This window comes from Cucumis sativus, chromosome 3 (assembly GCF_000004075.3).
Source record: "Cucumis sativus cultivar 9930 chromosome 3, Cucumber_9930_V3, whole genome shotgun sequence".
In the NCBI taxonomy this organism is placed as follows: Eukaryota; Viridiplantae; Streptophyta; class Magnoliopsida; order Cucurbitales; family Cucurbitaceae; genus Cucumis; species Cucumis sativus.
In genome coordinates this window covers 23,193,957-23,266,045 of record NC_026657.2, presented here as the reverse complement: position 1 = coordinate 23,266,045, position 72,089 = coordinate 23,193,957, and the positions used below count along the sequence as shown (strand labels likewise).

Below are 72,089 nucleotides of genomic sequence, written 5' to 3'. Positions count from 1 at the left end.
GTATCAATATTCTCAGTGGTGTCCTTAATGTTTTTAATCGGAGGAGTAGGTTTGACTGGTTTAGTGATATCTCCAGTAATGATACGCCATAACTTTCGACCTATAAAAAAACTCCGCATTTGGTGGGCCCAAGTAATATAATTAGTTCCATCGAGAATGGTGCTAATAGGACGAGCAACTTCATGTTTCTCCATCTAAAAATACTTAGCCACACACAACTGTCCAATCAAAGGATGCAAAAGTTCACAGAGTATTGGTTGGTGACGAAGATTTGCTGCAGGTTCGTCGGATGCGCGTCTAGAATTCACCAGATCCAAAGTTCGCGGTTAGAATTCGTCAGATCTGGGATTCGTCAGATATTTCGGCTGGGAGTCGTCTTCACGGCAAAAGTTTACAGATATTTCACTGGAGTTCGCGGCGCAGTTGTTTCTTCACGGCAGGGGGTCGCCAGCAGGTGAGCGTCTTCACGGCAGTGTAACGTCTTCACGACAAGATGTCTTCACGGCAGGAGGTTGCGGCAAGGAGTCGTGAAGCGTCTTCACGGCAGTGAGTCGCGGCAGGAGATTGACTGAGGGGTTTGCTGGAGTTCGCGGCACAGTTGTTTCTTCACGGTAGAGGGTTGCCAGCAGGTGAGCGTCTTCACGGCAGGAGGTTGCGGCAAGGAGTCGTGAAGCGTCTTCACAACAGTGAGTCGCGGCAGGAGATTGACCGAGGGGTTTGCTGGCGTTCGCGGCTGGGTTGCGTCTTCACGATAGAAGTTGCGGTGTGTTAGCTTCTTCACGGTAGAGTTTTTCGGCGGCGGCGGCAGCGGCGAGTACGGTAGGTTTAGGGTTTTAGCTCTGATACCATGATGAATACTATGAGGAATATTCTGGATGTTATTATTTTGTTATTGGATTTATGTAATACAATGGTAAATATACACTAAATTGAGCAACCTATAAGGAAAGGATCAATATATTCTAATTACAATAATATACTCCTAGATTATTGCTAAATGACCCTAATTACGGTGATAGTTCTAATACCCTAATTAACTAAACATGCTATGTTGAACCTGTACCTAACATGCTTCTCTAACCTCATTAAGATTGATGGATCACATTTGAATGAATGTTCGACTTCCAACGTCTAATTTAGCATTCAGTTTGGTTTCTCCTAGATAAAGCATTAAATACAACATTTTATAAATTGTTAGGATAATAGGACCTATGTCACTACATTTTCTTAATTGCAAAAGTAACAAATTTAAAAGTGAATAACTCTTTGATAGTCATTTGATTGCACTCTGATATACCTAATTACTTGTCATATTTTTTATATTTGCAATATCAAAATAAGAGGTGCTATGGACTGCTTTTTTATAATTTTCTTTTGTTATCTAATGCAATTTTCCTAAAACCAAATGTACTTAAAGTAGACACACTACAATTATTTATATAACATTTAACCATCCTACAACACACTTTAACAGTCATAAATTGTATACGTTGAGTGTGAACAAAAAAAAAAACAAAAAAGACTAGAATTGGCCATTGGAGTTGGTCGTATGGAGGTGTGATTGTTGAAATTCAAAATTGATTGTCGGAGTTGTCATCAAAGATGGATGTCGACATTAGTAATTGATCATCTAAGTTTGACTGTGCAAAGTTGGTTGCCGAATGTGTAACTAAGAATGATTGTTGGAGCCCATAGTTAGTTGTCGCAATTGGTCACCCAAAGTTTTTATTAGAGTGATTGTCCAAGCTGGTAATTGGTTGTCAAAGTTGTGATTGAAGTAATTTTGGGAGTTGGTGATTAGTCATCGAAATTGGTTTCCAGAGTTGTGATTGGAGTGATTCTCGAATCTGAAATTGGTTTTTGAAAATAGTGGTGGAAGTTATCATCGAATTGATAGCTAGTGGAAGCTGAAAATTGGCCATCAGAGTTGGTTGTCAGAATTACTGTCAAGGCTGAAAGTTGGACTGGTGAAAGTAGTGGTCGGAATTGGTTAATGATGATGGGCAATGAGTGGAGTATGAAAATATTGGAAGAAAGAAGGATCATAGTGAGTTGATAAAATATATATACCAACATTATTTGATATATATACTATTTAATTTTTATTAGTTTCCTATAATTAAATTCTTAATTTAGTAAACAATATAATTCAGATTTTACCATTTGAATTTTAGTTTTTAAATTGTTTTGAAACATATATATATATATAGTGTAAACATATAAACATATATATACAAATTTGGAACTAAAAAACAAAAAGAGCAAGAGAATGAGGAAAATAATATTGGATCCCACAAGTGTTTGAAGGATACATTCATGGGATCTCTCTGCTCCTTCTTAGAACATGTGGGTTTGAACTTTGAAAATTTTCATGTTGGAAAAATAAATCATGAATCTTTTTCTTTCTCCTTCTATTATTTTCTTTTTTACGATAAAAATTAAAAAATTAAAAAGAAGAAGAAGAAGAAGGTATTAGGGTTTCTTCTTTCTATTATTTTTACTCTTTAACCAAATTTTATGTTTTAAATATGCTTTAACTTTTCTCTCTATATTCAAAGATCCCACAATTCTATATTTTTACTTTTTAACTTCTAATTTTAATCCTTAACTTTCAACCCCTAATACTTTTGGGAATACCTTCAATTTTGTTTACTAGTTATTCTTTTTAATTCATTATCAACTATATTTTACTCCATTTTAATTCATTATAATTTTATCAATTACCAAACATAATTATAATTTATAAAAATTTGAAATTTAAGACTAAATTGAATGTCTAAAACTAAAGAATTAGATAGGTGTAAAATCTTAAAATATAGAGAGAAGCAAAATTTGACCAAAAATCTAATAAGTAAAAAAGAGTTATTTATTTTGATGGGATAAAGTTCAAATTCAAATTGAAATTCTAAGTTGGTTTGAAAAATTCCAACTTATTTGACTTGGCCTATTGAAACTTGGTCTCTACTTTATAATTAATAATTTCAATGTTTCAAATAAACCCAGTTTGAATTTGTGTTGGTACACCCCAAAAATATAATTATTTGACATTAAATCTGAAGAAGAAAAAACAAAGTATTGGCAACTCCAAGAGGACAAAATAAACCCCTTCTCTATAATATCATTTTGTGAATTGTTTTTTCTATTTTTGAAATAAAAGAAAAGAATAATAATTGTATTGTGTTCTGTATTCAACCATATGACCAAATATAGAGATATTTGATAGGCCCCACTACAATATTTCATATGTTTATGTTCTCTCTCTTTAAATCTATTTTACACAAACAAATCAATTCTATATATCTTAATCCATTCACTTCTTATTTATATATGTTCTTAAACAATTAACTATTTAATTCAAGCTAATTCAAAATCATAATTGTATAACTACTCAACTTATCCGAGCAATTCCAAAATAAGTTATAATAGCTAAGTTATTATTTACGAATATGCCAAAAACGAAGTCCAGTCCACACATCAAAAGGTAAAATGTCATAAATGCCCTCTTTATTAATATACGTTTGATACACCTTATACACGTCTGATATACCTAATACCCCTTGATACACCTGATACATTTGATTGATACACTCGATACATTTATTATTCTTTACTTATACAATTAATTGATTAAATGTACTTGATATGATTGAAGTCCTACTTATACACTTGATATACTATCAATATACACTTGTAAACTTGATTTATATACTTGACAATGATTCACTTTACTTATATGTTTTAACAATATATTTTTGATATACTTGATAATGATACACTGAGTTACATCATTCATATAATTAATAATACTCTAATGAACTGTATAAATTTTGAAAAAATGAAAAATCACGTAGTAAGTATATTAATAAACTAATACATATAATATAAATATATCACAGCACTAATATACAAAACTGAGGCAAGTAAAACCAAAACAAAATTAATGTAAAAAAATTAAAACAAAATAATTTAGAATTAGATTCAACTCAAAATACACACTAAAGAAAGTAAAAAAAAATCACAAATAAAGTTAAATTACTCCGATCAACAACCATTGTATTTCATATTACAATTATTGTACTATAGATATTCTAAAATTAAGATTAAGACAGAAAAAATAATTTTTTCTAGTATATGAATAAACAAATAATTAGAGTCTTAAACAGTGAAAGAATAAATAAACAATGAATATGACATTAAAAATATTAATTGAAATAAGTTATTGAAAAATAGTTTATATATAATAACAAGATGAATAAATGTCAAAATTCTAAAACAATCGGCCAATCAAAATGCTATACTATACAAATTTTCTCTCATTATATTTAAGAATGATTACTTGTAAAAGTTATTTTGGTTTGTTACAATCTTTAATATTATGATATTTATGTTTCAGGATTAAATACTCAAATTTCTAGTCTCCAAGTTTTGAAGTTTTCAAATTTTGGTATAGTTTTTTTTATTATTATTTTAAATACTACTAAACAGTAAATAACAAAATAGAGAAATCATTATGTAAGAATAGTGTTTAAGTTTTTCTTTTTCTTTGGTTTTTTTTAAAAAAATTAATTTAGCTTATAAACATTCGTCTCACATACGTGGAAAGTACTTTCAAGACGTTTTAAAAATAATGCCATATTTTTTCTTAGAAAAAACAAAGTAGTTTAAATTTAAAAAATTAACTGTTCATTTGGTTATTTTTTTTTTCAAATTAAACTTATAGATATTATTTGCACCTTTAAAATTCTTCCTTTCTTATCTAATAGTTTATAAAATTAAACCAAAATTTAAAAGTAAAAAAAGAAGTAGGTTTTTTAAAAGAAAATTATTATGAATAACGTAATATTAAAATTATTTAGAAAAAAAATGAAAGAAATAGAAAAAAATGCATAAAAAAAAATAATAATACTTTTTTTATGAACTATTGGTCAGAGTAGAAATTCAAATCACCGACTTTATTACATTTTTTTAAATATTTGTTAGATAACGCAAACGAGGGCCATAAAATAAGTTAGAGTTTTATATTAGTTAGGTTTTGTTCCACCTCCTTGAAAAAATATCTTTTATGACATTATTGAAATTTGTCCATAAAATTGATATTTGGAGTTTTGGAGAAATAAAATTATTAAAATTTTACAAAATTATCTTGTAGCTTTTAGTTATGAAATAAAATAAAATAAATAAATACACCAGTAAGTAACGTAAATAGATGAATTTAAAAATCGCATAAAAAAAAATTGTAACCTAGTGATTTTATAGTGGGGCACAACCATTACACCAGAATCAAAATATAGATAAAATAAAAATTATTTAATATATATATATTGTAATATGATAGTTCAAAACTAATATTACAATACAAAGACCGATCATGTAAAAAGGGTACATGCTCTCCTGACTCTTTAATAAATTCACCTTTAGTTATACAATGAAGTAGCGTAACAAGGTAGTGTAGAGATATGTTTAAAGGGGAGAAATCATGTTGTTAAAACCTTTTTGTTACATTGTGTATTGAAATAGAATTATAAATTGAACCTAATGGGCAGGTACGTATTATGATGTAATGTAATTAAACATTGGTAATTTATGACACTTAATATTATACTATTGTAGCTAGGTATCAATTTCCATATCATGTTCATTGAAAAAGAATAATATTATTACACCCACCATTATAAAAGATGGAAAAGCAAATATCACGTCCACACATTTATTTGTTTATTATTGTCATTCAATTTGCTCTAAGTCATTATTAAGAGGTTAATAAAAAAAGTTAAATTTGTTGTAAGAACATATCCATATTCAGAAAATATAATACTAAAATAAACAAAATAAAACAAAACACTAAATTATAAAAATTTCAAAATTTAAATTTGTCGTGGATTTCTTTTCCATAAATCTTATAAATCCATCTAATGCCAATATTTATAGATAATTTGACAAGTGTGAGGTAGATTACATGGTTATTAAGTGTGATTTGTGAGTATCTTTTAATACAAATGACACTTATAAATCCATTTTTTTGCTCTCATCTTCAGTAGCCCAAAAATGGATGATGAAAAATTAAGTTTTCATGGAACAAATGTTTTTAGGTTTTTTAGATTTTAAAACTTGAATTGGTTAAATTATATAACAAAACCAAGAAATTAAAACATGGAACAAATGTTTATAGGGTTAATCTTAAAGCAGTTTGGTTAATTTTGAAAAAAATATGATCAATTTGTTTGGATGGTTAATCTTTCTCTATTTTCACAATGCTTTACTTTTTATGTAAGTCCAACCTAATGATAATCAAATTAGAACATTTTTTAAAGTCTCATCCCCATAGTTGATGTAGATGTAGAAGAAAAGTACTCAAATTTGTGTTTCTTTATACAAAATCTGTCCAAAAATGGAAGATGAGAGAGTTGTGAATGTTTTTCTGGAACATATATATCTTTTGTTTTGTTGATCAAATAGAAATGAATGATACATTGTTACGTTTCAACTTTGGATTAAAAATTCAAACTCTTTTTTTTTAATTGCCTTTTGTTGAATATAAAGCCACCAGTTATCTCAATCACATCTATCTTCTTCAACATTTAATTTTTCAACAAAGACTTGATAAAGTTTATTGAAAGATTGAAATTTTAATTGGCCTTTATACATATTACAATGGCTTCTCCGTTAATGTTCACTTTCATTTCTTCCATGGAACCTAACACAGATTCTATATTGTTGACTTTATCTTTCACATTCTATTATCATAATCTTTGACACTTATGATTGTTGCGAACACATCATTTTTAAGAAAAGAACAACTTTCGATATGAATCAAAGGACCGCGTAGAGTTTTAAAAATTCAACCGAAGACTAAAGGAATAAAAAAAGGATCCGAACTCGAGTTGAAGAAGCATAGAACAAGATCCATGCGTATATGGATCCATTATCAAAGGGTTCAATATGTTAATGAAGAGAAGGTGTTGCTTTATAAGAAACATATGACATATAGAGAATCAAAGCAAGGAATGAGCAAAGAGAGAGTAGAATTTAAATATACGAAATTGAAATGAGAGAGTTGTTCCAGTTAGACTCAGTTCCATAAAGCTAAGCTTTTCAATCATTTCACAAGAGACCAACTAAGTCATCAAAACCATTTCCTCACTCAAAACCATTCCATTAGATACTATTTACTGTTTTGTTATTAATATAATTACAAATTAAAAAAAAAAAAAGGAAAGTTGAGGTGGAAAGTTGTGTAATTTAGTTCCCAATGTTGGAACCAATCTACCTAAGAATAATTAAACAAATAACCAAAAAGTTAAAAGAAAAACAGCCAAAATAAGAAACACAATAATTGATGAAAGACTTTGACATAAACACAAACCCAAAATTCACCTAAACAATTTTTTTACTCTTTGAACAAAAGTAAAAAAACGTTTTTAATAAAATTGTAAGTTTTTTTTTTTCTTTAGTGAGTAGAAAATGATAAAATATTTAAGTGTTTTAAAATTATTTTTAAGTATTGGGTGTTCCACCATTCCGGAGCACCTCCTCACTAGGCTTCAGATGTGGTGTGAAGTCGACCGATATTGTTCTTCTTCTAACAATGTCTATCAACCTTGCTTAACATGACTCTTATCTAAATCCTTTTATGACTTTAAACATAAAATACATAAGAAAATATATATATTTGAAAAAAAAATAGTTCAAATATTTACAAAACATTTTCAGGTTAATCTAACCTTTCGACAACTCGTTTTACATATTATATAGACAAACTAAGTCCAGAGTTTCAACTATGGCAACACCTTTATATTAGTCTATTATAGACAACGACAACTAAGTCTTCTATTAGTTTAATTACAATTAAATTTATCATGCATGCATGAAGTGAGCATATCAGTGTTGTGATATGCTACGCTTTGTACCGTTGAATCAACCCATTAGTGCTACGCTTCATACGGTATACCTACTTGTTTCCAACAACATTCTAAGAGAGTGATGGTGGTACAAGATGCCATGTTTTGTCCTTGAGTAAGGCAACATACTCTTCATCCATGGCTTATTTCCATTTAGGGGTGGCAAGAACTTGAGTAATTCGAGTCGGTTGGGTAAGAGCCCAATCAATAGTAGCTGAGGAAAGTAAGTTTTTTCGTTTAAAAATTTCTGACTTGGCGCGGGTGATCATCAGGTGAGTAGGAAAGACTTGGGTAGAAGGTGGAACAAAGGAATTAGGATGAGAGGGAGATGTTGGCTTTTTAGCTCTTAATCTCAAATTAATTTATTTTAATTATTTAATTAATTTATATTTTGATGATAACAAATCTGATTTTTTTATTGTCAATTTTATTAATTTGAATAGTTCATATCGTAGAGCTTGAAAAAATGATTATAACACCTCTTGAATCACCCAAATCGAAGTTCAAATGAAGAAAATATTGCTAAAAGAAGCTTAATGAAAAAATACCCGAGATGGTGACGTGGTGACCAAGCATTCAATTTGAACCAATTAGAGAAAGCCATTTGGAGCAATGGAGAAGTAGCAAATGTGACTTTTGGTTATGTTTTATTGGCTTTTATAAAGAAAATGACTTTAATATTATTATTTTTCCTTGTGTCTAACGGCTAGTTTTTTTTTAAAAGATACTGAAGTTGCTTTATTAGTTCTTTTTTTAAACAAAGTATTTTGAAAAGACATATTATTATATTATTATTTGTATTGTGTCTAACGTTTAATTGAGTTTAAATCTCAACCATTCATTTTTCTTTTAGTTACATCTAATGACCCAAAATGATTTTGAATTTATCTTTTCTCTCTTTTTAAATACTTCACTTTTCCCAAATTTTAAAGAGACAAGATTATTAAAACTTTATAATCCTCAAAAAGTGCAAAAAGCGAGCATTGTTGTTTTCTCTAAAGCTTTCAATTTTATTCTTTTTATCTTATTCTTGAGAGATTCTTATTGTATTGTGAGGATTAAATTTGTGAGCTTCAAATTGTATACTTACTCTTTTAGAGAGTTTTCTTTTGTGTGATTTAAAAACTTAAACATATTGTAACCGTTGGATCCTAACACGTGGAAAGAATCGGGTTTGCTCTTGAACCCGAAAAAGGAGCAAGAATCGGTTCGGTTCAAATCCGTGAAAAGAGTCAAAAGAAGATTTTCAATCAAAATCCTAAGAGGTGCTTGAAAAAGTGAATGTAGGTTGAATTTAACCGAACCACTATAAAACTACGGTGTCTTCTTCTCTAACTCTTTTCTAATTATTTTTTAATTTAATTTTAGTTACATATTCTTATTGGTTGAGTTTGATTGCATATTTGCATTCATATATTTTTATCAATCTTGTTATTTAACAAAGTTTACAAAGTTCTTTATTTAATTTAAAAAATATCTAATTAGTTGAATTTACTTTTTATTTATTAGAAGTTTATTTAAACCATATTCACCTCCCTCTACAGTTGTCATACTGATCCAACGGGAGATGAATTTGCAAAATTTGGAGAAGACAAAAGGTCTTCGGTATGAGAAGAAAAAGGAGTTCAAGGCATCTGGTGGCCACGTGTGGAGTTAGGGAAATTAAGGGAATTAATTTGAGGCGATGGGGTAAGATTTTGGGCCGTGAGAGGGGTAGAAATTAGGCCCATATTATTGTATGGGTTGATAAGAGATGGAGGGGAATTTTCATGAGATGGCAAAGAATTTGAAGTTTATGATGGTGAAATAAAAGGAGAAATAGTATGGGTCGTGGGACTTGAGGAATTTTGGATTGAAGAATGAGGAGATCTCTAGGCCAATGGATTATGCTTGATTTTAGTGGGAATAGTAAGAAAGAGAGATATGGAATTTATTTGGGCTACTGAAGATGAGAGCAAAAAAATGTTAGGGTTGATTTTGGGTCATATTCCCTCTTCTATAAATTTGGTAAGAACAAGACTCTTTTTGGACTGAATTTAGTTGTTTTCTTTTTTGATGGGTCACAATTATCCACCCTTCATCATCTTCTTCGATGGGCTGCTCCTTCTTATGAGAATCTTTAATCACGAGTTTTTGCTATAACGGACAACAACAGACTCACTTTCTTCTCGTATTTTTTTACTTCGGAGGCAAAAAAAATTCTTGATTCCCCTATTGACAATGCTCAATTCCATATCATAAGCATGAGTTGCTAGTTGTTCAAATGTGTGGCCTTATTCCTTGTAAAATATAAAGAAGCCCCTAGTGCATAGCTTAAGTGAAAATCTCTACAGCAGATAGTTCAATGAGTCGATCTTTGCAGTAAAAACTTAAAGCTCTCCATTGGTTGATGTATTTAGTGGTTGGTTCTTTCTTTCATTGTTTTGTATATGTAAACTCCATCATGCTTATGGTATGTTTGGTGTTATAGAAGTGGTTTAGGAACTCTCTTTCTAGTTATTCTCAGTTATCCATCACTTCGAGATCCAAGTCAGTTTACCACTCGAAAGCATTTTCTTTCAAACTTCGAATGAACTGCCTAATTGATCAGGTGATTTCCTTTATCACATATTTCAACAAAGTGGACAATGTGTTGCTTTATGTTGTTCTTTCCATAGAATTGTTGGAACGTCGAAGGTTGGAATCCGATAAGCATTCTCAAATTGTCGATTCTTTCAATGTATGACTTTGAGTAAAAAAAAGAAATCTGAGATAGACCTCCACACTAAGCGTTAGTGGAGTTTGCGATCATGTTCAGGAACTACTTAAAACTTTATTTTTGTTATGGTTAGCTTACTTACACTGTTGGATCAGTATGGCAACCCTAGAGGGGGTGAATATGGTTTAAATAAACTTTTTGACAAATAAAAAGTAAAATCAACTAATTAGATACTTTTTAAATTTAAATAAAGAACTTTGTAAACTTTGTTAAATAACAAGATTGATAAAAATATATGAATGGAAGTATGCAATCAAACTCAACCAATAAGAGTATGTAACTAAAATTAAATTAAAAAATAATTAGAAAAGAGTTAGAGAAGAAGACACCGTAATTTTACAGTGGTTCGGTTAAACTCAACCTACATCCACTCTCCCAAGCACCTCTTGGGATTTTGATTGAAAATCTTCTTTGGACTCTTTCCACGGATTTGAGCCAAACCGATTCTTGCTCCTTTTTCGGGTTCAAGAGCAAACCCGATCCTTTCCACGGGTTAGGATCCAACCGTTACAATATGTTGAAGTTTTTAAATCATACAAAAGAAAACTCTCTAAAAGAGTGAGTATACAATTTGAAGCTCACAAATTTAATCCTCACAATACAATAAGAAGCTCTCAAAAATAAGATGAAAATAATAAAAATTGGAAGCTTTAGAGAGAATAACAATGTTGGTTTTTTGCTTGAGGATTGTAAAGATTTTTTTTTTTATGATCTTGTGTAAATGTGAAGTATTTAAAAAGAGAGGAAAGATAAATTCAAAATCATTTGGGTCATTAGATATAAGTAAGAAAAATGGATGGTTGAGATTTAAACTTAATTAGCCGTTAGACACAATACAAATAATAATATAATAATATGTCTTTTCAAAATAGTTTGTTTAAAAAGAAATCAATAAAGCAACTTCATCATCTTTTAAACAACTAGCCGTTAGACACAAGAAAAATAATAATATTAAAATCATTTTCTTTTTAAATTCATTTTCTTTATAAAAGCCAATAAAACATAACAAAAAGCCACATTTGTTACTTCTTCATTGCTCCAAGTGGCTTTCTCTAATTGGTTCAAATTGAATGCTTGGTCGCCACGTCACCATCTCGGGTATTTTTCCGTTAACCTTCTTTTAGCAATATTTTCTTCATTTGAACTTCGATTTGGGTGATTCAAGAGGCGTTAGAATCATTTTTCCAAGCTCTACGATATGGTCTATTCAAATTAATAAAATTGTCAATAAAAAAAAATCAGATTTGTTATCATCAAAACATAAATTAATTGAATAATTAAAATAAATTAATTTGAGATTAAAGGCCAAAAAGCCAACAACTTACACCACATTCTTTCCTTTATCATTGACTTTTACAACATGAATTTGACTAAACTGATCAATGGCTTCACGAGCCTGCATTTGATCTCTCAAGGATGCGATTTTGTGGTCCTTGATAACGTGTAGATATACCCGTTATTATAGCCTCTTATTTAAAATAATGAGGTCAAAACGCATAAGAAGATGATCAGAAAACATAACTTACATTGTAAATTTATAAGTATTTAGAAATACATCTTACATAAGTATTATGCCTGTTTTATGTGATTTTCATGTTTAAACGCAGAATGAATAGAAAGGAAGAAACTAATGAAGCAAATGAGACATCTCGAGCAAGAACTATGTGATGGATACTCATCGAGAGATAAACATCTCCAAACGAGGAACCACATCATCACACGAGGAAGATTCACTAAAGGATAAAAGTGGTAGTTGGAGTGATGTGATCTCACATGGCCTAAGTCTGCGCTGACAACCTCAGAGGAATAGAAGTTTCTTGTCCAAAGCTGTCTATAAAAGCACTTCATCCCCACCAAGAGAAGATAAACATGCATCGGTCAGAAACCTAGAGAATTGGTGGCAAGGATTAGCCTCATCACCGTGTGTACAACACTCATTCTTCTTCTCTGACCAAATTGTAACACGGAAGCTTACAGTTTAAGAGGAGAAGAGTCAATCCCTTGTTCCCTCTAATTTGTATTCCACTTTCTTCTTCTTTCCACTTTACTATTTCCTTACATTGTATTTAGTTATATTGTACATTGGCCGAAGGCCTTCATTCTTTAATGCAGTGCATATTTATACACTTTTCAATCCATCCATGTTTTTATTGTTCATCTGTCTTTGTGTTATTTGCAGTTTAGGTTTATGATGTGTTCACAATAAGTGATATTTATTTATACTACTTAGTGTGTTAGCTGAGGTACATTCTACACTTGGCTATTGCATGTCGCCAACTGCCCAAAAGGGTCACTAGCAAGGACATAGCTAACACACATAAGGAAGAGTTTTTTCAACCTTGCGAAAGGACTTCCTTCATTTGTATCCCAAAAGGCGAACAAGTGTGGACTATAGACACCAAGAGGTTGTTGTCCTTAAACGTGAAGCACTCTAAGTAGAATAAATAAGTATTTCTAGATATAAATCACTTAGCCTATCTTAATAGTTAGGATCCTAAAAGGAGACCAAGTGTGGCATTATATGACTTTGAGAGGAGCACGATCATAAGATAGCTTGGTTGGTTATATCACATCGATCATATAGCTTATTCGCCTGATAGCATGAAACCTTCATTCACCGCCTTACTTATGCAAGTTAGTTGGTTCAATCTTCCATCTTGTCATAATTTATTCCTCTATGCATGAGTCTCTAGGTGTAAGTAATTAGTTTTAGTTATTTTATTATTCTTTTAACTCAATCGCCATAGCGCTTAAACGATCAGTAGACTCTAAAACTAATGTCTAGAAACAATTTATTGTGTTCGACCCTAGATCATTTAGGTAAACATGTTGTTCACTTGCACTTGGACGAAAGTAGAAAAATTTGTACTCGACGGGGAATTAGCTATAATGCGATGAAGAGGTACATAGTGAGTCTTTCGCATGCTATGATCATGATCCATGACTTATCGCATAGAATTAATCGTGCAATAGAAAGATATGGTGAGCATCTTACGTGCGCGATGAACATGCTTCGTGACATATTACGATTGCACTATACAAATGCAAAAATAATAAGTCCCAATGAATAACACCGACCAGTCCCATTGCTCGACAAATTTCATCAAGAAATTAATTTTTCTCTCTATCTCTACTAAGGTAGCCTCAACTGTTACTTCATCCATCATGATAGACATCACATCAGGGTGTGATTTCCTCCTTAATCTACTAAAGGTGGAATCAAAGTTATCATACAAGGAATTCTTTTTTATGACAATCCCAATTTTAGGAAATTCCATAATTTTTTCAAGATGCTCTGTATGATGATAGAATCTTGCCCTTGTTCCTAGATAATCTTCTTTGAACAACTGCAATGACAGGTCTTGTGTAAGCGTCGCTTGCAACAATAGATTTTGAAACAATTTTTTTTTTAGTGTCATTAGTTTATTTGTTGATTTGGATGATAAGAAGAAGATGAGAAATAGAGATGTCTCATCAGACGTTTCAATTTGTTCATATGAGGTTTTTAAAGAAACATGTTTTGTGGAGTTGTGATAACATGTGGAAATGATCGTTATTATAGACCTTTTTGTTAGAAGAATGTGGTTAAAATGCGTAAGGGATGCTAAGAATGCATAACTTATGTTGTAAAGGCATAAATACTTTAAAATGTGGCTTACCTAATTGTTGTTCCTATTTTACACGGTTATCATGTTTAAACGCAGAACAAGTGGAAAAAGAAGAAAGGAACAGCTTACATTTGACATCTCGCGCGAAGGTACTACAAAGGATCGCGCTTGGCGATTAACAACCCCAGGCGATAAATCTAATCATTACGCGAGAAAAGCTCACAAAAAGTCAAGAATGGTAGTTGGAATGATGTGACTGTTGGCTTTTTGGCCCTTAATCTCAAATTAATTTATTTTAATTATTCAATTAATTTATGTTTTGATGATAACAAATCTGATTTTTTTTTATTGACAATTTTATTAATTTGAATAGACCATATCGTAGAGCTTGGAAAAATGATTCTAACGCCTCTTGAATCACCCAAATCGAAGTTCAAATGAAGAAAATATTGCTAAAAGAAGCTTAACGAAAAAATACCCGAGATGGTGACGTGGCGACCAAACATTCAATTTGAACCAATTAGAGAAAGCCACTTGGAGCAATGAAGAAGTATCAAATGTTGCTTTTTGTTATGTTTTATTGGCTTTTATAAAGAAAATGAATTTAAAAGAAAAATGATTTTAATATTATTATTTTTTCTTGTGTCTAACGGCTAGTTTTTTTAAAAGAGGGTGAAGTTGCTTTATTGATTTCTTTTTAAACAAAATATTTTGAAAAGACATATTATTATATTATTATTTGTATTGTGTCTAACGGCTAATTAAGTTTAAATCTCAACCATTCATTTTTCTTTTACTTATATCTAATGACCCAAATGATTTTGAATTTATCTTTCCTCTCTTTTTAAATACTTCACATTTACACAAGATCACAACATCTTTACAATCCTCAAGCAAAAAGCCAACATTGTTATTCTCTCTAAAGCTTCCAATTTTTATTCTTTTCATCTTATTCTTGAGAGCTTCTTATTGTATTGTGAGGATTAAATTTGTGAGCTTTAAATTGTATACTCACTCTTTTAGAGAGTTTTCTTTTGTGTGATTTAAAAATTTCAACATATTGTAACGGTTGGATCCTAACCCGTGGAAAGGATCGGGTTTGCTCTTGAACCCGAAAAAGGAGCAAGAATCGGTTCGGCTCAAATCCGTGGAAAGAGTCCAAAGAAGATTTTCAATCAAAATCCCAAGGGGTGCTTGGGAAAGTGGATGTAGGTTGAGTTTAACCGAACCACTATAAAATTACGGTGTCTTCTTCTCTAACTCTTTTCTAATTATTTTTTAATTTAATTTTAGTTACATATTCTTATTGGTTGAGTTTGATTGCATACTTCCATTCATATCTTTTTATCAATCTTGTTATTTAACAAAGTTTACAAAGTTCTTTATTTAAATTTTAGAAAATATCTAATTAGTTGATTTTACTTTTTATTTGTCAAAAAAAGTTTATTTAAACCCTATTCACCCCCCTCTAGGGTTGCCATACCGATCCAACAGTGACTTCACAATGGCAGATGACAGTGCTGACACACTTAGTGAAACAAGTTTTTTTTGTTAAAAAACAGCTTATACAAGCACTTCATCCCCACCGAAAGAGAGACTATGACTAGAGAAAATTACAAAGAGAGAGAGAACTTGAACAAGATATTAAGAGATTAAACAATCATGATAAAAGAAAAGATTATTTATTGTTGATCTCCTAACTTGTAGCAATATTTTTCATTCTTCTATCTTTCCATTTTGTTATTTCATTGTAGTATATGTATTGTTCATATTGTACAATGTCAAAGGCCTACATTCTTTATATATAGACTGCATGTTTATACCTTTTCAATCCATCATTTCTTAACTTTTAATCTATCTCTGTGTTATTAAATGAGAAGGGTTGTGATAAGTTCTTGATAGGGAGTTCAACTTATAAACCTTATCGCATTAGTTGAGTTATGTTTATCACTTGACTAGTGTAAATCCCAACTACCCAAGAGGGCAAGTAGCAAGGAGAAGGCTAATGCGCGTAAGGAGGAATTTGGTGACAAATTTTACCTTAGCGAGGTAGCTTCTAACATTTGTATCTCGAAAAATGAACAAGTGCGGACAATAGGCACCGAGAGGTTATCGTCCTTAAACCAAAAGTCCTATTAGTATTATGTGTCAAGTTCTATAGTTATAATGTGTCTAAGTAAGCGTAGTCATTTGTATCCCAAAAGGTGAACAAGTTGGGTGTTTAAACGCTCTGAGAGGAGGTTGCCTTAATCATGTGCTAATTATGCAATTATAGCACGTTAAGGTTATCACAACACATAATCATCAAATAGTACGTAGAATTTCCTTCACCCATCATCTGCATACAAATTAGTTCAACTCCTTCTCCCTTATCTTAAGTCACTCGCGGTGCTTGAGTCTCAAATTGTAAATAAGTAATTGTAGTTGTGTACATTCTTTCAAGTTAATTATTATAAAGTCTAAACAACAAGTGGAATCTAGAACTAACATCTACAATTCCCTATGTTCGATCCTGGATCACCCAAGTAAATCTATTGTTCGCTTGCACTTGGACGAGTAGTAGAAAAACTTGTACTTAATGAGGACTTAGAAACTATACGATGGAGAAGTGCATGGGAGCAATTCAAATGCAATGATCATGACTCATAACTCATCGTACAAGAGTAAAAGCATGTAATACCAAAAATCATGATGAGGGCATTACTCGTAATGACCTGACTTAATGAAGTGTTGCACTTGCGTTACACATACACGAAATTAGTAAGTCCAACTTAACAACAACCAAGTTGCACTTCTATTGATGTAGGTTTGGTGCGAATGTTGTTCGATTTCTAGTACATGATTCTCTTATTCCTCTCGGTTGAATTTGTATGTGAATATAGTTCGATTTTAGGAGCTAACGAGTCTTCTAATCGTTGTGAGAGTTCTCTCTAGGGTTTGTGAAGCTTAAATTTCTGACCCCACAAATGAAGAGAACTTCTCTATAGACTTTGTGGGTTTGAGCTTAATTGGTCCATGGACCTAGCCCTTAGCCACAACTATATTGAATTTGAAGTTTACTTAACGTTTGGGTTAAAATAAGTCTAGTTCTGGGCTCAATTGGTCTTTTACCACTTCTTAATATTTAAATGGACTAAATAATTATTATAATTCAATAATCAATCATATGGCATCATCAAGATTCGCCAATTTACGTCATTAATTTCAATTTGAGACACACCTCAACTTTTAATTAGTCTCAAATTCAATTATTTGTAATTTTGTCATTAATTTGATAAATAACATGACAATTTGTAATTTTTCATTCAACAAATAATTATTTTTTGCATGACCTTACTTTTGGATTTAATTATGTTTGCTCCAATGTTTGAAAATAAAGAAATATGATATTTTACTATTGTCAGGATGCATTTATAGCACGTTAATTATCTATGCAACACATTGCACACCATTAATGAGGGTTCAACGTGACAAGAGAAAAACAAGAGCGAGAGAGCATAAAGGATACATGAGCATGAGAGGACGAAAAAGGAAGAGTCGTAGGTGTAAGAAGACTATCTGTGTCTACCTTGATCTACTGTGGTGTGTCATAGATAAATTATAATATTTTAATGGGGCATTTGGGAGAAAGGTTAATTTATGGTAGAATTAGTGTTATGATAATCCTAGTATTATAATAGTCCTAGTGTTAGGATAATATGCGTTTGAGAAAGGATTATAATAGGTAGTATTATGATAGTATGCATTTTGGGGAAAAATTATGATAGTAATATTATGATATTTTTTTTTCTAAAATATACAATGCAGATCCAATACACAAATTTCATAAGTTATTTTATTAAATAATCTTACTTATGGTATTCGTTCAATAAATTTAGCACCCATCGTGATTTTTTTTTTTTCATGTGTATATATTGCATATTGAATTAAAGGACTTCCTAAATTAAGCGTTCATATCAATAATTTAAGTTGTGATTTTGTATTTGCACTCATCAGTTTTTTTCATGCATATACATTTATCATTATATGCAATATTAATTTTAAAATCATTTTTCTTAATTTTCTTAATTACGACGTTCATTCCATAAATTTGTTATTGAATATTTACTTTTCACCACTTTTTTTTGCGTACACATGTAACACAAACTGCTATTATTAAAATTGCTTACATAAGATTCTTACTTCATTAAATTTCGACCTATCTCAACATAATTCTTACATTGACATACTAGTTTAAGCATACATTGCTTATTCGTAACTTTGGTAATAAAGCAATGCAAAAGACATTTCAATTATGCATTTCCAGTTGGTCATCTTCTTTAATTTATTGCTAATATATATTTTTCTAAAATTGAATAAAAGTGTCTAGGTCTAATTGCTTATGTTCTAGCGCTAAGTATTTTTAACCTTTAAAAAAGATTAATGAGTATTAATGTAACTTAAAAAATATTTTTTAAACAAAATACAATAAGTACTAACTTTTAATTTTTATAAAAAAAAAACCAATAAATCCAGCTAAAATTAAATATTTTGATATGATTGATAGGAACTCAAACATTGGTAGGTTGATTTTAGGTTTAAACTCAATTGAATAATTTAATAAACAAAAAAAAAAGACTACTTAAATTAAACATAATTCAATATCGAAATTTAGTGAATGATTTCTTTCCTATGCCACAATTGTTGAAGTTGAAATAAAAAGAAAAATATATTAAAAAGTTTGTAATTTTAATTTAGAGGTCCTTTCAAAAATAACAAAAAAATAATTATGATAATAAAGTTCATGTCACTACATTTTTTAAATTGCAAAAGTAGTAAATTTAAAAGTCGATAACTCTACGATTACAGTCTGATAGCCGCCTGATATTATTAATTTTGTCATATTCACAGTATGCAAAAAATAGATGTCTTGAGCTGTTTTTTCTAATTATTTTTGTCATTTGATGCAATTTTTCTTTAATTTATTCTTTTTTACAAAAAAAAAAAAAAAAAAAATAAAAAAAAAAAAAAAAATTAACTGAAAAAAAAAAGGCTCCAAATAGGCAATTGATTATCATAACTCACTCCAATCCCCCTTAATACCTACCCCAAACAGCCCCTTACTATATCTATAAATATTCTCCAAAATTTTGTCAATATACATGTGTATATACACCGACAGATTTAGTATAGGTCCAGGAAGACTCGAGTCTCCCCTCAATTTTATTGTCTTCTTTATATAATATGTATAAATAAAATCAATTACTGTTTAATATTTGTAGACAGTTTAGTGGTAATTATGTTTGTTAGCCTTCCTTTCAACCAGCTCCTGTCAATAAATTTTCTAGATCCGCCACTGTGTATATATAATATATTTTCAGATGTCTTTTTGTAGTATTAATTTTTCATAAATAACCTCAATTGTATCATTATAATGTCATTTTGCCCAAAATATTTTTAGAAAAATGATGTTAACGAGTATTACTTATAGCACTCATACCCTATTCTTTTCATAAGTTATTGACATTCCATTGTCTCTCGCATTGTCTTTTATCAACTTAGTCTATTGCAGTTCAGTTCATTATAGATATACTTTGATATTTTGTAAATATTTGGTTCATTTTGCTATATATATTTAATTTATGTTGATCAATAATTTCTTAACTCTAAAATTGTTCATTCCACTTCAAATTTTATTTTTAATAAGTTTTACTTATTCAATGAAAATTAAATTGCCAATATGAGTTCAACTTAACTACCATCTGTATATTCTTGAGAACTAGAGATTTTATCTTTGAAATCCTTCATCTCCGAGTTGTGTTAAATAAACATTTTCAAAATGAAAGTTGAATTTTTCACATTTAGTTTTGCATATTATAAATTTGTGAGTTTCTTAAAAAATCAAATAAGTCAATAAGGCACGAATTAAAATTTTGAAGATATATTTGGCACTAAATTAATTAGTTTATCTTTATTGTTTTAAATGTTGGGACCCATTATTTGAAAATTGATGAAATTTATTAGAAACAGGTTTGAATGCACGTTAAAGTTCATCAACCAAATTTGGAAATGCTCTTAAACGTACCCAAAATTAGTTAATTATTTTATAAATATTATATTTGTGATAGATCGTGATAAACTTCGATAGATATTTATATATGTCTATTACAGATTAAGCTCCATTTAAACTAAATTAAAAAAATTAATATTTTTCAGAAAACTCATTTCTTTTCAATTCATTTAAACTAAATTAGTAACATTTAGATCATTCAAACTCTTTAGAGATTAAGCCATGAAGTTTGAGTTTATTGGATAACCATATTGCTTTTTTTTTCTTTTTTTTTCTCTTCCACATTTTTCTCCTCCCTTTCTTCTTTTCACCTTCTTCCCCATTCCCCATTCTTAAAAACTAAAACGAAGGGTGAATTAATTTGATTTTAACATTTGAAACATACCACATATGTTAGTGAATAAGTTACTCCTCGGTTTAACATGTCAATTGCTCCCTAATTTCATATCATCTCACCCATTTATGAAACATCTTTTTATCTTCGAGACACCTTATATCTAGCTTCTTCAATGAAAACAGTCATAGTGTCTTATGCCTTGTTCCACTAGCTTCATGCATCTATTATCGTGTTTCTCACAAGTATGCTGTAAGACCTCCAATTATTCATACATATCAAAGGAGGGGCAGAAAAGTAATTGGACAAATTAATAATGAGGAAGGAAAAAGAGGGGGAGATCGTGCAGGTGAGGCCCAAGCACATAAATAAGAGAAAGATGAGAGAAGGAATATAAATAGGTTTTTTAGGTCTAGGGGAGGTAGGTTTTATTTTATCCTGAAGTTGGCGGCTGCTTAGCCTAGAGAAATATCCAGTCTTTCCCTAGAGGAAGTTGGGTTTGTCTTTATTATTCCTTGTTTCTTCTTGAATCTTTATGTTTTTCTGTACTCATTTTGGCTATATATAAATAAAGATAGCAGAGGGCTACCTCTGTTTTTGGCCATTGTAAGGGAGAATTAGTGAAGTAAGCAAGTTGAATCCTTACATATGCATCATGAAATCTTTAAAAAGTTTAAATAATTACATTATTGTTGTTTTGCTAATCTTTATCTAAAACATCTCAAGTTCAAATCTCTTACCGAAAACAAATTCATGTCAATGCCAATTGTTTTTGTTTGTTTACAATTGATTTAATTAATCAAGAAGCTTTTTGCTACAAGCTTAACCACATTTTGGCACATGAAATTATTGGACTAGTTCGCCTTTCAAACACCACTCAAATTCATCAAGTTGTCTCACACAGAGCATGTGATGTGTTAGATGCTACTAACACATAACTCAACTGGACATATCAACAACCAAAACGTCTATAATTTGAACCCTACACCTATTGTAGTGTATATATATACACAAACCAAATTTCATGTTGCATTGTTTCCTTTGCTTTGCCCCTGACCAAGGGCTTTGCATTCGCAGTCCCTTGTAAAATTGAAATTACAGTTTGAAATCACTATTTATAAACTGGAATTTTGGAAAAGAGATAACTTCAACTATGAATGAAGAAAAAAAGGCTTTTTAAAGAAATGATCAACTCAAACATACTTTCACTGAACTTCAAATTTATTCATGAGTACTAGGGGGAAACAGTCTCAATGGGTTGAGTGAATCAAGAAGAGAATAATTGATTTAAAGGAAGCACCCCCGGGCATACCTCGACTTTATTCACGAGAATGGTCGAGCAAATACAGAGCCTATGAGGACATTATTCATTAGTTGAACAACAGCTCCAGTTACAGTGGTTGAGTGAATCAACAATGGCCTACATCCACCCCCTACCCAGCAGAAACAAAAGATTCAGGACTTAAACAATAACTCACAGAAACAAGATGTTCATCCATATGAAAGATGGTTTTAAACAAATAGGTGTTCTCACCAAAGGCTGACCATCCACCAAATATAACCAGGACTACATATATGAGCGCATGCGTGGCCTCACTAGAGACTGTGCCCCATCAACAAAGATGGTTGTTCCAGTCATGTACCGTGACCCATCGCTGATTAGATAAATGACAGTTGAAGCTAAATCATCCTTGACATCGAGCCATCTTTCTAGCGGGGCTGCATCCTTGACTTGCTTCTCTGCACGTTCCTTGCCCACTGATACAGGATATCCATCATCCAGGTGCAATCCACGAGCGATTGCGTTGACCCTGATCTTATACTTTCCAACATCCAGAGCTGAAGTCTAGAAAAATCCATCATACATGTTATCATGTCAGGGAAATTCAAGGACAAACAGAGATCAGGTTATTCCCCCAGTGGAATTTTGAAAAATCTCTACTGGAAAGTCCAACCCTTGCAAAAAACTGAAATTTGGGTGATTTGTATAATTTTTAGGATTGCAACTTCAACTGTGATTTCAATCTTTTCTACAATCAGACTAATTTACAAAAGAGGGTTGGTCAAGTTTGTTTCCAACAAAAAAACAGCACTATAAACCTTGTACCATAACTAGTTCAAGATACACTAGATTAAAGATCTTTTGTTCTGATTTCTAATTAACAGCATTTAAGAAAAATAAAAGCAACAAAGCTCATTTGAAGGGCTGGACTTGACTACATAAATCTTTCCATTTCAATTCAAACTATACACAAGAATATATCGCCATCTTTCCGGAATCAAAGATTTCTCAGGTTCAATATAGTTCGGTTCTATAAGACTTTCAAAAAGTTTCTCAGATGATTTATGAAATGTATGTAGCAAGGTTTTTTATTGTGTTAGAAGGCATTGTGAGACAATCTGAGACGCCGAAAAATCTAAGGAAAAGAAGAACATCTATAGAGGTAGATAGCTCATGGAAGATGTTAAATCTTGGTGCATTTTAAATCTTCTTTTTGGGCTTTTGATTGAAATCTATCCCCTACTCATAGCTCAACCATTTCTTTAAACCCTCATCTCGTCTTGACATACCAAGTAGCTTTGTTATTCAAGGGAGTGAGGTGATGGTGAACAGAAAAATCGACAATTGACAACTATGGGTATGACGAGAGAATATCAGCCAGATTGTAGTTAAACACCATTGAAATGAATATATGTCGCATAGACTCAACAACTTCAAGGTATATAAAAGAATATATTAAGATGCCAAGTGGGGAAGATGAAGTCTGACGTATGAATAACTTATTCTAACAACTAATGATGCAGAAATACACTCGTGAAAAAGGAGCCCAGCAAGCAAAAAATAATAGCTGCAATGAAACAAAGAAGAATCACCAGAGGCAGCAACCAATGACAAGTTGACAACTACTTACTCGAGCTAACTGCTGTAAGCCTGCTGAGCATGATCCATATGCAGCTCCTCCTGGATACAATCCCCTCTCAGCACCAATTAAGGTGGTTAAAAAAATTACTGAACCTCCTGATTTCTGGTCTCGCATTCTTCGACAAACAGCCTTCATCAGAAACCATGAGGCCATCAAATTTATCTTAACAATCTTTTTGAATTCCTCTTCAGATAGTTGTAAAGCATCTTGTATGGGACCTGCTTCAAACACAGTGCAGTTAACGCGGTTTACAGTAGAATAGCTTTCAAAGAATTTCTACATCCTAATTTTCATCATCCAATAGCAGAGTTCAGTATTATATCTTAAAGAAAATGTAAACCAATTAATATGCATACAATTGTACGTGGCACTAGTTTTTAAAAGCTAATTGTTTTTCCTTAAATTCTGGCTTGGTTCTATTAAAAGGCATCATATTGTCTCAATGGCTCGACAGAGAGGATGACAAGTGTACTGATAAAATCCTATTTTTTTGTAAATGAAGTTTATTTCATTTCAAACCAAGATAGCAATAATTACATTTTAAGTGTTCTTAATTGTTGCATGGAGCATCCACAAAAGACATGTCGAAGAAATTTATGGAAGATAAAATGGACGGTAATTCCTTGGTTCTTCATTAAGAAAGGGAGGGCTCTTCAAAACTTTGTCCTGAAGAAAAAAGATTTTCACGATGTTCCGCTTGTTGATACACCATTTACTTGCAGCAGACTTTTCTTATGAGTAGAACAGAGTGGACTTCTAAAGATCATTTGTCAACTACTTTTGTCAAATATTGAGTGATACTAAACAATTAAAAATCAATATACCATAGGAAAAATGGAAGAAACTCTATACAGATAAAAAAAGTACATATACACACACAATTAAGGCTTAAGAGAACAACTCCTTTCTGTTCTTGCCAATGCTTTAAACGGCTAAAAGCTGCATTGCATTATTTTTAATTTTATTTTCTTTGAGGGAAGCATGAGGCATAAGACTTAATTTGAATTTTAAAGAAAGAAAAAAACCACATATACACACATACGCAATGGTAAATATGAAAACTTTTTTCAAGAGAACAATTTAACATCATTCTTCTAACTATTACATAGGCTTACATAGGCATACATATTGTAAGCCTCAAGCCCCCATTGCATTCTCACAAAGGCGCAACAAAAGACTTTGTGCCTGTTGTATTTACAACACAAGGGAGGGATAAGGTTTGAAGCTACCCCGAGGCCCGAAGGCAACCTGAAAACATATGCCTCAGAAGCCTTTTGAACGTAAATTCTCATTTGAAATTAGAATCCATACTAAAACCATTAACTCTCAGAAAGACCCTTCTAGCTTCAGTTCTAAGCTCAGTGAAATAAACCGATATCTGTAAACAGTCACTGAGTGCACCAAAAGCTATGAGCACATACTTCAGAAAAGTCAGGATGGTGTAGCCTAACCTCTTTCCAATATACACCGAAAATCTGTATTCAATCTTCCCCACAATATCAAAACATGCCCAAACAAAGAATCAACACCTAACTAATATAAAGAACCCTAAACAATCAAACCAAAAACAACATAGCAACCTTACTACATCATTGTAATGAAAAGAAAGTATGGAGGAAAGAGAGAGAAGGGTTGTACCTTCATAAGAATAAGCATGGACGAAAGCATCCAAAGTTCCCAAAATACCGCATGCCCTGTTCACAGCCTCATCAAAAGCCGCCTCTCTCTCTTCTTCCATGTCCACCCCAACAACCTCAATTGGCAGTACACCCTTTAACGATTCCGCTATCATCTTACTCATGCTCTGAAGAACACACTCATTTCCAATCAAAACTAATCTGGACATAGCCATGAAAAAGATGGATACAAGGTTAACAACTGCGAATAAAAAATGCATTAAAGAGGCATACAAAACAGAAGAGAGAAACCCCATAACAAAAGGTATGAATGCCTCCATATCTCTCAATTTCCTCAATAAATATGCAAACAGAACCATCAAGTTATAAGTTGGATGCTGAACCTGCAACCCCTTCTGGCAAGATGAAGAGCCAGATTCTTGGAGATCTCATCCCCACCGGAAGAAAGTAAGACGTTCTTGGTCGATCCCTCCATCTTGGAAAGCAAATGGGTCTTCAATTCCTGGGGAAAAAAGAAGAATCATTGAAGGATTATGAAGAGAAAACAAAGACAGAGATGGAATTTCCAGGAAATTGGTATAGAAAAAAATCACCTCAAATATGCATAGCAGTCAACAGTTGACGAGTACAAAATGAATTGAATGTTGATTATTCAACATGTTAATTCATAAGAAAGTTAGAGAAGAGGACCCGAAACAATGGAATACAAGTAAAATATTACCAACGCAAAGGCAAAAACTTTTACCCATTTCTATAAAACTTATACATCCTGTCCCCTTTTTGTCATACGAAAGGTCATTTTTACCTCTTATTATGGAATGGAAAGTAGTATTAAATGGAAACTCACTTGTCGTTATCTTCCTTCCTTACAGTTTGTCTTTCTATAAATGTTTTAATAAAATTTGGAAGATCACTCAATAAAAGTTGAGCCTCCTTTGATAAACATGAGAGATTGGGTAATGAAAGTTAAGAAACTAATTAATAAAAGATGAGAGATTGCTTAGTATAGGTTGGAAGATCCCTTAATAAAAGTTGTGAAATCGTTTAAGAAAATTAGGGACATTGTTTAATAAAATTTAGGAGATCACCTAATAAAATTAGTTGAGAGATCGCTTAATAAAAGTAAGAAACTGTTTAATAAAAAGTTAAAAGATAGTTTAACAAAAAAAAAATCATTTAATAAAAGTTAAAAGATGGTGTAGTTCAACAAAAATTTATTAAAACAAAATATTGACAAAGATTTATTAGACCATCTTCCAAATTTTATTAAACGATCCCTCCATTTTTATTAATTGATCTCTCAACTTTTGAATTTTTATCTCATTGCGGATAGTTAGACCACACTCTATGATTTTAGAAGTTAATTGAGCATAAGTAAGGCTTTCCCAAGGTATTTGCCCAGGGTGCATTTTGTTGAGGGAGTTTCGTTTTGCCATGAAGCTTGGAAGTCCATCGATGAACATTTCTTTCTAGTGTCTGGCATTTGCAATCTTTAAAAATGTAAATTCTTAATAAAAACATACTTTTGTACCATCTAAAGTTAGGCCAAAGTGTTTGTTGATTGTGCACAAAACTTCTAGAATGTCTTCTCACTCCTCTTCTATTTCTTGAGTTGTTAAAGTTCCATCTTCAGCTTTAATCGTCCTTTTAATTCTTGTCCAGTGTTTTCTTATTGCTTCTCTTTGTTCATTGGTTAGGGCATGATCCAACCACATTTTGAGACTTTCACTAAATTCATTGATTAAGAGCGTAGCAACTTCTGATCCATTTGTATAAACATTGGATTCATAGGCTCTGGAACAAGTTAACATATTATTCAATATGTCATAAATTTGATATTTTGAAGTTCCATCAATATTCCAAACATATATAGACTCTCCATTGAATTCTGTATTGATGGCATATCTTTGTCTCTGCTCTATATCTTTTCCAGGAAATGAAGGTCGAAGATGGAAATTAATTTGGTCTTTCCTATTAACAAACCTTCCAAAATTTATCTTGTTGATTTGTTTCTCTTCTTCGTTGACGGAAAGATTTTCAAAATCTTCCAAGAATTGAGCAACATCTTCTTTATTAAGAACGTTAATTGAACTTTTGCCCCTTAGGTTGTTTAGACGATTAATTATTGATTTCTTCAAGAAGTTTTTGTTTTTTAGTTTTCATTTTAACCTTTTCTAAAGGTTGGAAAAGATTAGGAGTTTCTTCAAGAGTAAAATGGTTGAAAATTTCTTCTAACTTGAAGACTTGACTAGCAATTTAAGAAGGCATTCTGTTGGAAAAATTATTTTGAACTTGGATGCTCTTTATTTCTTTATTAGTAGGAGTCTTGTGCTCTTCGAAATCCTTGATGATCTGAAAAGGTTTTGCTATGTCATTTTCGTTATAAAAACTTTGAACTCAACATCTTCCATGGGAGGATAATAAACTTTGATTTCTCCTCTTTGAGTTTTTCAAGCTTCTTTTTCTTTGATTGTGCAAAGATGGTCAAACTCTTTCCTTTGGTTAAACCATCTAAACAATACAATATGTTCTTGAAATATTTCAAGAGTCTTGAAATACTCTTCTCTGAACAATTTTCTTTCTAATTCAGAGTTGGTTTTTAAAAAGGTAATTTTTTCTTTATGATTTGCTTTAGACATAAATTCCTTTTGTAGGGATTCTTGTCAAGTTCAAACTTTGATTCCAAGATAATTACATTTAATTGAGAACTAGTATCCATTTCTGTTTGAGTTGGAGAATCAGGGAGGTTTTCTTCATAAATGATATTCGGTATTCTTTGATCTAATCTAACATATTTTATTTTTAGAAAATTTGATATGTATACATTAGGTATTGACTCACTCCTAATACTAGATGTACTAGGTCTTGAACTCACGTTTTTTTGACAATAGGGAAGCTAGGTTAATTCATTTTCAAATTTGATCTCCACTTTTCTATCGGGATGTTCTATAATATGAGAAACATTTTTTTCTTTCTTTTGAGAGGTGAAAGCATTATTAGAAAACCCAATAGGGATTTTTAGTAATTTTGTCCCAAAAAATGAGTTTTGGAATAGTAACAGAAGATTTATTTAAATTTGTTTCTATCAACATGGTTTTACCTTTAGTTGAAAACATTAAAGCTTTTGGATGTGTGGTTGTGATCAAAACTTTGTAGGTGGATTTATAAATAAGTGTTTAGGTTTTTTAACACCTTCCTCGAAATTCAAACTTTGTCCAATAATATCTAAACTTAGAGTTTTGAGAATACGTGGAGAAATGAAATTTTTTTTTTAATGCCTTTCAATATCATTTCTTGGAAATAACTATATGGAATCAATTTTTCCATAAACGGAATCTCTTCTTTCAACGATTGTTACGCAAAGATTTTCTTTCAAATTAAAAGTATTTTAAAAGTAAATTATTTTTTTAGTCAAGTATGGGAATTCTCCAATTGAGAAAATTATTTTCTATTTTTGCAATACGAATTGATTCATTTGTAACATCATTTCAATGGGAGGAAGCAGTATGTTGCTCCTCAATTTCTTTTTGAGAAAGTTCTTTCTAAAAAGAATTAGAAGACAAAATTTTCTTTAGAAAATTAGACATTTGAAAATTTTAAATTTGCTTCTTAAAACATTTTATCTTTCAAAATTTTTATTAATTCTAGAAATAAAATTTATGGGATCAAGAATGTAGACATGTATCTGCTAAGACGGATTACTGTTGACCAACAGTCTCACCGCGCTTCCTTGCACTTTACTGTTGGGACCATAAACTTAGGCACGGACGTACAAGCGGTCGTAGAGTCATGATCTTCGAAATTAATCTCTTGAATTAATAAAAGACTTGAAGAATGAAATTTATTTGAAGGTAACTAAAATTTATCAAACTCTTCTCCCCCGAAAATGAAATTTGAAAACAAATTAAAGTAATATTGAACTTTTATTGATTGGCTCTAATACTAATTGCTCGATGCTAACCGCAAAGAGAATTAGGATCGATGGTTTACAAATGAAGCCGTCGGAATATTAGGAGCTTATGATGTGAGAGCTCGATAATATTTCGCGACGTGCTTTGCATTAAAATTTGGAAGTCTATTTATAGTTCTCGTGTCGCTATGTACCCGAGACTACGCAGAGCGACTGACATCTTTAAAATGGTTAGTTGAAAAGAAAATAGGAGTCGTCACCAATCTCTTTTACGGTGTGATTAGTCAAATTTCAAATATTCTTTAATTATTTTTAAAAAAATGTTTTATTTTACCCCTTAATCCCCAAATATTTGAAGCAATGATCTCATAAAATAAGTCGAGAGCATTCTATCATTTCGAAGAAAATTTTATCATCTCATGAAAGTGAGAAATTAGTACAATTTCTCAAAATTTGTCATAGGATTGAGGATTGACCTTCTAATAAAGAATTTTTTTTCAAACGTTAATTAAAATTATTTTTTCTTGGGATTAAATCTTGAACTTCCAAATATGTGATTCCCACCTCGAGAATTCTAGAAAATCGAACCCTCTAATTTTCTAGATTTCGTCGTATGATTTTGCTTAAGGAAAACGGTATAAGTTATTAGAAAAGATCGATTAGAAAACCTGATGAAATTAAATTTTGAACCTTTGAAAAAACATAAACAATCATAACTTTAAAGAAATTTTTTCTAAAATGATTAACAAATAGTCTTTATTTTAAAACATATAGAATTTTAAATTGAAAAGATTCTAAAACATTGAAAATATTGATCGGTAAGAGTTGAAAATTTTAAATAGAAACCGAAATGAGGCTCAATAATAAAATTAGATAAGTAAAACTAAGAGTAAAAAAGCATCCTAATAAATTACACAAACACAAAATAACATATTGAGATTTTCATAAAAACATGTTGGAGATCGATCTTGGATGCTCAAAGAATTCATTCCTCGCCTCAAAAATTCTAAAAAATCAGACTCCCAAATTTCTTAGATTTCATCGTCGTGCTTTTCTTAAAAGATAAAAGGTAAAGAAAAAAAAATCAAATTAATTAACTAATCCAAAATAATGTTGTACTATTGTCAAAATAAAATTAATAAAGATGTGATCAAATCATGCAGACATATACACTATGATAATAATTATTATGATGGTGAGAAAAATAAGTTAAAAGATAAGGAAAAGAATAAAAAAATAAAAAAGCATCGCACAAAAATATGAAAGAAAAAAGAAAGGAAATTAAAAAAAAAAAGAGAAAAAATAATAAATAAATAATTATTATATAATAATAATGACGGACAAAATATTTACGGTCCCTCTAACAAAATGAAAAAGTTTATGAAACTGACCATATTTTAAAAAAAGTTTAAGGATTGTTATTTCTTATCATCATCTTTCTTCTCTGCAATTTTTTTATTTTCTTCATCTACGATTTTTCCTTTCCATCGTCTTTTTTTCTATTCTTCTTTATTTTTTAAAATATTTTTGTTTGTCACTCCTTTTCATATTCTTTCTTGTGCAACTTTTCTTTTTTCCCATCTTCTTTTTCTTTCCTTCTCCATTTTTTTCAAATTGTTATTTGTTTATTTAAGATCTGTACTAAATATAAATTCTTCTCCTCTCTTTTTGTAATTTTTTCAATATTTTTTTCAAACTAATATAGATCATGTGCTAAAACATCATGAAAAAAATTGTTAGGGATATTGGATTGCCAAATGTAAACTCAATTGTGTACAAAAAGATCTTGAAAAAAATAGTTGAGATTTGGCTACCCATAACTATCCATATTTAAATGATTAAATCTAAATGATCGTGTGTCAAATCTAAACAATCATTTGCTCAATCTAAACGATTTTTTTCAAGATTCTTTGTACATGATCATACAATTTTCTTTATTCCTCGTTTTTTCCCTCTATGTTTTAAAGAAAAGAAACTAAGGGTCAAGTGTTGGTATTTAAAAAAAAGTTATTAACTGTAAACAAAACATTTTCCTTGTGTTTCTTCTTTCTCTATTTTTTGGTGAGAAGAAAAGGACAATTTTTCTTTTAAAAAAAGAAATAACCATACAAAAAGCAGCAAGAGAAAATAAAATATTCCTCATATATATATATTTTTCTTTTTGTCTACCTTTAAAAAAGAGAATAAAAAGAAAAACAAGGATTCAAATTACGAAAGAATTACTTGTTGTATGAGGTGCGGATTCTTGAAAATAAATTCCTACCAAACACAACCTCTAACTAAGTTTTGTGTCGATTAGGTTGTTTAGGATGAAGGAAAAAAAAAGTAATAAAATGAGTAAGTAAAAACTCACATTTTGCAAAGATTTTCTTCGAAGATTCTCTCTTAACAAAATTTTCTTTGCGTACTCTCTCTAAACATTTTTCTCTCTTTTTCAAATGACTAAAGGTCTCTATACCTTGAGTGTATCACAAACTAAGAAAATATAAATTAAATGAGATTTCAACATATATTTTGTGAATATTTTTCTTAAATAGTAGAAATAAGTTAAATGTAATTTTAAAAGATTTTGTTTAAAATAAATTGATTTGTTTCTTTTCCTAAAATAATTTAAATAATATATTATAAGATCTTATGTTATTACTCAATTTTTATCTTTTCTTTAAAAAAATACTTAGTCATTATTATTAATATTATTTTTTTAAATATATATAAGACAGAACCCTTTATCTGATAAGATTTGTAAAAGGAGATAAGATTGAATCAAATAGTACAATACCCTTATTTGATAAGATTCTCGTTTTGCGTAAGTAACTAATTGCAAGTTACTTACATAACTAATTAGAGTTGGATGGAAATTATACATACTAATATAAGAAATTTTGTAAGTTAGTAGAAGTGTAATAAATAGAATAGTAAAGGCTTTAAATATTGGATGGAAATTTTCATTGAAAATGTCCATCCAACTTTAATTAATCACGTAAGTAACTTCTTATCTATTATTTCTCGTATATCATTTTATATAAATTAATTTGGCTTTTTCGATTTAGATATACATCATAATTTTTGGCTTATCTATAATTTGGCTTTTTAGATAAATTGTACCTTTTATCTATCATTTCTGATGTATTTCCTAGATCAACTACAATTTTTTCACATGAAGAGGTCTTGTCCTCCTTGATTCGATCTTATTTTTTTTATAAATCTTATCGAATAAGAGGTCGTGTCCTATTTGATTCTATCTTATCTTTTATTTTTATTTTTTTTTGTATTTTAACTGTGTTTGAAATTTTGGATTTATAAATAGACTTTTAAATTGTAATGCAAAGCACATCGCGAAATATTATTGAGCTCTCACACCATAAGCTCCCAATTAATATTTCGACTGCTTCCTTTGTAAACTATCGATCCATTCTCTTTGTGGTTAGTATCAACCATTCAGTATCAGAGTCAATCAATAAAAGTTCAATATTACTTCAATTCGTTTCCAAATTTCGTTTCTAAGAGAGAAATGTTTGATAAATTTTAATTCTCTTCAAATAAATTTCATTTGTCTTAAAGTTTTTTATTATTTCAAGAGATTGAATTTTAAATATCTGAACTCTACGGCCGCCTATACGTCTGTGCCTAAGTTTGTGCTCCCGACAGTATGACGCAAGGATGCGTGATGAGACCGTTCGTTAGCAGTAATTCGTCTTAGCACGTACATGTATAGATTCTTGATCCAAGAAATTTTATTTCTAGAATTAATAAAAAAATTAAAGATGAGAATTTTTAAGATGAGAATTAAAATTTTCAAATGTCTAATTTCCTAAAGAAAATTTTGTGTTCTAATTCTTCTTCTCAAAAAGAAATTAAGGAGCAACATAGTGCTTCCTCAAGTTCAAATGATGTTACAAATGAATCAATTCCCATTGCAAAAATAAAAAATAATTTTCTCAATTAGAGAATTCTCAAACTTGATTAATAAACAATTTACTTTCAAAATACTTTTAATTCCAAAGAAAATCTGTGTAAAAGTTGTTGAAAGAAGAGTTTCAGTTTATGGAAATATTGATTTTACATAGTTATTTAAAAGAAATGATATTGAAAGGCATCAAAAAGATTTTCATTTCTCCACGTAGGTGCTATCTAACTAGCCTTAATTTCAATGCTTAGATCTGAAGTGGATACACTAGTGTTAGCAATTTTACATGACAAATGTCACAAAGATTTTTCAAATTCTTTACGAGGAATAATCAAATTTGGCCAATGGTCCTATCTATTTTAATTGTTTTTCAAACTTCATGGTGTCTATTGATGACTCACATATTCTCAAAACTTTATGTTTAGATATTACTGGACAAGGTTTCAATTTCGAAGAAGGTGTTTAAAAACTAACACTTGTTTATAAAGTCACCTACAAAGTTTTGACTACAACCATGCATCCAAAAGCTTTAATGTCTTCAACTAAAGGGAAAACCATGTTGATAGAAACAAATTTAAATAAATCTTTGGTTAGTATTCCAAAACTCCTTTCTTGGGACAAAATGACTAAAAATCCCCACTGGATTTTAGATAATTCTTTCATCCCTCAAAAGAAAGAAAAAGAGGTTTCTTATATTATAGAACATCATGATAGAAAAGCAGAGATCAAAATTTGAAAACGTTTTACCTAGCTTCCTTATTGTCAAAGAAAACGTGAGTTCAAGACCTAGTACATCTAGTATTAGGAGTGAGTCAATACCTAATCTAAACATATCAAATTCTCTAAAAATAAAATATGTTAGATAATTAGATTAAGGAATACAAAATATCATTTATCAAGAAAACCTCAATGATTCTCAATTAAATGTAACTATCTCGGAATCAAAGTTTGAACTTGACAAAGAATCCCTACAAAAGGAATTTACGTCTAAAGAAAATCGTAAAGAAAGAATTGCCTTTTTCAAAACTTACTCTGAATCAGAAAGAAAATTGTTCAAAGAAGAGTATTTCAAGACTCTTGAAATACTTCAAGAACATATTGTATTTTTAAATGGCTAAACCAAAGGAAAGAGTTTGACCGACTTTGCAAAATCAAAGAGAAAGAATCTTGGAAAGCTCAACATTGATCATTGTCTAATGGAAGATGCTGAGTTCGAAAGTTTTTATAACGAAAATGTCATGACAAAATCTTTTCATATCATCAAGGATTCCGAATAGCACAAGGCTCCTACTAATAAAGAAATAAAGAGCATCCAAGTTCAAAATAATTATTCCAACAAAATGTTTTCTTCAATTGCTAGCCAAGTCTTCAAGTTGGAAGAAAATTTCAACCCTCCTACTCTTCAAGAAACTCCTAATCTTTTCCAACCCTTAGAAAAAGGTTAAAATGAAAACTAAAAAACAAAAGCTTCTTGAAGAAATCATTAATCGTCTAGATAACCTAAGAGGCAAAAGTTCAATTAACATTCTTAATGAAGAAGATGCAACTCAATTCTGGGAAGATTTTGAAAATCTTTCGATCAACGAAGAAGAGAAACAAAGCAACAAAATAAATTTTGGAAGGTTTGTTAATAGAAGAGACCAAATTAATTTCCATCATCGACCTTCATTTCTTGGAGAAGGTATAGAGCAGAGACAAAGATATGATTATCAATACAAAATTCAGTGGAGAGTCTATATATGTTTCAAATATTGATAAAACTCTAGGATATCAAATTTATGACATATTGAATAATATGTGAACTTCTTCCATAGCCTATAAATCCAACGGTCATACAAATGCAGAAGTTGTTGCGGTCTTAATTAATGAATTTAGTGGCCAAAGTCTCAAAATATGGTGGGATCATGCCCTTATCAATGAACAAAGAGAAGCAACAAAAAAACACAAGACAAGAATAAAAAGAATTTAAAGCTGAAGATGGAACTTCAACAACACAAAAAATAAAAGAAGAGCAAGAAGTCGCCGTAGAAGTTCTTCTTTACACAGTCAATAGACACTTTGACCTAGGAAGTGAGTTTTTACTCTATGGAAAACTTTAGATGGTACAAAGATATGTTTTTTTATTAAGAATTTACATTTTAATTAGGGATTGCAATGTTAGACATTGAAAATAAATGTTCATTGACGTACTTCCAAGCTTCATTGCAGAACAGGTCTACAACTCTCTCAATAAAATGCACCATGAGCAAATACCTTGGGAAAGCCATACTTATGCTCATTAAACCTCTAAAATCATAAGTAAGGCTTTTCCATGGCATTTGCTCAGGTGCATTTTGTTGAGGGAGTTGTAGACTCGTTATTCCATGAAGTTTGGAAGTCCATCGATAAACATTTCTTTCTAGTGTCTGGCATTACAATCCTTAAAATGTAAATTCTTAATAAAAACATATCTTTGTATCATCTAAAGTTTTCCATAGAGTGTCTTCTTGCTCCTTTACTATTTCTTGAGTAGTTCCATCTTCAGCTTTAATCACCCTTTTGATTCTTGTCATGTGTTTTTCTTTTGCTTCTCTTTGTTCATTTGTTAGGGCATGATCCCAACCTTTATTAACAATCCCCCATCTTTTATTAAACAATGACTCAACTTTTATTAAGCAATCTCTCATATTTTATTAAATTATAATATCTTAATTTTTATTAAGTGATCTTCCAATTTTTATCAAACAATCTCCCAACATTTATTAAATGATCACCAAATTATATTAAATGATCTCCAACTTTTATTAAATGATCTTGAGTCTCCTAATTTGTATTTAGCAATCTTCCATTTTCTATTAAATGATTTACCAACTTTTTAAAAACTATTTCCAAGTTTTATTAAATGATCTCTCATCTCCTACTATCATGAATGCAATCTAATTGGAAGAGAAATAGTTGGTAAAAACTTACCTCCTCTTGGTTTTCTAGATCTTGCTCTAAAGAAAAGTTTATAGGAAAGGAAAAAGTAACTTAATGATTTGTAATAACCCTACGAATTTGGAGAGAAGGATAAAAATGATATTTTACATGTCTCATGAACAAGTTTACAGAAATTGGTCAATCATAAAAAAGATTTTGGTTATTGGGTTAGTTTGTGAAATCTTCAAGGGGAAATCTTGAGTGAGCCAGTTAAAGAAAACAGCAAAATTATTAGTAGCGACTGTGGCTGTAATTTATTGAAGTGGAAAGTGTAAATAAACTAATTGAAAATAGAAATTACTAAAGTGGGTTTGAATACTTGTTTTTGTGTATTTGGAATAACATATTTGGTTACTTGATATATGATAGCTGTCATTTTGAGTTGGTTTGTGGATTCTTTAGAATAGTTTAATAGTTCTTTCAATCACATTTTGTAAACAAAACTTATAAAAGTTGTTGTGAACTGTCTTAACCTAATAAACCATGTTGAAAGAATGAGGTTGGTTGGTAGGATGTGATGCTGTGTTGGTTTCAAAAAATATTATGCTTCCAGAGTTTTATTAATTCAACAATGTATATATATGGATGTGGAGATGTTTAAATATTTTTCTTTGTTTTTGTTCTGAGGAGATCTGTGGAGGTACTCTACTGGTGCATAGAAGGTTGAGAAAATTGCAGACATTTGAAGATGTTTAGGGTTTCTTTTTTCTTTTTTTCTTATCATGTTTTTACATTGATTAATTCTTAATTTGATTGAGTTATTTCATAGCATGTGGACACTAGCTGTTTGTCGACAGTTCCTTTTAATTATTCTAAACTTATTTGAGTGCATTTACTTTTAGTTCTAAATTATTTTATGTTGTTTCCCACCACACTAAATTGTTGTGTAGTAGGTATATATGGGTACTCGTTGCCTTTTCCAATAAATCATTTCACTTATTTTACTCTTTACTTTTGTACTCTATGTAGTGGTTAAGGTACTCAGTAATGCATTGCCTTTTCCAAAAGATGCTGCCCATTCCCCTATAGGGTGACAACACCATTACGAGCAAGGATTAAAATGTCATCAAATTTTGGCAAAACCAAGGCACCCTTTTACAATTTGGAGGGAAAAACGTTTTTACAATAAATCTCTATATCCCAAATACCAACTTCTTATTGTCCATATCTTGAGTATTTTAAAAAATAATGTGTTTGTTCACACGAGATTTTCGGATAAATTTGATTCGTGGATTCAAACTTGAGTTGATGTTGTATTTTTGTTGATTTGATGCGATGTGGTTCAATCTCTAGAATTTGATCCTTTGATTCTCTTTCGACTGGATGCTTGCGCTTGATTTGAAAAAAGCGGAGCACGTGGTGTTCTCAAGTTGGTTGAATGCCTACAAAAAAGCGGAGCACGTGGTGTTCTCAAGTTGGTTGAATGCCTACGCTTGATTTCGGAGCACGTGGTGTTCTCAAGTTGGTTGAATGCCTACGCTTGATTTGAGAAAGTGAGACACGTGATGTTCTTGAAGTTGGAGTGAGTTTCAAGTTTCAATCTTCAAAGGAAGTTGGAGTTTTGAAAGAAACCTTGTTAGGGAGTGGGAGAATTCTCTTTGGACCTTCTGAAGTCAAAAATTTCCAAGTACCCCTTACAAATGATGAGAATTTCTCTATTTATAGAGTCCCTGGTGAACTTTATGGGCTTGAGCCTAGTTAGTTTATGGACCAGACTCATGGGCTCAACAACATGAATTTAAGTTATATATTTAGTCTTTGGGCTCAATTAAACTTATTTTTTTGACTTAATTGAACTAGTCCAAGTAAATAATATTTAATTGAACCAAAATAATTAACTTAATCCAACGGTTAAGATGAAAACATGTGACATTATTAGAATTGATCAATTTATGTTTTCAATTCTTTACTTTGGGGCACATGTCAATTTTAATTTGTCCCAAATTTAATTATTTTCACTTTTCATCATTAATTTAATAAATGATGTGACAATTTGTGATCGGTCTCAAAATTTCTTATGCAACAGTGTTTTTTGAAAATAATGACAAAAATATGATTGATTGAGAAAAAATAATAAGTATAGGGTAGTTTGAAAAACTAATGTCAAATTGATGGATACACGACTTCCATTAGTACACGTCATTATTGAAGTCGTGCACGAGGTACATGACTTCCTTAAAAAAAATATAGAAACTTAATATCAAATCGTATTATGATTAATATGGTTCAAAAAACTATTCTATTTTTTAGAAAACTTAGACATTTAATTAAGAGAAATTACGTTAAACGACAAAAACATTTAGAAAAACACAGCTCATGATATCTATTTTTTGCATATTGCGAAAATAATAAAATTAGTGATATCAGGTGGTAACCATTGGACTATCAAATGGTAATTATAGAGTTGTCGACTTTTAAATTTAGTACTTTTACAACTTAGAAAATGTAGTGACATGGGTCCTATTATCATATATATATATATATTTTGTTATTTTTGCAAGAGTCTCAATCTCTTATTTGGATTATTATAGTTTAATTTATTAAACCTTAATTGTTTAATTAATCCCTTAGCTTAGTTAATCAAATTATGGTTTAATTTGTAAAAAAACTTAATTAATCAAATATATAATTTAGAAAAACTTAATATTCAAACTTGTATTATGATTATTATGTTTTAATTTCTTAGTAAAATACTACTCCATTTTTTAAAAAACAATCAAACTCTTGTTATGATTATTATGGTTTAAATTATTAAAAATTTAATTAATCAATCCCTTATTTTTGTCCCAATCCAACTAAAATTATTGTGATTATTATAACTTTAATTTCTATGTTTAAATACATTAGAAATTTCTCCACACATTTTTACCGTTTAAACTTTGAAACATAGTGAATTAGATGAGCTTTTTTTTATAATAAAAAAAGGTTAGGTAAGTTTTTTGTTTAAGCTTTTAAGGATTATTTGTTCAAATAATTAGTTTGTAATACAAGCATGGTTTGTGCAAATAAAAAATGCATTTCCAATAAAATTATACATTATTTAAAATTAAAGTTTATTATAATTAAAAATTTGATTACAAACTAACGTTTTCTCCATCTCCTCTCTACAATATCATTGTCATTCTCGTCATAGACTTAAATGTATCAACAACTTGGTACAAAATTTGTCCAATACTATTAAGAAAATGAAAATAAACGTATAATCAAAATTACTTGAACATCAACAAGTACTTCTTCAAGTTTGAAACAGGTTCTCAAGTAACTCATTCAAACTTGACGTCATATATCTTGTTGATTGATGGATGATTGTTACTTCGTCCCTATTAACAAATGAATACAGGAAAATGTTGTTTTTATATTACAATATAATTAAATATAAAAACTAACAATATTACTTTAATTAAATTGGATAGGCAATTTAATTGAGGACGAAAGGTTATAAATGAGTGTGATAGTAGCAACCCTCAGTTTACCTCCAATACACTTGCAACTCAAACTAAAAGAGAAAAGGTAGATATTGCACTATTATGTATACTAACAATTTATTATAACATTATCAAGAAAAAAGGAAAAATGAAGATAAAATAATTGTAGCATACTACTATAACTCAATTACTTGCTCTTCACTCGTTTCTGACAATAGTTTGAACCATGTAATAAAAACTGAATATAAATATAAATATGAATTTTATATTTTCTTTGGTGGTCGTTGTCCATCAAGAAAAACAATTTGAAAAATAAATTGCTTATTTCTACGACGGTTTATGGCTATATATGAAGAAAGGTTTTTGTCAATGATCGTTGCCCATCAAGGAAAAGTTCTTGGAAGGTAGGTCCATCAACAAAATTCATTCATGGATGATTGTTTTTTCATGATTTCTTGATGGATAATGCTTTGTCAAATAACATGATATTTTGTATATGTATTGCCATCAATGAATGCTTTTCTTGACGGTTTTTGACCGTCAACGAAATCACAACCTAAAATCTCTTGTTTTGACCGTTAGAACCGTCAAGATAACCATTGCATTTTTCTTGATGATCTTTTGTCATGGCTATCAAGAAATCAAAATTTGCGTGCATTAAAAAAAGAAGAATGGCGAAGGTGAATGATGATACAACAGAAATGGATCAATTTGAAACTATTTAGGTAGATGAAGTGTTTTTTTTTTTTTTTTTAATTTCACATGAAAATAGGGCAAATCACTTCTTTTCTCTCTATGAAATGTTCTACCTTTATTTTTATTTTTCTATTATTATTGCTTAAAAATATTATTCCATTATTATTACTTTTTATATTTTATATTACGCGCTTAAGTGTTTAATTTTAAAGTAAGTTATTTTGAAAAAAATTAAAGCATTTGGAAGTCACTCAAAATAGATTTTTAAGCAATTTTGAGAAGAATTTAAACAAAAATGAGTTTTTTGAAAAACATTTTTTTCTTAAGTCAATCCAAATGGACCCTTAATGAGGTTACATAATCGTGATTAAACCCAATTTCATAATAATTGAAGGACTATTGTTTAGGCATAGTGAAGATAGATTTATTTTATAGTCTATCATTACAACAACTTTTGTAATTCAGTCAAACTTTGGTTTAAATAATGCAACAAATCTTATTGTTTGAATTTTCCCACATTTTTCAATTTCTAAATTAGCTCATTGAAATTTCAAAATTAGAATACTGTGGAGTTTTGTAGTTCAAGTAACTAACCTTTCTTTATTTTATTTTATGGGGGAAATTATTTAATTATTTAAAGTGCTTTCATTTTTACAATCGAAAGATTTATAATACTGTATAAATGAATTTAATGTTAAAATCAAGTTTATTTTTTAAAAAAATGTATTAAGTGCTCAATGTTTAGTCACGTAATGAATAAACCAAATGGCTTGTGACATTCAAGACAAAATTGAGGAATAAACAAATATAACTTTTTTTGGGTTTTTAAATGGTCACTTCTTTTTGGGTATATGGTTAAATGTCTATTCCCTAAATAATAACAAATTATGAAATTGTTATCTCCACCCATAAAGTTTGGAGTTAGGATTAGGGTTTAATTACAATGATTTTGTATCACTATTGAAATACTTTACAATAAAATATAAAAAAAGTGATTTTTTTTTTATTTTCTCAAAATAAAATTATCATCGAACAACTCCTACCCCTCTGAAAAAAGTTTGGAACAAGTTATACATATTTGAGTGTGAAACCAATCCCCTCTTCCTCTCTTATTCGACAATATCTCACTAACTTATTCAACCAAATTAAGGCATCATTTATCGAACTAAAACATAAGAAAATCAAATTTGAAAAATAATATGTTTAGGGAGAAAGAAGAAGAAACTAAAACATTGCATACATCTTCGGGTAATTCAAGATATCCAATTTCCTCGTAAACACACACCTTTCAAATGATACATGGAAAGTGTACGATCACCTTTCAAAATGTAGCTATCTAGTTCGAACTTCTTATTACCGAACGAGAACTTACTTAATCACTCAACTAGTATTTGTAAATTTTTGAAAAATAATTTAAAAATTAATAAGTATATAAACATATTACAATTACCCTATATTGTGTAAATGTAAATAATTGGTAGTACCATAAAAGCATAGCCAGCTTTCCTATTTTGCTAAAATACTTATTAATTCTAAGTTAAAACCTAAAATCCAACGTTACACTCCAAATCTAGTATATAACACGTCGTTAGTTTAGTGATGAAACTAAAGTGTTCAATTTTCTCAACTAGTGAATCAAATGTCATATATTTTTCAATAAAATCGTCCATTCTTTCCACTTCTAGGTAATTATAATTAGTTTCATGATTTACAAATATATCATCAAACACATTCTAAACAATGGCTCCAAATATGACACATAAAAACAAGAAATGTAAATAAATAAATAAAAAGATCTTATTATTTATTAATTCATTTACTTATGTTATGAACCCATTTTTGTTAGATCACCTAATATTCATCAGAATGATTAATGACTCACCCCTACAAAACACATGCAATGTCAACTTTCTACTTATATCAAAGCACACTACCATGCTTTGTAAAGTATGTGTCACGGAAGACCATGTCTTACCCCTAATAATGACCATGTCAATTTGATTACGATTTTTCTTACACTTTGTTGTGCTTTCACCATGAGTTATAGTGTAGAAAAATGAGGATTGTCACGTTAGGTCTACAATAGATATCACCATATCTCTAAAAATACGAGAATATGCATTGAAGTTCCTAGAGTTCAGAATATTCAAAAGGGTTTTGTTTAGAAAAGAACTCACTCAATCAATTCATGTCTATAATCTATGAAGACTGTACATGTAAAGGAAACAAAACACTGGACATTTCACTGATGAAAATAATAGTGACAGGAATTCAAAGGACTCTAGTAGACAGCCCAAACCATTCATAAAAGCTTATAACAAAGATCAAACCAAATTGGAGTTTCACTATCACACTTGAACACAAAACAACATGTACATTATTGATTTCGTCAAAGCTTAAAACTCACAAAAGATTATTCTACATGATATAATATATGATACCATTCTGATCCTTGTACTTAGTAGAGGGACTTCGGTATTTGTAGGCAACATCTTCTTCCCCTAAAGCTCCAACACCAAGTCTACAATGGAAACAACAAAACTATATCAGATGAGTTTTATAATAAGAGAAAATAAAATCACGACTATCATTCATTCAAAGTGCGTTTTCATTCCATAGTTGAGAAATGAGAACTAAAGAGAGACGAAAACCGAAGTCCTGATGGATTCCCCAAAATAATGCAACCTTTCCATAGCTTTGGATTTGCCTTTAGTTTGTAAATAAAAAATTTCATATATGTTTAACACATGACGTTTATCATATAAGTTTACCTTTTAATATTGAAATACAGAAGAATTTCTTCTTTATCCTAACAGTTGCAAATGGTAGAGATAAGAGAGAAGAATGTTGCCATCTTGAGTAGTAATAGTTAGTCTGATTAATTGATAATTAAGATCTCCTTTGGTAACCATTTTGTTTTAAATTAAGCTTATTTTTTTCATAATTCATTAGAATCATTTACATCTTTAGTTGATTTCTTAACTAAATTCCAAAATTTAAAAACAAGTTCTAAAAAACATTTTTTTTAGTTTTCAAAATTTAGGTTGGTTTTCGTAAAAACTGTAAAAAAAAACATATAACAAAGCAAGAAATTCAAATACGGAAGGAATAGTATAGACTTAATTTTCAAAAACTAAAATAAAAAAATGAAATGGTTACCAAATGGGATCTTAAAAGTATCAAAGGGTTAAAGTTTAATAGTTAAACATTGGAGATAATTCCTCAAACTAGTGAATATGAAATGTTGCTTACACTCTGCATCTGTCTTGATCCAGTGGCCTCTGTTTGCACTTGAAACATTGGTATCAATCCCATAAAGGGGCAAGCCCAAGTTGGTCTTCCAATAACACATTTCCTCTTTTGAGATAAATTCCTGACAATAAGTTATTCCATCTTCCACTCTGTTCATCACACTATCATTATTGAAGTTATCGAAAGACACATTCTCAAAGATGTATTTTTGGGACTTTTGGCATTCATCCATAGCAGTAGAGGTTTCAGGGTGTATTTTTCTATTGAGCTTACGTAGCACCTGAATATCAAAATAAAACGCTCAAAAAGCTTAACAAAGAAAGAAGCTGATTCTTAGTTGAGTTAGTGTGTGCCAGAGGTACCATGTGATATGAACGAGTTCTAGAGTGCTGCTTGAAGTGCCACCCATTTCCCAATCAAAGTTATCATGTTTGGAGATTACATGAAAATACTTCTGGAAAAAGTCAAAAGCAAGCACCTTATGGTGTTTTGTGAGAAATTCTCGAGTAAGTACTCTTTTGTTATTAACTTCAAAAGTACTAGAAAACACTTCAAAAGTACTTTTTTGAGTTTAAATGAAACGTCAAAGTGAATTGTTATTAACTTTGTTACTATGCATTCTTTTACTAAGGTGCTTGAAAGCATTTATTATAAAAGCAATCTTGGGATAAGTGTGACGCAGGAATTGCATATATGTGTTTGTATCACAATCTTTCCCCTCATTATGTCATGGAAGATACATGAGCATTGTTTGCCTGATGAAATCATAGAGGACATTCCAGAATATTGATTTTAATAAATAATAATATTAAGAATAATAAAAAGCTATTGGACTAACCTTTTGGAGTTTCTTCTTGGTTGAATGTGAATCACCTGAGTCATATGTGCTAGAACCATGTGAAGAGGTACAAAGTTTCTTAAGCATCTTTTTCACAAAGGTTAGGGCAGATTTATTTGAATGCTTCACTAACGCTTTCTTTTTCTCAATGTTCAGTTTGAAACTCTCATTTTCTGCTATAGTATCTTGGAACAGCTCTGGAGATGAGGGTGTTTCCTTCCTCATGTCTATCATCTTGTCTGGAAGTTCAATTGTAGATCCAAATAGATATCCCTGAAGTGGACATGTAGTCTTCCCATCGTTTTCATCTTTGGTTTCTTCCATATGCTTGCCTGCAAGTGTGATAATACTAGCATGACTTGTTCTCCCAGGTGATTGATCACAACGGTCTTCCTTAGTTTCAGCTTCAAGAAACTTTTCTAATTCATAATTTATCAGTTTTAAGTCATCCTCTGTCACCTCATCTGGCAACTCAATCATGTTTTCAAAAGCCAAGGAGAATGTTGGTGTTGCGGGTTCAGAACCCAGAGTTCCAATAGTGAGGAACCCATGGAAGATATCAGATGAATTAGACAGGTCTCCACATTTTTCCAGTACATTGTTGGCTTCAACTCCAAGAGATGATTGTTCATAATTCCGACTATCTGACTGCACAGTTGTGAAACCGAAACCTGGCTTCAAATAGATGTCTTCATCATCAACAGGTTTTTGTAATGTCAGGCACATGCATGGGTTCGCTGGAACCAGAAAAAAAATATAATCATTTCAGGAGTCAACCATGATTTCTTATAAAAAATAGTAACAAATTCCCCTTTTGTTTCATTAGTGAGAGAGTGCAACTTGAATGTCTTTTTCCTATTTCCTTTCTAATTCTGGCAAAACACAGTGGACCAATCTAATAGTGATGTTACTCAGAAGTTTCGACAGTTGAGAAAGAGGCTTGAGTGTGAGAGGTTCCTACAGGTTCCCTAGGTGGCCCCAACTACTGAAGAGAGAATAAAACTGTATTGTTTCCTTGGAATATCATGTTCAGCCAGACTAGACTTCAGGCTTCAACTAGACTGATTACAACGGTATGAAATGTTGAGAAATTGAGAGGTGTTATAGTTGTGAGTCTGTGACAGTGTGAGGGTGACCTTAGATATTGTACATTTCTAACTTTGTTCTTGTACCCACAATTGTTTCCAAATTTAAGAAGTTTTGAACCAGTATACAACTCTTGGTGTATGACGATATCAAACTACGCCAACCGAATAAATCCCGACAGCAGAACTTGAATGTATATCTTAATCGCCATGACTATGATCTGCTGTTTTTTTATTGTTGAGATAAGTACTATAATTATAAATAAAAGTGTGAGGGAAAGAGATTAAAGTACCAATTGTGAAATCCTTGACCGACTCAATTCCACTTTGCCAAAATTTGTTGTGCATCCATCCTAATAGCTGCAGCAAGAAAGGGCAACATTAATGGACGTGATAATAAAGGGTACATATTTTAAGTGTATGGACTCTTCACTTACCTTCATTTTTTGAGCTCTCTTCAAGGGCTTGATACTCAGCTGTTTAGCTTGTCATAGGAGGCATAAATAGAGGACATTTGTTAGGTTAAGATATTTGAGGAAACTATAACATAACAATTAAATATCCCAGAAGGAAGTAAAATGTAGATTAATTTTCCTTTTAACTGTTAATGATTTGGAATTCAGTGGATTCCTAGAATGATCTTAGAGAACTGATCAAATAAAACATATAGAAAGTTACAAAACTTTTGGTTGGCAATTCTTTTCAACATCAAATCATGTGGACAAATAGGAGAGTTGTTTGAAAGCTCCAAGTTGAAGGTTATAGAGTAGAGTGATGAATTTGCATACGTGCCAAGATTAGGTTGCACAGATACACTATTGAATTGAATGTATAATTATGCTTCATGGACATACTAAAAGAGAGAATAGGTACACATCTTTTCTCAAACAAATTTTAACTATAATGGTTGACAGAATCTAAAGATTGCAAAAGTACTTTATATGGAAAGCCTACTATGTTATTCTAGATAGATTGAGAGAGAAGTTATGCTTGTTTGATATTGTTGGCTGCAGAGATGATTAACACAAATGGTCATGATTATGAATATTTAAGGGTCCCAAATAGGTATTTTCTTAGACTTTTTAGTTCTTTGTTCCCCACTAAAAAGATGATTGTTAGGTTCACCAGTTCCACTATGTTATTAACAAAATGCTGATACTAATTCATTGTAATCTAACATCTGCTATAGTATCCTTCAAACATTGCATGATTGAGTAAGTGGCCATCTACCTGAGATTCCTTCATCTACAAATATAGAAATGTCGGGAACTTGAACCTCCAACATCAAAAGAAATAAATGGAAATTACTGCTAAATAAAACTCAATCTGGCAAAATGTCAGAATTTACGCTTGAGGTTTTACTATATCACAGCTAAGATGTATTAGCTGAGCTACACGTTCCCTTACAACTCTGTTGATATCATTATCTTAACAAGAAAATTTTACTGACTAGAGCTTTAAACTCAGCTTGCTATCTTTTTGCCTGTCAGGCTTATCAGATCCACAGCGTAACCTAATCATATATATCAGGATGTTCAATAAAAGCCACAACTTTAAATAATGACATGATAATGAATTATTCATTCCTTTCACATTACCAATGAGGCCAACATATTCATGTAAGAGTTCACTTAAAAGTTTGTTAAGATAATGACATAAATCGGCTTTGATTGTCTACTTCTATTATCATAAAGCAACACCAGATTAGAGTTCCAAGATTTAGCATTTGTACTTAAGCTCTCCTATCAATTACATAATAGCAGTTTAATAATTGAAGGTTATTTTTCTCCATCATGATCTTAAGCTCAAATCATGATGGGACAATCTTCTGTCTACCTTACTTATACTCAGGCCGACATAAGCTAAATTAGTCAAATTGAAGTACAATCCTTCCATTAGGTGAGAAGTTTACTCAAATCACCTCCAAATGGCTTCATAGCTGGAAGTGTTTAACTGGATTTCTCAGATTGTATTATATTTAATGCTAAATTCCTGCTATGTTTCTTATGTTCTTGTTCATGGGTGCGAAAAAAAGACGTGAGAAGTGCTTTCTGGTGAAATAAACACTCTATCAAAATGTTAGTTAGAGCTAATACCAGTAGGCTTCATTCTGATAAAAGGTAGTTAAGTTAGTATCAACTAGCTTTCTCAAAAGGCAGTCATTTTCTTTTTCCTGACTCTTAAATTCCATTTGCTTTATTCGATATATTTTTTTTCCAAAAGTCATTGAATGAAAAGTAGAAAGTGAATTCTCAGCAGGTTTCCAAATATGACAAGCTACAATAGCTTCTTCTTCATCCTAGAAGTTACTATTTAAGACATGTGAACATGTTCTTTCCAACTATCATTGGTAACTATGATTTATAGGGGGTTGACAAGCTCGCCAATCTGCCATCAAAATCTACCAATGAGCTTTAAGCGGGTAAGTTAGCATCCTTATTTTCAGATAAGCAACAAGATACTATGAAACAAAATAAGTTGCCTCATTTAGAGAGTAGCAGAAAGGGCATCCACTCTAAAACAAATGCAAAACTGTGTAAAATTTGAGTCATTTGGTGGGGTATGGCTGTAGCTGGATCCATGCATGATCAGGCGTGGACATGTGAATTCCACGTGGAATTCTAGAAATTGGAAAATTTCTCATTTCCCATTTCCCAATGGCAGATGAACACATAATTTATTAACATACTGTACCTTTGAATTCAGGATTTTGGCTGTGTTCCATAGGTCCAAAATTGTATGTTAACACGGTGTTTGATACATTTGGTTTTTGAAAATTGAATTTCTTTTCTTACAACATGTTTCATCCATCTTAACTAAACATTTGTATTCTAAGACAAATTTCAAAAACAAATAAATAAAAAATATGACACAAAATTCTGTATACTGGACACGTCCAGAAAAGGACACTGCCTGAAATGGAGTGTTCAAGAAGCCAAAACTTAAAAACAAACAGTTATCGAAAGGGGTTTAAGTTATCAAAGTCCCATTTTATACAGAATAAATAGAGAGAGTTACAGCTCCTATAAGAAATCCAATTTGGTGTAAGTTAAGAGATAGTTTTCAAGTAGCACAGCCAGGTTCATGATTTGAAGAGTACTAAGATAAATGTGAATGCATTGCAAGTTAGAGCTGATGTCGACCACACTGTCATAGTTAGCTCATCAAGTAGGGGTTGGCGACTATAAGTTTCTCAATGCCCAATAGTGTAGAGTCATGTGAAAATTATTTTTCTTAGATTTGATCATGTATTTATTTAACTCCTAATTCAAGTTCGACATTCAATTTCAAATGGTTAACCAAGAAGCCAAGTATAGCGAGAAAAATGAAATTTCCTGATTCTACACTAAACCTCCAGCCCAGCTTAACGATTACCACCATTTGAAACAACTATCATCGCTTATTGCCTATCCTTCCGTTTGAGTGTTTCTTTCTCCCTAAATGCTTGCTTGGGTTTGTACTTCAAGAAACCAAAGGTGTAGGTTTACTGACAATTAACTACCTTATCTTGTCCTTCTTGCCTCCTTGCAATTTTATTGTTTATCCCTTTACTATTCACAATGAACCATAATAGCATCTAGATTCTTTGTATAAACATCTACTTGTCTGAAGATTGTTATGATATACAACATGCTATATTTCATTACAGGTAACATTCAGCATCTTACATGCAGGACACATTTGTTCTGGGAAAACAAAAAGGAAAAGAAAATAATTACTTGACATACTGTGGGAAAGATGATTAGAAGCAACATGAAGGCGCTTGAAGGTTGAACTGGGCCAGAGATTTCAGATCCCAAATCCTATCTCTACTTGAATGTTGCAATGGAAGCTAATGGACCATATGCATCAACAGTGAATTCAATCTCAATCTCATCCATTATCCATACCTTTGGGGTTTGTAGTTATATGTTGGAGTAGATTACAAAAAGCTGAGCAAAAGAAAAACAATGGGTAGTGGGTTTACTTCCACTTGAGTTTATTACATTGAAGGAATTCAGCTAGAAAGACAGAGGACTAAACTGTTTATGAAGAAATACCAAATAAAGAAAGGCCAATATCATGAAAATTATGAACTCTATAAAGCCAGACAATTATATACTTTCCCATAACTTAAAGCAGGAAAAGGGGCAAAAGAGCATACTTCTCTTTGATCATTTTCATACTTCATTACTCAATACTTCCATTAAATGTTTGTCTAAATTGACTCCTCACCTCCTGTTTTTTCCTTCTATATCCTTTAACTTCAAGCAACTATGGAAGCAAACAATCCTTTTTCTTGACACCACAATCCATTCTACTTCTACATTCATTACTTCAACTTTACCCTAAAGTTTGTAAAATATCAAAACTCTTGTACCTTCAGATTATAGTTTGGGGATCCTATTCCTATGTAGAAACATACAGTACTGAGTACACTGGTAAATAGCAATAGTTCTTCTTACAAACAGTTCTTATTCAAATTCTGTATAAACTAACGTTTGAACTATTGACAATGGCCCTTCGTTATGAAATCTCCAGAAAATTTTGTATATCAAAGTTGTTCAATGTCGAAGAAGGGAGTGAACTCACATTGAAGGAAGACAAAATCGGAAACGAACCCTTCATCGCTCATGACGATCAGAGAGGATTCTTGGTAACTTTCCCGGAAAATCAGAGCGAAACAGGAAGAATACGATGGAAAATAGTAGAAAATCGTCGTTATTTCTCTTTAAAAACTAATAAAGATATAAGATTGGAGTAATTTAAAGGACAAACGGATCAATTATGATATAAACAATGAAAATTCAGATTAGTTGTTCTAATGAAAGAAGTTAATTTGACGAAAAGAAATTGATTAATATAGAAAGGAAAGGCAAACCCACTTACAATATTTCTATAAACAGGGTAAAGTTTTAATTTTTAGAGCTACCCATGTGAAAAAAAAAAAAAAAAAATTAACTTTTTGTTGGGTTTTGATTGTTTAGAAGATTAATTAAGTGATGAATCTTTTCGTAATTACAACGTGGAGGAAACAAATTAAAGATCTGTTCAACATCTACCTGAAGAAAAAGAAAAAGAAAAAAGAAAAACCAATTCCACAGTTGTCACAGCACACACTCCAACGAATCAAATCCTTTTCTAATCAACATCGTGGATCACACATCCCAATAAACGCATCGAAAGGAGGATTCGTTCTGGATTAAAAGGGAATTCTATTGCGATTGAATCCCGTGGAAAAAGGAAGAATTTGAGACGAATCATCTCAATGGGGACCGAGAAAACTCGCGTAGAGATATCAGAACCGTTGTTGGTGGAGCCTGAGAATCATGGAGGGTCCGTTGAATCTGATGATTTGGAAGAAATCCCAGATTGGAAAGATCAAATCACGATCAGAGGATTGGCTGTGAGTGCTTTGTTAGGGACTTTGTTCTGTATCATTACCCACAAGCTGAATCTAACAGTGGGAATCATCCCGTCCTTGAACGTCGCTGCTGGATTATTGGGTTTCTTCTTCGTCAAATCATGGACTGGGGTTTTGTCCAAGATTGGTTTCTCAGTTGTACCATTTACCAAGCAAGAGAACACCGTAATCCAGACATGCGTTGTGGCTTGTTACGGCCTGGCCTTCAGTGGTAATCTCTCTCTCTCTCTCTCTCTTTTTTCTTCTTTGTCGCTGACCATTTATTTTACATAAGCTGTCTTCTTGTGCTTTCGGGATTACTCTATAGGGATTCTCTGTTACTTTGTAAAATTTGTACGTCTTTCTTCAATTTCTGAAGCCATGTAGCGTTTTGGTATTAGTGTTCTTGGAGTCTTCTACTTTTATCTAGCAAATTCAGATACATCCCCTTTCATTGCCCTAGAAACTAGAAAGTGAAATTGGGAGAGAAAAGTCTATGACTTGATTTTTCTACTGCCAGATTGTTCAATAGGGGGATGCACTTCAATGCATTGGGCTTGGTTTGACTTACATCGACCATTTTTATATTTATTTTTAAAAAGGAAACAGAACTTTTAGTTGAAAAAAATGAAAGGAGATTAATGCTAAAAAAAAGTAACATTCAAAAGAAGAAAGAAATGAGAAACTGAGAAAAACAAAAGAAGACAATACGAGTGAGATACAAAGAGGAAGAAGTCATCAAAAAAAGCAAACGCTTAAAACTTAACAAACCAACATCAGAAAAGAAACCAAAGCTAGAGACCACATAAACTTTAAGGTCAAAGCCCACTAAAGACGGATGAGGAGATGAGGAAAAAAGTCCTTTAATGACTAGAGATTCAGAAATGTGAGGATCAAACCATAATGAAAATCAACTTTTAAACTGTCTATTACCAGCTTGCGACTACTAGGAAAAAAACACAACTTCTTAAGGGCAAAATAGTACGGTTTAGTTGCACGAATGTGAATTCACAATAATGATTCCATTTCTAGACTAAACAACGAAGCTAGACTTCCAACAAGGTGGAATTGATTTCATTTGCAAACCACATTTATCAATCAAAGCAGAGAATTTGGGAATTATAGATGACATTTCTGCTTGAATATTTACACTATTCTAAAACAGGTATCAAAACCATGTGTGAAGTAAACCTCTAAATTTTCTTCAACTAAATCACCTTATGCTAGAGAGTCCATAATATCCTCACAGCTTACTCCATAAGCTGAATCTCCATGAGCAGCTTTTTAATATCAATCTCAATACTCTGGACAAGACTGTTACAAGTTTTCTAAGCATTCATGTGCAGGATTCAAGTTAAGCTAATATCTTGGTGTCCCTGTGTGCTTGATTTTTGATTTACACGAACTTAACTATTTAATCCTCGAAGTTGTTATTGGATTTTAGAAGTTATATATTATAACTTTGCTTTCTCTTAACTGGCTTTGTGGAATGCTGCCTGGAACTGCATCATTGCATCTACAAACCTATTAGTACAAAAAAAGAAAAAAACCTGGCTGTTAGTCTGTGGCTTGTATCTCTATTAGTTGATTTCTCCTCTACTTTTTTTTCCCTGTTTGAGCTGTATACTTTTTCTTCCCCTAGTAACTTTTCTTGGGGTTTGTTGATGATTAACAGAATCTCACATTGTATCATTGCCAATTTTAGAATTTTTTTCTTGCTTGGAATTCATGGTGTTGTCTTTGTCCATTTTATGTTGTCAGCATCTACAGGTTGACTTGGTAAAGAAACAAATGCATTCATCCTCGTTTAGAAACATAATTTGAACTGAGTTTCCCTCCAACTTACTTGTATTATGAGCAGGAAACTTTGACCCTCGTGGGTTCCCTATGTTTTCCTGTTTAATCCAATTGATTAATTTTTATATCATTTCAGGAGGATTTGGTTCTTATATAATTGCCATGGATGAGAGAACATATAAGTTAATTGGCACAGATTATCCTGGTAACCGGGCAGAAGATGTGATAAACCCAGGACTGGCGTGGATGATTGGATTTTTGTTTGTTGTCAGTTTCCTTGGGCTATTCAGTCTTGTGCCTCTGCGTAAGGTGACTGTTATAGGCTTTTGTTGATATTCAACACATCATTATACTGTTGAATGCGTTCAACTTAAACCTTCTGATTTTCTCTCTTCTTTTTTTGATTTTTTACTTCTGTTTTCTGGCTGGTTGAGAAATAAATGAAAACTCATATCCTTACTTGCCATTCTACAATTCATTTGGTCAAAAGATACCACTAAAGCTTGTTATTGCCTGAACCAATTACCCACTACCAGAGGAATCTATCTTTTTTCTACAGTTAGTTCATTTCATGCATGATCTGCTTCTCTGAAAATCGTCAATTAGTGCACTTTGAGGAGTGACCTAGAGATGAAAACATATTTCCATGGAACTCTATATTACATTTTGCATTAGATTGGCTGCTCAAATAAGTGAAGTAAAATATTCAACGCCTAGGGCCTGCAGAAAAAATGAAAGAGGGGAAGAATAAGCTCAAATCCCATGTTGTGAAATTTTACGAGTTTCCTGAAAGATCTTGTGAAATTTTTCGAAGTGCATAAATTGAATTAGTCATTCGCAGACATTGACAAAAAGAAAAAATGTTGTGCTTTCTCTTCCCTTTTTTTTTTAGAAAAAACTCTTGTTGGATGAGTCCAGGTGATGGTCTTGGATTACAAGCTTACATATCCCAGCGGAACAGCCACGGCCATGCTGATAAATAGTTTCCATACTAACACAGGAGCTGAGCTTGCAGGGTAAACACATTGTTGAATCTAAAGATAAATGGGAATGGGATCTTTTGTTGTGCCCAAGGCCCATTGTAATCTTCCAATAATATTTTAGTTGCTGTAAATATTAAGTGGATGGTCCCCTTTGCAGCTCACACCTCCATTCTTTTTTTTTTTGTTTTTTTTTTTTTTTTTTGCAGAAAGCAGGTACATTGTCTTGGAAAATATCTCGGGATAAGTTTCATTTGGAGCTGTTTCAAGTGGTTCTTCAGTGGTGTGGGAGATTCTTGTGGATTTGATAATTTTCCCACTCTTGGCTTGGAATTATATAAGAATACGTAAGTCTTGAATTCTCTTGAACCTTTTTCTTCTTTCCAAAAAGAAGGAAGGAAGAATAGAAAATTAAATATGTTAAACTAGACATGTTCATAAACAGAATCATTGCATTATTTACTCATGTCTCCTTTTTCTTTTTCTTCTCTTATTGGTCTAAGAAGGAAGAAGATGCTACAAATTGAATCTAAGTTTTTCAAACTCAGAGTCCTAATTATTTCTATTACAACGGAAGCAAATTGAAAAATGTTTCTCACCTTCTCACTTTTAGAAATTCAATTAAATTATATAGGATGTCTGGGTAGTGATGGTCGATTGATGAGATCAAATCACACCTAAAACTGCAGTACTATACCAAGAATACATGGACAACCCATTAATAATTTCGTATTGACCTTTTTGCTAGCTTTGATGAGAAAAAAATACTGTGGAATTGGTTTTCCTCAGAATTTATGTTCCTCTCCCCAATCCCCATCATCTCTTGAATCTATAGGTTTCATCAAAAGTAGATATTTTATCCATTTGGCTTGTCTTAATTTTCTACAAATTATTGTTATAAATATTGCCTCCACTAAATGTTATATTACTCTACCCAGACTATTATGTAAATTTATGCAATTAATTACTTATTTTCTTGCAGTTTTTATTTCGACTTTAGTCCAACTTATGTGGGTTGCGGCCTCATTTGTCCTCACATTGTAAATTGCTCTGTTCTTCTTGGAGCAATTATATCATGGGGGTTTCTTTGGCCATTTGTTACACGGCATGCTGGGGACTGGTATCCAGCTGACCTTGGGAGCAATGACTTTAAAGGACTTTATGGATATAAGGTACTTGAAGTTTTGACTGTCTAGATTACGTGTCGTTCTTTGAGACATTGGTTGACAATGATTCTTTTAGGTTTATGTGTTATCCAATGAATATGTTTGTGTTCGCCTCCCATTGTCTTGCAACATTCTAGACTATATGTTATGGCTCCAGTCAATTTTAATTTTAGAGTGTGAAAATGAAAACTGTTCACATGTTTCAACTGTGTTCTTTGTTGTGAGATCTTTAAGGAGATAAATAATAATGTTTATAGGTGTGGAGAGAGGCCCTAGTGACATTTGGTTCCTTATTAGATTTCGTGTTTCTCTATGGACGTCAATTTATTTTTGCATAGTTGGAACCTTGAATGGGCCCTTTTTGTGGGCTTGGTTTTTTCGTATATGCTTGTATTCTTTCATTTTTTTTCTCAATGACCTCTTGCATCCCGATGATTTTGTTGTCTGCCTCAAACTGCTTTGGTTATTGTTTCTCTGCAGGTCTTCATAGCTATTTCCCTCATCCTTGGTGACGGTCTTTATAATTTGATCAAAATTATATACCTTACTGTGAAAGAAATTTGCAACAAAAGCACCACAAATAATAACCTCCCCGTCATAAAAGAAGCCACAGGTTGGTATTTTACCTTGGAGTTGTTCGAGTTGATTATATGTTACTTCCTCCTAGATTTCTTTCACTTGCTTTTGTTGCATAAGCCTTCCATTTTGAATGGTTGTCATAAATAATTATGACAATCAACAACATTGAAAAGTTTTAATGGAATATTGTTAGTTTCTTAGCGCAAAGTCTGGTTATGTAGGCAATGAGTCCAGTGACATCATATCCAGATTCCTAGTTAGTTAATAAACTGATTTGCTGAGATGCTCATTTCATCAGTGTTTTATGGCTTATCAATTGATTGATCAAATGCGTAGTCTTATTACGACATATATGAAGACTGAATAAGACTTGCATATTTGAGGAAAAATGGTGTTGTGGGCATTCTGTTTTTGGATTTTATTGTGTCTGTTTGACATAAAATGCTTAGGTTCTCCCAAAAACTTTTACTATCAATAGTTTGTTAGCTCAAATGGATTTAATGGTCATGAACTGTCCTGATGTCTAAATTGGCAGATAGCGAGGGGTATAAATTGCTTGCCGAGGAAAGAAGGAAGGATAAGGTATTTCTTAAAGATAGAATACCGACATGGTTTGCAGCATCTGGATATGTTGGCCTAGCAGCGATATCGACAGCAACAATGCCAATGATCTTCCCACCCTTGAAGTGGTATTTGGTTCTTGGCGCTTATGTTGTTGCACCTGCCCTTGCTTTCTGCAACTCCTACGGCACTGGTCTTACTGACTGGAATCTATCATCAACTTATGGGAAGCTTGGTCTTTTTCTATTTGCTTCTTTAGTTGGAGGCAATGGCGGAGTTATTGCTGGATTAGCAGCTTGCGGTGTTATGATGTCAATTGTTTCAACAGCTGCTGATCTTATGCAAGACTTCAAGACGGGTTATCTTACTCTTTCTTCAGCCAAGTCTATGTTTGTAAGTCAGCTAGTAGGGACAGCCATGGGCTGTGTGATTGCTCCCCTTACATTTTGGTTATTTTGGAGCGCTTTCGATATCGGGTTACCTGATAGTCCATACAAAGCCCCTTATGCTGTAATATTTAGAGAAATGGCCATTCTAGGTGTTGAGGGTTTTTCAGAGCTCCCCAAACATTGTTTGGCCATGTGTTGTGGGTTTTTTGTGGCAGCTTTCTTAGTTAACCTTTTGAGGGACGTGGTTCCAAAGAAAATCGCACAATTCATTCCAATTCCAATGGCCATGGCTGTTCCATTTTACATTGGAGCTTACTTTGCTATCGATATGTTTGTTGGGACTGTCATCCTCTTTATATGGGAGCGAATTAATCGGAAGGATGCAGAGGATTATGCTGGTGCAGTTGCGTCGGGTTTGATATGTGGTGACGGAATATGGACAATTCCTTCAGCAGTGCTATCAATTTTCAGGATCAATCCTCCCATTTGCATGTCATTCAACCCTACAGTTGCCTGAGCTACATCATTGAACGCTAGCTCACATTGTACACAATTTAATGAAACAAAGCTACTGATTTATATTTTACTTTGTATATACAGATCCTTGTCATTTAAATTCTAAGATAGTCTTTATTTTCTCAACGTCCTTGATGTTCCAAGGAAAGACTTCACATCATTTCATTTTTTAAGGCAAAATACCAATTATTTAAGGTCCTATTTGTCTGCGTTCTATGATATATATATATGACCATGTTTCATAGCATATTTTTACATTGATCTTTATGCAATTATGGACAAACCGAACCATACACCGAGCACGTCGAAATACATGGGATGGTGATGTTTGTTTGATTGAAGTTGATGAAACCAAATTGACTGAACACTTCTGGAGTTTTTTTTTTTTCTTTTTTTTCTATTATTTTTCCAAATTTGAGTTGGACTCATATTTTCAAAATGTTTGATTCAACTTGACTAACATAGGTGGAGATTGAAATTGAAAAGCAAGATATTTTGGTTTGATGTTGTAATAAGAATAAAACCCAAAGCCAAAATAAACATAATAAGATTCTATTTGTGAAAGGGATGGAAAATCTATCCCCTTTGCTGACTTTAGGATATTTCAAATACTCAACTAACTTTAGACACCAAGCAAAGCATAGCACATGGCACTTATAGTGACCTATTCTATTTGCATTCACTATCAATTTTCAAAATTGGAATCTCTCTCCCTCTCCTCTTTTTACTTTTGTTATTATTATTTTTGGTTGGTTCAATTAGGTTTGAACCACCACCCATTTTGAGTCCTAAATATCTAAAATCATTGTCACCAAGTAGCCCCTCTCATGATATGCCATTCCTATTCTTTTTCAATGAAGTGGATGACATATATAGCTCTAGGTTATTTCTATACAGTATGCCTCCCAAAAGTTATTTATTTGTTATTTGGTTATTTAATTGTGGCTTTGTTTTTATTCGGTTTCTAAGGGTTACAATTTTTTATTATACTACACTTTAGGATTTGTTTAAATCTAAACAAAATTGATAGTATGAACACAAAGATGGAATCATACTTAGTTTTTTTCTTTAATGAAAAGCGAAACATAACTGATCATTGTTTCCATTCTTCTTTCTTTATTATTTATTTAAAAAAAGAAAGAAAAGAAGAAGAAAGAAACATAATCATGTTTGATACTTTTGTTTTGTTTCTTGTTCTATAAAATTTTAATTTTAGAATGTAAGATAGAGTTTTTTATCATCCACATGACCTCTCATACAGTATCGACTGGAAAAGAGTTTAATCATCAATTTTGGGATTGGTGTAGTTCATCTACACCGGAGGACACCCATAATATCCAAACCACAAACTTTTAATTTCATTTCATTTCATTTTCGTTGATATACTTTCAAAACAAATCTTAAATATGGTTATTCGAAATTAGTTCTTTATTGAACCTCATTTTCTGGGAAAAAGAAAAGACTGTGCTTATATGATTCCATAAATTTTAGTAATAGTTTTTCTTAACAGAAAATTTAATAATAAACTTAATAATTGAGAGTACCGGGAAGTTTTAATAGTTGTGAGAAAGGGTTTGTATGAACAATTTTTCTTTTATGGTTTTTCTCCCTTATTATATGAGTGGTTTTTATTACTTATGCCTCATGATCTAATTCTTTAGTATGAAAGTTTACTTTAAAAAAAAATATTGAAAATACAAAGACGTAAACAATATAATAACTAAGAAGACAGTAATGAAGAAATTAATTTGCTTGATTATTCCATGATACACTATTGGTATGTAATCACATTACGTGAGAATATATATGGTAGGAATTACAATACAATCAAATATACAATGAAGGCACGATTGAAGATCTTAAATGAAGAAGGAGATTATGGAGCAAATCTGTTTGATTGAGAATAATATTGGAATGTCCTCTTAATATATATTCTCCCTCAAACGGAAGACAATAGAGAAGATAAAAGTTTGTCCTTAAGATTTAAAAATGTTGGCGAAGACAAGGCTTTGTAAGAAGATTTGCTAGTTGATCTTTACAAGAAATGAAGTGAACTCAGATATCTTTGCGATCGACAAAATGAAAATGAATTTCAATATGTTTTATGTGAGTATGGAAAACATGATTCTTAGCTAGTGATATTGCAAAAACATTATCATGTCATAAGGTTGAAGAAGTATGAAAAGGAACATCAGAAAGTAGTTGTCAGACCCAGTAAATATCTGTAGTTGTAGCGGCAAGGAAACAATATTTTGCCTCAGTGGAAGAGCCAGATATAGTGGGCTGCTTTTTCGAGTACCAAGAGATGGGACTAGCACCAAGAAAGGCAATGGATCCAAATGTCACTAGTACAAAAGTGGTCAACAACGACAGTTATTTACTGTCGTAAACGAATTTCGCGACAGTTATTTTCAGTCATAGAAGCGGGAGTCATGGAAAGTCCTTCGACGACAGTTTTCGAAAACTGTCACAATAGGTTATTTTATGACATGAAATAAATGTCGTTAATCAACATTCAACGACTTCAAATAACTGTCATAATCTATTTTATGACATTCAATAACTATCATCATTTCTTTATTAACGACCGTTAAATAAATGTCACGAATTCATTTATTGTGACATGTATTAATTGTCATGAATATGTTATTCACGACAGTTTTTTTTTGTAAAAATGTCATTGTTTAGTTATTGACGACATTTTTTTCCAGTCAACGATTGTGCAATCGTGACAATTTTTCGATAACATTAAATGTCATTGTTTTGCTATTGACGACATTTTTTTGCAGTCAAATATATTGCAATCGTGACAGTTTTAAACTGTGATATACTATAGTTTTTTCATGTTCTCCATGCAGCTCCACCATTACACGAACCATTTGAATGACAATAATGTAGCTGAGAATGACAAATTTGAATTTATACAAGTTTCACACCAATGTACAAAAAAATAGCCAACACTTTAATATATATACACTATAATACAATTTATAATATTTGTACATCTTAATACAAGTTTCAATAATCCACATGTACGGAATCCTAGCCCTTAATCAAAAAATATTTTAAATAGCATTAGAATACATCTAACAAGATTTTCTGCAGAAGCATAAACGACCAACCGAGAATGTTCGTCTCTGGAAATGTTCTTTGAAAGAAAACTCATGAAGTTGTCGACTCCAGTTGAACCTACAAAGACAACATGAATATAAGTATCCATAACACATACGTACAGTCAATGAATAACTAAAGATGACTACAAGAAAGAAACATAATATTTAAATCAAGAATAACAAAAAGGGGTCTAGCTTAAGCCCTAGTCCAAGCCAGCATGATCAACCTCAATTAGAGCTAAGATCAAGTAAAAAAAAGTTCCTAACTTTACATCTTAAACTAAAAAAAAAAGGTGTACTTGGCCTCGACCTTGGTCAAGATTGACCCTAGAAAATGGGTACATAGTACATCATAGCTAAATGAACAATAGAAAGACACTTGTACAAATTTAAAATGTTCAATAGATGAAATAAAAGCTACATGATTATTAAAAAACGACACCTGATAAATTGGCATGAATAACAAATTGGTCAAATAACAAGAACCAAATAAAAGAACGAACAAAATTCTTGAAAACAAATTGGCATGAAGAACAAATTGGTCAAATAACAAGAACCAAATAATTTACGACACCTGTAAGCAGCTCCCACAACACTATCTCAAAGCTATAAACATCAGCTTTATGATCGTACGGTTTATGCTCAATAACCTTGCAGTCACGAACAACAAACATTCAGAAGACAAACAAGGAGGAAAAACTACCATCCCAATAAGGAATAGCAATGCATCTACAAACAAAGCACCTAAATGCAGGATAATATTTTAGTATTGGTGAATGATATGCCAATATCATTTCCTCTTGAAATAGAGAGCTATCAAGACTGTGAAAACTTGCCTTCAAAAAGTTCTATGATTCCAAGTCCAAAGTTATATAAATAACTACTCTGAAGTATATTAACGACAATAAATCATCAATGACAATCCAGATGAAGAAACAAGTTTCTTCTTCTTTCTTAGTTCCTTTCCAGAATTCTTAATACAACTATTGCACATCTGAAAAACTTCCTAGGAATGGATTGATGTTCGAGCCATATTAGTGCTGTGTGAAACTGAACGTGTACCATATATGACCATGAAAATATGAAAATATGAGGTACATAGAAATCTGATCCATTACACATTGGTTGAAATCTAATATCTACACTTTTCATGAATGCCAACGCAGCACTTGATGTCCATAGGGTGAATAGTATATATTTGCATGATACTAACCTCCGGAGCCATCCAACGATATGTTCCAGTTTCGGCAGTCATCACACCAGATTGAGCTAGCACTCTAGCAACACCAAAATCAGCTACCTTGATAACCTGTCAAACATTTTGGTTTAATATCGGTCTGGAATAGAGAACAAATTGATGAAAAGTTAATTAAATGAAAATACAAAAGATAAAGGAAGCACACTTAAGAAAGCGACCCCGAGAATAACTTAGCTAGAATTGATATTAGCTACTCTGCAAAATCAAATAATGATTGTGCCTATAGATATTTATTGTATAAAAGAAAAATCATTGGAATCAAAAAGTACTTCAGAGCCTACAGTGGAGAGCAATGACATTAAAATTTTAATGTGTCAACTTTTAAATATTTAACGGCTCAATCTTGCACCTACCCTACTTTTACCCAAAATAACTTCCTAAAATTGATGAGTTTTACAGTGACTGTACTTTTAACGCTCGTGTAACATTACATTTTAGTGTTGAAATGATTCAGGGTTGACCAAGAAAAACAATAATTGGTTACATTACAGTGTTCACTCTCAATTACGCATAGCTGCAAAGATTGGTACAGTACTTTTCCTTATTTTGTTATCGACATTAAAAGGGTCATATTCATATAAATCATTGAGAATTAGACAGGTATATGGTATTGATCATAAAGATAAAAGTGGCCAATAAAGACAAAGTATTGCATGGAAAAGACTACAAGTATTGTCTTTAGATCTATCCAGAAATCAACATGATTCTGTAAGCAGCAGATCAATGGTTATGAAATGAAGATACATAATATTGCCATCAAATTGAATACCAGTAAGCATGCTTTTAAAACTAATAGGAAACAGAAGAGTGTGTCAAAATGACTTGGTAAGTTAATAAGCACGTCTTATTGATCAACTCACGAAGTAAATGCAAAAGTTTTATTTCTTCTTACCCCATATTCATCCATCAAAAGATTTGCAGCTTTTAGATCTCTATGGATGATATTCTTTTGATGCAAATAGCTCATTCCCTTCGACACATCAACTGCCACTCTTAGTAAGGAAGGAAAACTAAGAACGGCCTTTTGTTGATGTAAAAAGTCGTGTAAGCTTCCACCAGACATGTACTCTAACAATCATGGGAGATTAATTTACACAGTTATAATATAGGCAAATCTCATCAGCATTATATCAACAAAATGTGTAATAATTAGGTTACTTATAACAATGAAAAGGCTTGGAGGCCTGGTAGATGCACCAATAAATTGGACAACATTCTTGTGCCGAAGTTTTCTACAAATTTTAGAAACAAGAGGGTGAAAACGGATGAACTACTAAGGGAGTGAAGGCCTAGATTGTTGACCACCAACAGGTACTTTTTTTACCCAGGTAAATTGAACTTAACATTAGTTTCGATGTTAAAGAAGAAAGATAAACTAATGATATAAATAATGTGAAAACTACCTATGCCCCAATAATATTTATAGGATTAATGTAACACCTTTTGGCGATAAGACAACCAAACTAGCAAACTATGAAATTGCGATAATCACTTTTATAAGAAGAAAATATATACAAGAGACAAAGATAGAAAGAATTAGAGAACAGATAGCAGCATTGTGGAAAATTAAACTGTGATATAAATACCTCATGATATGAATTTCTTGCTTCTCAGTATGGAAAATGCAAGGTGTGAATAGAGGATGCCTTTTCTATATAACTCAACTAGTTAGAATTCAAATAACATCTGAGGTGAAGTATAACCATCCTCAGGAATGTAACCTTTAACAAGAATATTGGCAGCTACCTGAATCTTTGATATTTCTTCTGCCAGTATATCTTTTAGCTGCTTGGTATCCTGTAATTTCAACACTCCATGTAAAAAATCAATTCATGGATGGTATAAATAATATTTTTTTAAGAAAAAATAGATCAAGACCATTCTGAACTGAAAAAATATCCAATGTCCTGCCACAACTCATTCAATGTCGTGTGAAAATGAGAAAGAAAAGCCTTGGAAGACTATATTACCTCAATTACCCAACCATCAACTACAAAAACATCCAAGGAAAAGCCATCTGTTGTTGAAAAAGCATGTGCTTCTTGAATATTCAGCCCAATCTCAGAAAGTAAGGACGTCAACTGAAAGGTAATTTCTGCTATGAATGTCTCACATATAATAAAAAATTTAGCTAAGTCCAATAAATCATATTCGGTATTTACAACTAATTTTCTTCAAATAGTTGTGCTACAAACATGAGAATGTTACCAAAAGCATAAACGCTTAACTAAGAACATTAGTTCCTCCAACTATAATGACTCTCTCTACTATGATGAATTACTGCTTCAAGCCACAAATTATTTTTCCTTTTCCTTCAGAACCACATCTAAGAAGTATAGCATCAAGAAGGACAAATCAGCATAACATAAAAATAAAGATAAACTTTTCCTCTTCATCAATCCTGCTCCAATTTCCTCGTGATCAAAGCGTCGTAAAACGTAATTGATCAGCATAACTCAAGAAAAATATATTTTCTCAAATCGGATTGCACTAGCGAAAAATTACACCGTCGTTAAAGCGGCAGTGTACAACGATACAAGAAGACGGAGAAAACACGATGAACGGATTCAAATTCCAAGTAAGCAAAGAGGCGAAAAAGGTTTCAGCCCATAGCCATGACATCTCCTTTGGCCTTGATTTCCTAATTCGAACGAACAAAAATCAATCAAAAATCAACTAAATGCTTTATTGAGGCATTTCATCAAACACATTGTAAGCTACCAAAATGTTTCATCACCAACCTACACAAATTCTTGAAAACAAAGAAAATAATTTTAAAGATTGCAAAGAAATCGGCACTAGCCATGACATCTCTTTTGGAAATGAGGATAAGATCTTACCGGCGAAACAATCCAATGAAATTGGGATAAACTGAAACTCAAGAAACAATCCAATGGAGACAACGAAGAACTTCATAGAGAGAGAGAGAGAGAAAGAGATAAGGAAGAGAAGCTTACCGGCGGAGGGGAGGGGTGACGACTGACGCCCACGATTTTGTTGCTTCAGGTTGATTGGAGAGGTTTGGAGAAGACGGGGGTGGTGGCGACGGGTTGGTGGTGGCGACGGGTTGGTGGAGAAGGTTTCGACGGACGGGCAGGAGGGGATTGGTGGTGGCGACGGGACTTCAGACGGTCAGAAATGGGAGAAAGCCGACGAGACTTCACGCGGAGGGGAGGAAGAAATTGGGGGAAATTTGGGGTAAAGTTAGGGCACGCGGATGGGAGGAAGAATTTGGGGAAAATTTTGGGGAGTTTGGGTTTTTTTTTAAAATATAAATATGTAATTTTAATTTTTTAAATATAAAATAATAAAATTTTTAACCCTAACATTCTATGACATTTAATAACTGTCGCGAAAAGTGTTTTCCGAAAAATTCCGTCTTTTTCCGCCAAAAACGCGAAATTTTTTATTTTGTGACAGTTTTTTTTTTTCCATTCATTTTTTGAGATATATAACTGTCATAGTAGACAGGTTTTCTTCTAGTGTGTGTACAGCGATTAAAGTGTTTCCAGCCCAATCAGAGTCACAGAATGCATTTAAGGACAAAAGTGTCTTGGCAAAAAAGAATACCAAGAGATCTGGAGCCCCATAGATACTGAAGAATACGTTTGACTGTAGAAAAATGAACAACAATGAAGCTATCCATAAATTAACTTACACGGTTTATAGAGAAGACAATCTCATGTCAAGTAAAAAGTGAGATAATGTAATGAGCCAGATGGTAAAGTGATGGATCATTAAGTGGTCAGGTGGTGGTATATAGATCAATTGTTGTAGATATGGGCGTTGAACAAGATTTTCGCAAGGACATGCTTGAGATGTGGTAAGGAGATCTGCGAGGTATTTAGCTTAGTTGACAAAAATACTAATTGTGGATGAGCGGCTTTCTAGGCCCAAAAAGTACTTCAAGGGTCCAAGATCTGCTATTTGGAATTCAAGACCAAATTTTTTCTTAAGTACATAGATATAAGAGCTAGGAGTCAGGGTAACAAATAATATCATCCACAAAAAGTAATAAGTAAGGGAAGATCCATTTGAACAAATGAATAGAACTACAAAAAATATGGGGTCTCCCGATTCCACAAAGTGTCGACATATATACCAAAGAGCATTGGGAAAGGATCTCCCAACGTATATAGCACCATCGTCGAGTTCTGCATTGGGGGAGGCATTTTCGACACACAAACGAAAATTAATAAGGAATTCCTTACTCTCGACATCAAAAATCCCGACAGACGATGCACATTAGCAAAAGGTAACTCTCGACGTGCCCATCCTAGTGTCAGGAGAAAGGAATGCCTGACGTGGAATCGAGAATGGCTTCCCCGATGCTATGGTTACAACATTGGGGAAAGGGTCCTCATTCTCAATGCTTGGTGTCGAGAGATAATTTTAATTATCTTTTTTCCAATTATTATGTTCAATTTTTTTTTATCGTGAGGTACTTTTTTTAGTTTTGATTCGATTGAAATTCAATAAAGTTCTCAAACACAACAAACAAAAAATTAATAGAATCATTAAATACCAAATTTTTATTTATATAATTAGAAAATAAATCCAACTATTCGAACAATTACATATTGATTGAAGCAATTACATAAAAAAAGAAAAAATACATCATCTTTCATCGCTCCGAACGCCACTTTTGAACAAATCTACACCTACAATGATATGAAAGTAAATTTATCTGTCACTAACAGCAAATTAAACAACTTAACAGTTAAAAAAATACGTACCGCAAGTTCAATGTCTTCTGTATGCCCGAGTCATTTCCTCAATCATCTTCTTCATTTCTTTCATTTGTTCATGCATCTTCGGTGTTCTTCGTTGTTCTTCAATAAATCGTTTAGCTTCTGCAAGCTCATTTCTTTATTTTTCGAGCTTAGCTCTTTATTCTTCAATCTTGGATTGCGAGCACTCAAGACTAGTTCTTAGTTCGATAACCTCTCTAGAGTGTATTTCTTGCGAATATGAAGTTAAAGAATTGTTATTACTTTTTTGAGACTTGGGCTTAGGGCCCCAACCAATTTGAGTAACCTGGTGGTCTACCCAAAACAGTCTTGCATATCTCGTCCCCGAAGAGTGGTTGAGAACCTTTTGAGGTGGGTGCAGACTAAAGTTCCAACATTTGATTCTATACACAAAAGTGTTAAGCTATGAACTCATAAATTAAAGTAGAAAATAAAAGACAATAAGCTATAAACTTACACGCGCATCCGCGATAGCCTGTGAAACGAATTGGCCATTCCTATTGGCATGTGTTTCTTTAAACAACTTCACACGTCCCATCGACTGACCTTGTTCTTTGGTAAGCTCATGTTGCCGTTGTAACAGCTGTTGGTGATATATAATTAAATTTGCCTTCAACCACTAGCTTAAGCTTTTGGATGAATTGGTGGTTTAATATTATTAATATAATTAGATTATTCTTAGGAGATATTATTCTTAGGAGATATTATTCTGGAGATATTATTTGATATTATTTCCTTAAGTGTATTTCTCTATGGTTATATATAGGCTTGTATCTCTATTAAGTAATGAATGAAATATAGATTGATTCCATAAAATCAACATGGTATCAGAGCTATAGGGTTTTAAGTCTCCTTGTATTCTAGCCGTCACATCCCTGCACGTCTGCCTCTGTTGATTCGTCTGCCTCTGTTGATTCGTCGACGGAGGCAGAGCCATACCCATCAGTAATCATGTCTCCAAGTAATTCGCTCTGCCTCCTAGATCAAAATCCTCGTCTCTGATTCTGCTGCCGCCGCCACTACTCCTTCTGCCATCACTGCTCCTTCCGCCATCACTGCTCCTTCCATCCACACAGTTCGTCGCACTCTCGACCCATATCCGCTCTCCATTCGTCCTCACTTAGATCTACTTGTGCGCACATTGCAAACACCGATTTGTTCGTGCATCTCTGTTCGTGTCTTCGACTTCCAGATCCGTGTTTTATTTCATCTTTCGCCTTCGAATCATACTGTTCAAGATCAGACCGACCTGCCGCCGCCGCCCTTTACTCGTACCAGACAATCTCTTTAGATTGAAGACTCCCGATCCTGAAGAGGGTGAATCTTTGTTCAGATCCATGATCCACCGCTCCGCTCCACTCACAGCCGACGACGCACAGGTTCGGCTTTGTCCGCTCTCCATTTGTGAAGCTCGCCGTCATGAAACGCATCTTCTCTTTTTGCGAAGAACGCCGCAAAGTTCTCTATCTACTCAACCTCTCAGCTCTCTTCAGTTTTCGTTCTGTTCACCCAGATTTCCTGTTCAGTTTGATTCTGACTTGCTTTAGTTTAGTTCGTTCAGTTCCATTCTGATGACGAAACGCTCCTGCCCAATTCAGACCACGTTTTCATCCTGATTTGATTCTACTTTGCTTCAGTTTTGCTCTTTCATTTTGCCCCCGGAGTTCTTGTTTCGTTCTTCCTAGGTTCTGTTATAGATCTCTATACGAGGATCTATGTTTCTATCCCAGAAGTTCTTCGTTTCGCTCTTCGTGGGTTTGTTTTAGCCTAGAAGTTCTTTGTGTGTTTGTTCTTCGGGTTTTTTATTCTATTCTAGATATATTGTTTCTTTTCTTAGTTCTTAGGAAACTCAAGTTTGTGATTTCAACCTTGAGTGTGAGGGAGGGTATTAATATAATTAGATTATTCTTAGGAGATATTATTCTTAGGAGATATTATTTGATATTATTTCCTTAAGTGTATTTCTCTATGGTTATATATAGGCTTGTATCTCTATTAAGTAATGAATGAAATATAGATTGATTCCATAAAATCAACAACAACAACTTGGACTCGCTACTATGATTGTAAGGTTGTTTTTTTAGCAGTCTTGGTCCTTGATTGCTCCTGCATTCAAACAACAAAAATGATACATGCAGACAAAAAAAATGAAGTAATGTGAAGTAACATTACAATATGTAAATCGTCTGAAATTGTCTACTTATGTAGTGATCGCATAAGAAGTGTCAATCTTTCAGACTATTCACCAATTTGGACGATGAGTTGACACGTGCTTGTTCAAGGTTGCTGTACTTTTTTAAATGTCTATGGCGCTCTCCCCTGAACTCTTTCAAAGATGTGAGCATTTGATGCTCAACAAATTTATTAAGTGCTTGATCTATAAAATCAAGCACGAAATAACGCTACAAAGTAAAAAACATAGGGACTAGGTTTATACATATGTACGTTTTATATAAATGCAAAGTAATTAATAAACATATATGTAAAGCACCCTTGACAACCTCGACGTACTCTGGCAGAATACCAGCCCACTTAAGGCAACATATTGAAAATGTAGCTCTCACACATACACCAACGATGTTACTGAACCGAACAACATGTGGAGAGATTGGCATCTCTGCTCCTAGGGCGATGGTGATTGGAATCTTTCCATTCTTATTGGCGTATCTCTCTAACTCCATATTTTAGGAGTGCAGACGTCTCCTAGGAGTGGAAGTGAGTTGAGAGTCATCTAAGAAAACAAAACACTATCTGAAACATAACTCCATGTTTGCAATTGTCATCAAAATAACAAGACTAATCTAAAGTGTTATCCATCGAGGACGATCCCGCCGTATCGTTATTTAGAACGTCGTTGTGCATAAAGTTGTTAAGCTTTCAAGCAAAAGAAGAAATCCAAAGAGATAACAACACCTTGATCGACTCTTATTTTTAACAAGTTTAGATCTCTATTACTTTTGGTGGTGGTTAAAGTAAAAAATGAACAACAATATTTAGCCACAAACCCCCACTTCTACAACAAAATATAACTAGTTTTATATTCCTCCTCTCAAATGCTCGAACTTACTTCATGAATAAGCTACACCTCATAAGTACCAAATATTGCAATTTTCACTAAAATGAGTTTAAACTAAAGAGACTACCATGACTGCACGATAATCAGAACAAACTAATCATAAACTACTTCAATCTTTCCAAGCTATCTAACACTTCCAATAACAAAACTACTAACAAATTTAAAACTAAGCTTAAACTAATGGCTACCATAACTGCAGGATAGTCCGAATAAATCAATTAAAATGCTTCAATCTTTACAATCTAACTAACACTTCCAACAAATAAAACATAATAACAAATTAAAAACTAAAGGCTACCATAACTGTAGGATAGCCAAAACAAATCAACCACAATTTCAACAATTTTTTCCCTCCACTACAAGAAATCGGGAGTTTTTTGACGTAGGAAAACTCGTCGGAAAACATGACGTTGGTAGAAGCCAATGTTTTCCGACGCAGCTTGGTGCACGTCGGACGAAGATATTTCTCTCGACGCAGACACATTAACGTTGAAACTAGCTGTAATAGGTTTAGGGTTCCTCCGACGCGATGCGAGGTACGTCGAAAAATGGGCCACTATTCTCGACGTGGAAAGTGTAGCGTCGGAAGAGGGTGGACAATTAATTGTATTGTTTGGCCTTCCTCCGACGTGGTGTCAGTAACGTCGGGAATAGGTTTAGAGATTCTCGATGTGTCATTAATCGCGTCGGGAATAGGTTTAGGGATTCCCAACATGTTACTAATTGCGTCGGGAATAGGTTTAGGTGTTTCCGACGTGTCACCTAATTGCGTCGGGAATAGGGCGCTATTCTCGATGTTTTTATGTTATGCGTTGAGAGTTCTCCGTCTTTTTAACTTCATTCTTTACTAAATGGAAACAAAAAAGAGAAATAAAATTGAGAGAGGGAGAGGGAGACCGAGAGAGAGATCAAGAAGAAGAGGCATTCATTGTCGTTGTCGTCCCCGTTACCGTCGTCGTTGTCATTGTTGTCCCCGTTGTCGTCGTTGTCGGTAAGTGGTTTAGTTTAGTTATTATTTTGTTTTAGTATTTAGATTTCAAATTAGTTTTAGGTTTTAGATTTTAGGTTTCAAATTAGTTTTAGCATTTAGATTTTGAATTAGTTATAGTTTTTATGAATTTGAATTTGAAGTATTGAAGTTGAGATTGAAGTGTTGAATGTTGAGATTGAAGTATTGAAATTGAGATTAAAGATGAGTTTGAATTTCAATTTGAATTTAGAAATTAATGGAAAGTATTTTTTTTAAAAAAAAATATAGGAACTTACGTCGGGAGTTCCACGACATCTTCTGATGCCATATTGACAGCATCCTTCGACGTTCATACACAGTCAGAAGATGTTTAGGAATTTTTGACGCACAACTTGTTGTGTGTCGGCAATTTCTCTCCCGACACATTTGCCCCGATGCATATTTATTCGTCGGAAAAGGCTTTTTTGATGCATTTCATATATCTTCCGACGATTTTATGCGTCGGGAGAGCCCCCCTTTCTTGTAGTGCTTTAACAATTTCAACAATTTTCATTATACATTCCAAAAAACATCAAACATTTCAACAATTTCAAAAACCCTAAACCTCTAATTTCTTATACCCCTCTCCCTCCCCATTTCAACAATTTCCTCTCTAACAACTTCTACCATTTTCATTATACATTCCAAAAATCATCAAACATTTCAACAATGCAAAACCCTAAACCTCTAACAATTTGAACAATTTTTCCCTCCAACAATTTCTACAGATTTCATTATACATTCCAAAGAACAGAAGACTAAGTTTAAAATATTTTAAAATCTAAGTCCAAAGTTGTTTCTTTAACTTAAAAAAACAAAAAATTAACCAAAAACTTACCGGAATGACGAGCAGCAGCGACAAAAGAGGACTACGAGCAACAGAGAAAGACAATGGCGACAATGAGCAGCGACCCTTCTTCGATCGTCTTTTCTCTCTCTGTCTCTCTAACTCTTTGTAATCTAGGTTGTTAGTTATTGTTACTCTGCAAAGTTGAAGAGGAAGCTAAAGAGCTGAGGTATTGTCAAAGTATCTACGTGAGAAGAAGAAGAAAATTTGAAGCAAGAAGAGTTTGAATTACCTATTATTGTGAGTGTTTTCTTTAAACTTTTATATGATTTCATGCCCTTTATAATGTCTTTACTAATTTGAAATGGTGATTTCAATTCAAATTTTTCTAGAAATGTTTATATGAAGTGCTTATAATATGTTTCAAAATATGTTTATATGTTACAATGATTACGAAATGGTGTTCAAACCATTAATCTTTTTTCTAACAAAGAGTTGACTTTTATGTGCACGTAAAGAGTAAAGGAAGTCATGAATAAAAGATGTGCATGGTGAGGTGAGGGCTGAACAATGTACAAAAATGTACATTGCGCTTTAGCTTGAGCAACAAGGACAAATCTGTTTTCTCGAATACTGTTGTGACTATAGTCTAAACACAAAGTAATGAGACATAGAGTTGAGAATGATTCGGGATCCTTGTCGAAAGGAATGTTTGTTGACTAATGTGTATGTTTATGTGAAATATTGAAGTTATGTGATTGTTAAGCGATTTGATATGCTATTTCAAACATATGTGTTTGTGCAAAATGATTTGATAGTTGATGAAATGATGTTTACAAAAGGTATTTCGTAGAAAGGATTTTATAAAACCTCACTAAGTCTATAGACTTATGTTCTTAAATTTTATCCTCTAGAAACTATGTAGTAAGGCCAAGAAAGGAAAGGGTGAGAAGTTACTAGGCAGGAAGAGCTGTCAAACATTTTACTTTTAAGTTAAAAGTGCAGTACTTATAGAATCTGTTTAAATATTGTAAAACACTTTGCTAAAGTTTAATAAATATTGTTTGATTACATTCTGTGTTAAGGAGTTATATCACCTAAAGTTTATTTGAAATTCATAAGTTAAGACAAAGGTAAGTCACTAGGTGATTAAACAAAGCTTAAGGACCCTAAGACTGAATGTCTTCAACGTTTAACGCATCAGAGATACTCAAGTCACACCACGTCTCGCGTACCAACGAAAGATGTACCCGAGACGGGGTGTGACACCTTATATGCACATAGCAATTATAGCTCATTGATAGGAAGAAGATTGTTGGTTTGAACATAGTTTTACATTCATTTTATACACATAAAACATACCTTGATAACAACAAGCTTTTCATTTGAAATCTCTTTAAAACATTTACGTAAAAATCATCATTTCAAATCAGTAAGAACTTAAA

The 72,089-nt window shown here is 32.1% G+C and overlaps 4 protein-coding genes across 13 annotated transcripts; 1 reads left to right on the top strand and 3 right to left on the bottom strand.

The window, feature by feature from the left end:
* Positions 1 to 21,805: 21,805 nt before the first annotated feature.
* LOC101219109 (3-oxoacyl-[acyl-carrier-protein] reductase FabG) lies at positions 21,806 to 25,958 on the bottom strand. Its single transcript, XM_011653247.2, has 6 exons — positions 25,802 to 25,958; positions 25,592 to 25,710; positions 25,210 to 25,409; positions 23,560 to 23,789; positions 22,182 to 22,493; positions 21,806 to 22,080 (listed from the first exon to the last, which is right to left on the bottom strand). Exons 2-5 carry the CDS (start codon positions 25,681 to 25,683, stop codon positions 22,215 to 22,217), a joined length of 801 nt encoding a protein of 266 aa, XP_011651549.1. The 5' UTR covers positions 25,684 to 25,710; positions 25,802 to 25,958; the 3' UTR covers positions 21,806 to 22,080; positions 22,182 to 22,214.
* A 16,363-nt stretch (positions 25,959 to 42,321) lies between these two features.
* On the bottom strand, positions 42,322 to 50,106 carry LOC101218873 (protein LAZY 1). Of its 8 annotated transcripts, none has more exons than XM_031882200.1 (7): positions 49,852 to 50,106; positions 46,510 to 49,211; positions 45,717 to 45,763; positions 45,573 to 45,639; positions 44,195 to 44,931; positions 43,357 to 43,636; positions 42,322 to 42,625 (listed from the first exon to the last, which is right to left on the bottom strand). In XM_031882200.1, exons 2-7 carry the CDS (start codon positions 46,562 to 46,564, stop codon positions 42,606 to 42,608), a joined length of 1,206 nt encoding a protein of 401 aa, XP_031738060.1. In that variant the 5' UTR covers positions 46,565 to 49,211; positions 49,852 to 50,106; the 3' UTR covers positions 42,322 to 42,605. The 8 variants fall into 8 exon arrangements, with proteins under 8 accessions (XP_031738060.1, XP_031738065.1, XP_031738062.1 ...); XM_031882205.1 differs by having other exon boundaries at positions 48,999 to 49,211; XM_031882202.1 differs by having other exon boundaries at positions 45,717 to 45,755; positions 48,999 to 49,211.
* A 216-nt stretch (positions 50,107 to 50,322) lies between these two features.
* LOC101218633 (probable metal-nicotianamine transporter YSL6) lies at positions 50,323 to 56,894 on the top strand. 2 transcript variants are annotated; one of them, XM_004147961.3, is made up of 7 exons: positions 50,323 to 50,894; positions 52,596 to 52,768; positions 53,378 to 53,475; positions 53,649 to 53,786; positions 54,422 to 54,611; positions 55,086 to 55,218; positions 55,720 to 56,851. In XM_004147961.3, exons 1-7 carry the CDS (start codon positions 50,528 to 50,530, stop codon positions 56,649 to 56,651), a joined length of 2,031 nt encoding a protein of 676 aa, XP_004148009.1. In that variant the 5' UTR covers positions 50,323 to 50,527; the 3' UTR covers positions 56,652 to 56,851. The 2 variants fall into 2 exon arrangements, with proteins under 2 accessions (XP_004148009.1, XP_031738059.1); XM_031882199.1 differs by lacking the exon at positions 50,323 to 50,894 and having other exon boundaries at positions 52,629 to 52,768; positions 53,352 to 53,475; positions 55,720 to 56,894.
* A 2,554-nt stretch (positions 56,895 to 59,448) lies between these two features.
* Positions 59,449 to 64,271, bottom strand: LOC116402616 (serine/threonine-protein kinase STY46-like). 2 transcript variants are annotated; one of them, XM_031882122.1, is made up of 10 exons: positions 63,979 to 64,271; positions 63,527 to 63,662; positions 62,992 to 63,102; positions 62,768 to 62,818; positions 62,608 to 62,672; positions 62,180 to 62,253; positions 61,914 to 62,089; positions 60,977 to 61,072; positions 60,338 to 60,413; positions 59,449 to 59,839 (listed from the first exon to the last, which is right to left on the bottom strand). In XM_031882122.1, exons 2-10 carry the CDS (start codon positions 63,641 to 63,643, stop codon positions 59,700 to 59,702), a joined length of 906 nt encoding a protein of 301 aa, XP_031737982.1. In that variant the 5' UTR covers positions 63,644 to 63,662; positions 63,979 to 64,271; the 3' UTR covers positions 59,449 to 59,699. The 2 variants fall into 2 exon arrangements, with proteins under 2 accessions (XP_031737982.1, XP_031737983.1); XM_031882123.1 differs by lacking the exon at positions 60,338 to 60,413.
* Between the last annotated feature and the right edge of the window lie 7,818 nt (positions 64,272 to 72,089).

Bases quoted from the DNA above. Each gene is read 5' to 3' on its own strand.
- LOC101219109 (XM_011653247.2), bottom strand. From the start codon at position 25,683: ATGGAGGGATCGACCAAGAACGTCTTACTTTCTTCCGGTGGGGATGAG. The intron at 25,410-25,591 runs GTTCAGCATCCA...GGCTATGTCCAG, and splicing joins CTTGCCAGAAGGGGTTGCAG to ATTAGTTTTGATTGGAAATG. The intron at 22,494-23,559 runs GTAAGTAGTTGT...GGATTTTTCTAG, and splicing joins GCTTACAGCAGTTAGCTCGA to ACTTCAGCTCTGGATGTTGG.
- LOC101218873 (XM_031882200.1), bottom strand. From the start codon at position 46,564: ATGTTGGAGGTTCAAGTTCCCGACATTTCTATATTTGTAGATGAAGGA. The intron at 45,764-46,509 runs GTAGATGGCCAC...TCCTATGACAAG, and splicing joins TGTAGATGAAGGAATCTCAG to CTAAACAGCTGAGTATCAAG. The intron at 43,637-44,194 runs GTTAGTCCAATA...TTTGATATTCAG, and splicing joins CCAAGAAGAAACTCCAAAAG to GTGCTACGTAAGCTCAATAG.
- LOC101218633 (XM_004147961.3), top strand. From the start codon at position 50,528: ATGGGGACCGAGAAAACTCGCGTAGAGATATCAGAACCGTTGTTGGTG. The intron at 50,895-52,595 runs GTAATCTCTCTC...ATATCATTTCAG, and splicing joins TTACGGCCTGGCCTTCAGTG to GAGGATTTGGTTCTTATATA. The intron at 54,612-55,085 runs GTACTTGAAGTT...GTTTCTCTGCAG, and splicing joins AAGGACTTTATGGATATAAG to GTCTTCATAGCTATTTCCCT.
- LOC116402616 (XM_031882122.1), bottom strand. From the start codon at position 63,643: ATGTCATGGCTATGGGCTGAAACCTTTTTCGCCTCTTTGCTTACTTGG. The intron at 62,090-62,179 runs GTAACCTAATTA...CATGATTGTTAG, and splicing joins AAGCCTTTTCATTGTTATAA to AGTACATGTCTGGTGGAAGC. The intron at 60,414-60,976 runs GTTAGTATCATG...CGTGACTGCAAG, and splicing joins ATCGTTGGATGGCTCCGGAG to GTTATTGAGCATAAACCGTA.